Here is a 72089-nt window from a genome sequence, read left to right as displayed (position 1 = left end):
TTTATGATTGGAAACTAGAGAGGGCCCGGCCTGTTGGCATTGTTTCATTGTATAATACCATACACTGTAATGTTTGTTTAAGTCACACACGGCTTTGTTATGCGCCGAGTGTTCTTGAACAACAGGTTCCTCATGCTATAAATCCATATGTCATTTTCCTCTATACAATGCTACACAGTGTTAATACAGGGTTGGTTAATTGTAGAAAAAGCTGGACTGGAGCATGACTTACATACTTACAGTACATCCATCTGTTCATATGGATGTTGGATTTCAAATACTAAAATACAAAAACCTGTTTTTTGACGTCAGGGATATTCACAGTGCGTTTTACTTTGTAACACTAAACATAACTTTTGTGTGTTTACAAGAAAACTCCACAGCACTTCTCTTCCTCTTACGAAGCCATAAAAACTGTAGAGCCTATGTATGTGAGATGCTTCCCTTTCTCACTATTTCTTACCAAAGGCCTTTTCATCCAGATTATGGAACAACGTAGGTTTCAAATAACCCTGTGAGGCAGTGATTTAGGGATTTTTCTTTGCTGCTATTTTCCATTCTGAGAGCAGTCAGCCTACACAGCTGATCATACTGATTGATTTTGCAGTTGAAGCTTTTTGATTAAGTTTAATCCCCCGTGCAGTTGGCAGGAATTAAATTTGAAAAGGGGACTCGCCTGATGTCCTTTGATTGGGATTAATTAGTTTGTGCTGTGAATGCAGAGCCACATTTTCTGCAATTATAACACAGTTACCTGATGTGAGGAGTGGCTCTTACAACTTACACTTCTGATGCATTAATAATGATAAGTAGAAGTGAAATGGGTTGCACTTCTGATCTAAGAGGGCAGCACCAGTTGTGTGTAATACTGTAGAAAAAAAAATGTACATACAGCACATTCCTGTTAAGAACATGACCCTGCATGTGCTGTGTCTGTTAATGTGACTGCTTTACATTCAAATCTGAGCTTTGTAGACTTACAGAATGATTCTGACCTTAGTGCCAGAGGAACTTAAACAAAAATGACTTCTAAAATGATTCACAGTCTTTTTTAAACATGACACCAACATGACAGGTTTGTAAAGTTTTTAAAAACTTTTTCTGCGTATGTAGTATTTAAGCCCACGACAACACTCCTACTCGAGTTACTCCTTCAATACCAGAGAAAAAGCAGTGATGTATAGCTTGTTCATGGCCTGTGACTGTTTTAAGATCACTTCCTATATGAGGAGTGACCCTCTTTATACACTTTGTACGTACAACCTGAAGGTGGTGCTATAGGAGTTTAACTTCATCCTCTGAGCTGAGCCTCAGCGGCACGTGAATTCACACTAAACGGGACTGTGGCCTTTACCTTCTTTGCCGTTCTTCTGGAGGCCGCTGGAAACATCCTGGCAATGCACAGGGACAGACTCTCCTCCCAGCTCCTTGTAGATATTGAACTCCTCCTCCAGAGTGCTGATGACTACGGACAGGTCTTTCTCTCTCACCTACACAATATAGATGTGAAACACAAATATTGATGGGAAGACGTTTTAGAGCTTTGAAAAATACATAACACCTTGATCAAGCAGCCATATAAGGTGAGCATATGTCGTTTCAGGGTCCAACACTGTCTCACTTGAGGGAAATAGTTGAGTTCAACCAGTGTGTCGACCATTAGTATACTTGCTGACACAAACGTCTGTCTACGTGTTATCTATTTTTGCCTGCTTAACACTTTCACATGTAATACATCAACCAACTTTTTAGTGCCCTCAGCTCTGTCGGGAATTAATCCCTCAACTGTAAAACTGGTGAGTGGACAAAACGCAGACAGTGTGGCTTCTTTTGTCTGGCAGAGCTCAGTTGGTGAAAGGCGTCTTTGCAAGATAAGAGTTCAGGTGTTTTTATACTTTTAGAGAGTTTGGAAAATTGCCCCAGACGAATTACACAACAGTGAGTGCCTCTTTCATTTTAACAAGAATCTTGTGAGGGCTGATTAGACTGGAGAGGAAAAGAGTGGAGCAAAAGCTTAAAAACGCAAAAAGACCAAAGTACACGGGACTCACCAGGATGAAGTCTGTCTGATACGTGGAGAGCATGAACACAGAAACGTGCTGCTGGGCCAGAGGGGCTATGACCGACTTGGCGATCTTGGTCACGCCAACAGCCTGTGAACTGCTGGAGGCGTTGCCGTTGGAGACCACATTGAGCGGCAGCCAGATGGAGCTTTCTACCTGGAGGTGCTCTGAAGGCTGGAGCTCTGAGAGGGAAGGGAGAAAGAAGGGAAAAGTTGGTCATTGAGTCCATGGGCATACACAGAGTACATAGAGTATGCATGGATTATGCTATTGTATGATGGTGGTTTTAAAGGAAATGAGGAAATTTAACTGGCAGGGAAGGTTTGATGAAATATGCTACTGGGCTGCATTATGGGAAATGCAGGATGCAAGGATTTTGATCTACTATAACAAAAAAAAAAGAAGGCACTTGTGAGAAATAGATTTTTAAAAAAAAGTTCCCCTGAGAAGGAGCTCATTCTGCAGGTGCAAAACTCTCTAAATTGTGTGGCTGATACAGTGTGTTAAGTACTTTTAAAACACAGGAGGGTGGCAACATACGCGACAAGATTAACGAAAAAGGTCTTTGAAATCACCACTGCAGACACTGCTAGTGTCAGCTTTACATTATATGTGAGTATTCAAAGCCAAAAAAGACACCGGAGCTCTTAAAAAAAAAAGCCAAATCGTCACTGCCATCATTTCAGTTTTATCTAAAACAAAATTAAAAAACACTGTAAAATGATTCATTTATATGTCAAGTGTCACAGCACGACAGCCCAGCTGCACCAGTGAGGAGGAACAGCAGTCACAAACACAAAACCACCAGGGATCTGACAGATATATTATATAATCTATACGGACGTGTCACACAGCATTTCTAGAAGCAACTACAATAGTGATTTAGTAGCTTGAGAATAAAAGCCGCTTCTCAATGAACTGTTTAACATCTGCACCTGATCATGACCTTATATTATCAGTGATGTATCTTGATGTTTGCAAAGGTGTAAACTATGAGGCAGTTTCCTGTTGTTTGCTGCTCGGTATAACATACACACACTTCCTCTCCCCCAACCTCCTGCTTCTTCCTTCACCATCGAGACCTAAAATGGCCCTGCTATTTATACCGCCCAGCTATACAAGCACTATTTAAGCTCAGGAGAGGCAAAGAGCACCTACACCACCGCGAGATGTACGGCCGTAAAGCGTGACCTGATACCAATGCACTCATCCGCTCAGATGCATGGCTTCTAGCTGGTGGTGAGGAAGGGTCAAAGTTTAAAAGGGGTGATCCCTCCCAGATGTGGCTGTAACATCCTGAGTCTCTGAGCCAAAGTGGAACAGCAGGATATTTCACTCTTCGTCCTAAAGTAAGACCAAAATTGAAGCTGGCAGCTACCTGGGAAACAGGTGTCTGTCCAGGAAGTAAACAAGACGACTGAAGGAACAGATACTAATGTGCTGACTTAGAGAGATGTGCATCCTAACATTTTAATCATTTAAATAACGAGTTTAAAAAAAATATTAAAGCATTAATACCGAGCTAAGTAGGGGGCAAAACTTTTCCTTGCATGTTTGAGACCCATCTTCATCTGAAGTTTCAGAAACGTTTCAGTAAGGGTTTCATTACCATTCGTTTAACTGAAAACATCACCAAATGGTGTCTACCTCCTGCACGGGATACTCTATTTTCTTTTTCTTTACTCCCCTTCAAAGGGCCACTGTTCTGGTTGGCATAATTTGTCACAGACGGCCCCTTGTGGCTTCGCTACACCAGCTTTCACCTCTTAAAATAGGCACTCAGTTAGAAGGAGAGCGAAGAGGACAGAGGGAGAAACGGAGCACCCAGAGGCGATGTATGCCTTTAACAACTACATCTGTGTAAAAGGACAAGACAAAAATGCCTGGATGATGAGTGGATGGGACTATACCATGTACATGGAAAGTTTTACTGTTGGCATAACAATTGTCTAGTGTATAGAAATAAGTTTTAAAAATAACACCCATCACAAATGACCAAACGCCCAAAGTGATGTTTTAAAAAGTAAAAAAAGACTTAAACTGTATGTCCAACCCACAGAAAACATGAAAACATTCAATTCAAAATTAATTGAAGGAAAACAATTGCTCACTTTTGAGAAGCTCTTCTGTAAAACTATTTTATAAATGATTCATTTTTCACAAAAAAAAAAACCTTATTGATCTTCAGCACAGTCAAAAAGTTGCACAACAACCACTGGTGTTTTTGCTTGTGTCTGTAAACATGCACTCAAGTCCCTGCAAACTGTTTAATTAGGGTTTTTAACCACAAGTGCAGCTTGAACTTTACTTCCCAGAGAAGACAGTTTTGCTGTAAAGCTGCACTTGACCTTTGTAAGCAGCAGCAGCTGCTACACTGAACACAGACAGCACTCTTATTATCCACCAATCTGCTGTGTGTGTGTGTGTGTGTGATGCTTTATACCAAATATATGAGAGTAGCAACAGGTCTAACAACAGTGCGTCCAACCTCCTTTGGACATAAAGATAAAGACAGAATAGATAGAAATTTTTACAGTTTCCCACCAGTGAAAATACTAAACACCTGAAGTTGGAAGTAAAGCAAATCTCCATTCTGTGTCTGAGAAAACACGAACAGCTCTTCTTTGCTCCAGCTCTGCTTCATCTAAGCTCACAAGACTTATTTTTTCCCTACATTTTATGGTTGTCTACACCCATCCTACCGCACGAGGTCTGTGAAGGGAACAAGGAAGGAAGGAAGTAACATTGGAGTGGTAAAACAACAGAATGCTGTGGCCCCATTTAAACTACATACTAGTTCTGACCATGTTTTGAGTATGTAGCATGATCATACAGAGAGAGTTGAGTTGTTTTTGTTCTTCGGAGGAGATAAATGCAAGAGCACAATCTGTGCAGTGGTGAGACAGCTCCATGAAGATTCCAGAAAACAAAAAATAAATTACTGAGTCTTTGGGAAAACATTTTGCCTTGTGCTTGATAAAAGAGAATTCCAGCTATTTATTAGTATTATTTTTAAAAAGGGTCGAAACTGATGCAGCAGAGCAAGATTTCCTCAGTCTCCAAACCCACACAGGGATAATCCTGATGATATCACAAGCGTCTCCAGCAGTGTATAACTGGTGGAGTGTCCTTTAAAGTGTCCATATTTGAAACTGTGACTGTAGTGGCTTCCTAAAAATGTTGTTTGGTTTCCATCAGTGTGTGTCTTGCATCATTTTCTGTTAGTATAAAATATTATAGTAAATATGCTCATTTTTTTTGTATTGTTGCTGCCAAACACTATACTGTATAGATTAGTATATGATGTCTACTTGATAGTATTAGTATTTAGTGTACACATGTGACTGGAGTGGTAGGACAGTGGGAGGAAAACGATGTGCGTGCACAAGGGTGTTTTACCTTTGAATCCTTCCTCGTCAAGGACGACTGTGTAGTTCTCCGGTGTCTCTGTCAGACTGAAAAACTTACATCTGAAACAGGAGGGGAAGAACAGATGGAGAGAGGCATTCAGTTGGAAATTGAGAAGACATGAAGGCAGGAGATAAGAAGGGGAGAGGAAAGAGAAAGAGAGTGGAAAAGTAGAGTTATTCATTTGCATCCAACAATAGGAAGTTCAGGTCTTTGTGCGCATTTCAGTAAATGGGGTTTTCTGAAATGTGCACAGAGTTCAGGACTGCCTGTCACTCAGTTAGCGCAGGCCCGAGCTCAGCATTACACCAGCATCACTTCTTTGTCTATAGCAACTGATGCTTAACACACCAAACTGGGACACTGCTTCAGTTACCAAGTGCTGCATTCAAGGAAAAACTGAGCAACGCTACTCTAAATGTGATGATATGTGCATCCAGGATTCATGGGATTATATATACATATGTACAACTGTCTCTGCACGAGAATCGCTGAGGTCTGCATTTTGGAAGCTTTGAGTCATCCACCTAGCCACAATCTTTGAAAGTTACTTTTGCGATCATCTTCCACCTTGCTCTAAAAAAAAAAGAGTCACTTGGGTTAAATATTTGAAAAGTGCAATGCAGTTTTGCCAACTGCTTCAGCTTAAACATTTACAAAGAAAAGACAGAAAACAAGTGGTATAAAGTTGCTGTCATTTGGGATCTTAGAACTGTTCTCTATAAAACAGATCCTTTAAATGCATTCATTACAATTTGCTATACTTTTTCCCTCCAGCTTGGTATTTGTGTCTTCATCAGGCTTGGGGCCAAAAGCATTTGCTTTCCAAGGCTGTTGCTTGGTCTTACCACAGTGTTCAGTTCTTTTGAATGTTGGCTTTGTGAAATGTTGAAAAAGGGGTAGCAGGGGTGCAAGGGGGGGGACATCAACAGGCCAATGGGATTTGGTAGCGGTTGAGCAAAGAGCTGGGCAGAGAACACACATTTTCTTGAATTGCATCAGTTTTTGAACATCAAATCAAGTTTTGGGATGGGAGAACTTCCTCTTCTTCTACATTCATAGAAATATCTTTGGTGTAGCAGCAAAAACAAAGAGCCTGGGATAGGACTGAAATGTTTGGTGAGCTGTAGGCAGAGAGAACTGGACTGGATACTGTGAAGCTTAGGAGATGGACCGGTCATGCAGCCTCTTGTTCAACTTGGACATTAATGGAGACGAGACAAACTTGTGTACAGTCTTCACTGCCCAGTCCAGATCCAAGCTTTTTTTTTTACTCTTACTTTCAATATACTTTCAACTCAAGCAAGCTCAAGCTCCTGATGGCTTCAAGCTTTAGGCTGTTGTGGTTTTTGTTGCTTTTTTTTTTTGAGAAGACTTACTACCAGTGTCAAGATACCTTACAAGAATAAAACAGAAATATGAGTTCAGAGTGGGAGGAGTCATTTCAGGCATCCAGTGTTCTTAAAGTACAAGTCCTGCTTATTTTGGTCACAGTCAACATTAGGTGACATGAGCACTTCCAAGACTTGGATGGGCATGAAACCCTCCTGGTTTAATCATGAATATAAAAGACAAGCTACTGCATCAAAAAATATCAGGTTCTTTGATAAAAGGTACAAGTCTGTGTACACAAAAACTTCAGAGGAGACAACTGCAACTTCAAAGGATAAGAAACGTTCAGTCATTGAGCTTGCAATTCTCTTGTGTGTGCTGTTATTGCCAAGCTGAAACTAAAGCTTGCACTTTATAGAAACCTGAAAGAACACTTAGCAGTTTCAAAAGTCTCACCTTTGGATTCTGCTGAATTTAAAATTAACTCTGCAACTACAGCGCCAATTGGAATCAAGCTCTGACAAGCTTCTTCATCACAGCAAAGGCAGCTGGGGTTGATCATGGACACTGCAGCATTTAGCACCATCCCCAATAAACAGGCCATCAATAGGAAACAAGTTAAACCAATGGCCATTACTTAAAATGCTCTTTTCTATTTCACACCGACTTTGGAATTTAGGCAGATAAGGTAAATGTTGCATAAATATCAAGCCTAGTGCAGCTTCAGGAACAAATGTCTGACTCTTCTTGGGATCTCTGAGACGATGTCCACTAATGCAAGGAGATAGCAAATACAGAATACTACCTGTGTGATGAGTAGGAGCAACCAAAGAAAGTCTTTGCCCTTAAAAACACCTTGTTATTGAGTTGGTTAGGCTTCAAATTTTTGCAAGAGAGAAGCTAAATCTCTAAAAAAAGGAAGTGCTATATATTCTTGTTTTCTTAAAACCTCTCACTGGAAATACACCTTCCTCTTCCTGTGCTTATCAGTCAGCTGAGGCTATTACAGTAGGGACTGCTGAACTCCTGACTCAGCAAAAAGTAATCCCTACCATGAGATGGGACAATCACGCCACAGAGAGACAAAGAGAGAGAACACTGTAATACTAACTACCAGCTGTGCTAGCAAGCTCAGCCAGCCCATTGTGTTATAATACCCCCCTCATTTCCTGCTGACCTTTCACCTTCCCCAGCACGCAGTTTCCTGCAGGTAGCGTGTGCCAAAGCAACTTTACTTTAAGTGTAAAAGCATGGAGCTTTATCACATGGGGTGTTTTTTGGAGGAGACAGCTCTTCTATTACACCTGCAAGGCAGCCAAACCTCAGGAGGGAAATCCATCTGTGAGACAACTGCGCTTGTTTGGTTTCCTGTTTGTGAAGTACAGATAAGACAGATAAGCTTCATCACAGAACACTGACAAGCATACTAGAAAATTAATTTACCTAGCACTGTTTTTACAAAGGCTATTCATCACTCTCACTCTCAGGAAGATTGCATTTACCTAGAATCACCACAATCCATGGGCTTCTTCTGAAATCCAGAGGAAGAGAAAACTTGTTGCAGAAATACAATATTAGTTTTATTCCTATGTCCATCCAAAAACTGAATCTGCTCAACAAAAGTATAATTTTGTTATGTACCACCTAGTTTAGTTTAGTTGAGTTAAGTAAAATAAATGCATTTGTAGATCTGACAAAAATATAGGTCCAGACTGTGGATTAATCTGAAGACAGGTCTTTGGGATGTAGGACCTCGATATTTCCTAGATTCAGTGATTAACTGACTAACTGAACATGTTTGTACAGCACTCTTTAACAGTGATATGTAGCCTGTGTGTGATCACCGGTAGTAATGAGTTTGGAAAAACAAGCTCTTTCTATTGAAGCATGAAGGAACATGACAAGGAGGAGACAGAAAATAACCAAAAGAGACGAGGAAGCAACAGGTAGCCAGGGAGCGGCCAAGTGGGGAGGATGAAAACCAAGCACACAAGAGTCTGGACTTTGATCCAGCTACACAAAACAACGGGTGGTAGAGGTGGTGAGGGAGTGAGGGTTGGCGGTGGTGGGGTGTCTGCAACTGATGCTCCAGCTGAGGAAACATGATAAGAGCGGAGCAAACCGATGTTGTTGAAACGTGTGGAGTGAGCCTGGAGCTACCTCAGACCTGTCGTCAGTGGACGACCAAGCTGTCTGTTACCTCCACAGCTTCTTAAAAGCGATCTCTAGCGTTCTCACGGGCTCCACTTTTTTTTTTTAGAACAATGGGGAAGGTTTTTTTTTCTTGAAATCCCTGCTTGTTATTAGAGGGTGGAGGAGAGATGGGGACGGAGGCAGCTTTGTTTATATGAGGGGAACGAGAGCCCCAACCTTGACAGATCACTGAAGCAGACAAGTGGAAAACTCCCCACTGGGTTTCTGGCTCAGCTGAGGCATTGTTCCAACCCATGCTCTCGTTAGAGAGCCACCGAAGAGAAGAAAGGAGGACTGTGTGGAGCCTGAAGGGCTGCATACATAGTACAGCAATACTGATATATTGGGCTGATGCTGGCGTTTGATTATTATTACCACACCCATAGACTCCAAACAACTACCAACACACAAACACAAATACCTAGCCTTATGTGTGATCTAAATTTACTACTAAACTTAAAAATAACATCTTCACTTTTGAGGACTGAATAACTAAAAACACAGCTGATGTTTTCAGATTAAAAAAGCATGCTGTGCCTCATCAAATAAAGGTCCTTATTTCTATACAAGGCAAAGACGTTCCTTTGACTACTTCCATCTGTTGTACCACAGATTTCTTAATGCTTCAGTTGTGCTGGATGACGTTGGAGGGAAATATACCCCGTTACAATTTAGGATAATCCTTCCCCCAGAAGTTATTTCCTCCTTAAAACTCTGCTCAGGACTGCTTTTAAATTGCTGTATGTGGGGAATTGTTCTCTAATGAATGGCAGGGGCCTGAAAGAGGGACATGGCAAAAACCAACCGGGGCAATAGAGCTTGCTTTTGCTCCACGATTGTTTTGAGTTGAGCCATGAACTCGATTTTCTCCACCACTCCCCATTCTGCATCGCCCATAGTTTGACCAAAGGAAAAAAAAAACTCCTGCTTCAGAAAAAGAACAGGAAAAACAAGGCAAAACACATCAACACCACAATATGATGACATAACTCCAAAGCATGCACAACAACATGGGGCAAAAAAGAAAAACCTGCTAATCCAAGGAAGTGCAGCCTGCATGCTTTTTCTGGTTCATTCTGGGCTCAGCCTACTTTGTTTTTGTTTTTTTTTACAGACACTGAATGCTTCACAAAGCCCGCTCAAGTGAAAATGTAGGCTCACGCTTCTGAAATAAAATACTCCATGTGAATCTGGACATAGTTCCTGGTCATTTAGAATAACTCATTATGAACCTGTTGGTATGTTACTAGGAAATACTGATGCAGTTACAGTACATCTGTGTGTGATTCACAGTAACTAGTTGTTTACTTAGTATAGAAGTTTATAAGGTGGTGCCAGTCATCATGACACAGCCTGGTGTCTGGTACGGACATGTCAAAGCCAACTGTATTGCCTAATACTCTGAGACAAACAAGTGCTGATTGAGGCAGCTAGGCATGAGCAGATGTAAAGTGCTTGACAGACAAATGAGATGTAAATCTGATTTCTCTATCAGATGACAAGACATGGACAGGAAGTGTTTTCCAGGACCATGGTACAATCATACAGACGTGCTAGTCCTGTTACCTGGAAATCTGATTAATAAAGGGCTGTTCTGTACACACAAAGGATGCTTAGGATAAGTAAATCCTTGAGGACAGTGAGATATCTGGACTTCAGATGTCACAGAGCACAAATGCAATGAGAGGAGGGAAATCTTTCCTGACATTTGCTTGCACCTTCTTTGTAATTTGACATGAGCGCTGTAGCTGAGCCACTGCCTTGCCTATATCATGGGCAGCTTGAAGACAGATGTCGAGCTCTTCTTCTGGCCATGCATATGTGGGGCAGCCAGCGCAATAAACAATGACATAACAATGGGAGGATATCCAGGGATTAACTGAAAACCGGCACTAATGCCAACATGAGCTCCACACAACTTGCAAACTGGATGTTGGTTTTTGGGTAAAGGAGGTCAAGGGTCAGGTCTGTGCTGGAGAAATAGGATCCCACCAAAATGCAGTGGACAGGCGCTGTATGCTTTTTGAGACGTCTGGTCAATGCTGGGCCCATGTTCAGTAGAGGCAGCGGCATTAAAAGGCATTCATGCATGCACTTTAAGGGATTAAATAGTAAAAGCATATTAGAATTTGCAAATGCAGCCATAACTTAACTGCTGTGGGCTTTTGTGCAAATATCACCTAGTTTATTAGGAAACAATGGATGCAACCATATGTCCACTGTAAGAATACATTCTTTAAAAAATATTATATTTTGCGTGATATGCAGTTTTCCAAACGTTAACTATCTGTCACAAAACTGCTGTAATTCCCTAAACCTACATGCAATGAAGTATATCGTTCATGGAGGCAGAGCAGGGCATGCATAGGCAAATAGCCCAGTAGGCTAGTTTGGCTGGGCCACCCAACGAATGAAGAGGCGCCCTAGGTTTTCACAAATATCCGTACTGGATTACCAGGCTGATTCACATCGAGACAGAGGCAAACTCAGCCAGTGCTCTTACCTTGTCCTGTTCCGGAGAAAGATCAGCTTTATCAGAGGGTGTGTGAAATGCACCAGCCCGTTCTTGGATATGCTGGTGACCCGTAGCCTGTGGTCCAATATGTGCAAGTCCATATTCACGGCTGCGAGCGGTGCAGTCTCCTCTGCGTGTGCATGCGGCGGAGCAATCGCCTTCCTAGCAGAGGGATACCATTCAAATGTTAAATATAGGCCTGGACGATGAGCATTACCGACGGATGAAAACAACCACGTCCCGCTGTGCCCGCCTCACAAGACGAAAAACACCCGAAGCAATCCGACTCCGACCCTGCCGAACTACTGTATATTCAAATAAAAGGGACAGCCCCGGACACGACACGCCCCCTCCTCTTAAAGCTACAGGTCTACGACGGTAAACGTCTCGCGCATGCAGAGGGTGGTCAAGTTTGCAGGTAGAAGCAGAAATTCGAGTTCCGTTTTTGTCTTTCAAAATAAAAGTGGGGAAATATTATGATGAAAGAAATGGTTTGACGAGTTTGGTGCGGAAGAGCTTGACTGGGCTGCACAGAGCCCCAGACCTCAAAACCCATCCAGCACCTTTGGGATGAACTGAAAAGCCAGCTGCGAGCCAGGCCTTGTCGCCCAACATCAGTAGCCGACCTCGCCAATGCTCTTGAATGACTTGAATTCAGCCTGGTTCCAAAATCTGGTGGAAAGCCTTCTCAGGGTGGCGCAGGCCGTTATAGCAGCAGATCATTCGCCATGGTTTCAGAATGAAGAACTCAACATACATGTGTAATGTTCAGGGGCCCACATCATTTTGACCATATAATCTAACTGTGCGGGACAAACAAAATAAATAAGGTGTAATAATAGTTGATTTGTATTTTCTGATTAAAACTAATTTCTTTGATGCACTCACAGACCCTAAACACTTTTCAGTCAAATCAATGTCATATCTTCTTTCTTTCTTTCTTTTTCTTCTGAAAATGTAGTATTTCCTTATCAAACAGGCTTTTATTATAATCATTTAATCAGAAGGATTACTGGCTCAAGCCATTTATAACAAGCAGACACCGGAACAGCTTCTTCCCCACAGCAGTCACTATACTGAACAGTGCAGTTACAGTTAACAGATAACTTACATATTGCATACCTCATTTCATTTCTTTTTGTCTTATTTTATTCTCATATTTATTTTACTTTATTTATCTTCCAACCCCTTCAATCCACTCACTACTGGACTGGTACGCATTTCATGTTTCAATGTATATTACATATTTGTATATTTGTATATTTGTAAATATCTTATATAGACTTTTGTTTTTTATTTTTGGTTTCTACCACTAGAGAGACAACAACTGCCGGCAAAAAATTCCTTGTATGTGTTTGCGTACTTGGCGAATAAAGCTGATTCTGATTCTGATTCTGATTTGGAGATATAAAAGATATTAAGTTATGTTACAATCACATTTTACCCATATAAACAGTTCATTTATCTTATATTAATATTTGGTGGTGCTGTGTTTTGTTTTTTGTTTTTTTTTATTACACACACTGCTCTGTATTCGTTAACTTTGACTGATCCCTTCACACCAGAATGCTCAGATTTGCTCCTGGCAGCCTCTTCACACATCTTCCTGTACATTTTAATGGTCAGATGTTTTAGATGATTGAGATAGTCTGTTTTATTTGATCAAACACATTATTTGACACACTCAGAGTGATCTCATTCAATGTGATTCATACACAGTCATAAAAATGCTGGCTTACAGGCTGGGTGGAGACTCTTCCTTCACTGTGAAAAACAAATGCACAGTCTATTAAGTTAATTCATTATAAAAACAAGAAGCAGCACCTCCCTCAACACGATCGTAATGTAAATTTCACTTGATTGTGCAACACTATATTTACTGGTTTAGTTTGTCATGTCTTGACCTAAACTCCTGGCAGTAGGTGAATGAGTTTTGGTCATTCACTTGTTTGCAGTTTCAGTCACATTCTCATTGTAGTGGTGAGCTCTTGGTGGGAATCATTATTCTAGACTCCATGCTTCTGATCAAAGGCACTGAGGACAGACAGAGAGAAACATGTTAAAGAGTTAATATTAAACTTCTCTTTGTGAAAACAACATGGACATAGTGGCAAGTCCGACTGTAAAATACGCAAGTTACCATTTTATCCCATCATGAAATGATTTGTAAAGCCACGGCCTCTGGCTTATTTAATTCTTTGCCATTGATCAGTAGATTTATTCTAGAGTTAAATTAATAAATGCACCCATTTAAATCTTGTTTACTGTTTTCATGAAGCATTGCATGTTTTACAATCCCTGATAAAAACGTTTATGCTGCTGAAACATTTCACCAGCTATAAATGTGTCACTATGAGTACAGAGCAAAAATTATGGCACTATTAATAAACCAAGGACAACTTCAGAGGCACTGCAACCTTTTTACCTCTTTTTTTAAATTTATATTTTATTCAGTCAAGAAAGCTCCTTCCTTATAAATTAACTCATAGCGTACATATGCCTATGCTTTCCACCTGTGGGTTCTGTTCTCTACAGTACCTATCCCCTATGCACTGATCTGTCCCTGCCCTCTCATCTGTTGCTCAATACACTTCACAAGGAATGACAGGAGAGTAAACTTTTTTTTTAAGTTGGTTGCCATTGCCTGAGGTTGGGTAATATGAAAAAATGTCAAAACCTGTCTTCTGACAAGTGGAAATGGGGATTTTAGAAACACCACAGAGAACACATTATAATGATTATGGGAAAATATGAAATTAAAATAGTTGTAACTTATATTCTAAATATTTTGGTAGAAATATTAAACTCCAAATAGTTTGGAATAAATAATTTTATGATTAAATGAATGCTGTAACTTAACTTCAGACACATATTCAACCTGAACAGCAACAGATTTATGATTCAAGATTCATTTTATCATAAACCACCACAGAAAATACTGTACTGTATATCGCACAGTTACACACAGAAGTAATTTAATGAGGCACACAGCAGCTCTGACTAAGTGATACATTTTTCCTAGGGAGTATTTATGTGCATAGAGTGCATCTCTCCTACCCGTATAATACACATTTACATCCCATCCCTCCTTCAGCCAGGCAGAGTTTCTCGTCTCCTCCCGGGACTGGAGGCTTTCATAAGCTGAAAACAAATAAAAGACATCAATCCACATACAGTTCATCACATTACGTGTGGTTAAATTTATAGCAGTGCAATAAAACATTCTGCATCACTGTGGATGCAAAAACAGTCAAAGTCAGTCTAAGTTTAGTTAATTGCAGTGAGCGGAGGGGTGACTCAGTCATTCTGCCTCTCCTGGACCATCTATGAGAATCCACATCCTTCAGAGGTAGGCTAGTTGGACACTCAATGTCATATATTCCAAATACTACCACAAAATTTTATTGTATTTTCTCATTGTATTGAATGCTAAAGACAGTTAGGACATTACTAGCATTCCACTTTAAGTTGGCTGCATATTGTTTAACAATGAATGGCCTACTATAGATCCGCTTTATTTCAAAATCAATCTCAAAACAACATGCACAGTACATACGGTTATACTCACCCCACAAGTGATGAACGACATACAGGTCGCCAATCTGTGAGAAGAACCCACCCACTGCCTCGTTGTTCTCCTGTCTGTATTTGATTGCCCTCGCCCTGTTGTAAGACATGTGATTTTCAGGAATGGATTGATAACCTCGACACCTCTGATTCTTAATGCTTACACTGGAAAAAGTTTAGGCAACGGATATAATTTGTATTTTAACTTGAAATTAATCTTGTTGAGTCTTACCAGCGGTTGCCCCATTCGATCATGGTTCCTGGCTGAAACACATGTGAGGAGTTGAAACATTAACAGGGTTTAAACTAAAATAGGACATAGTTCATCATCCTTTCCCACAGACACACACAGACCATAATCAATGAAAGTGCTAAAAGATGATGCAGCACAGTCAAACCAGATCAACAGAAAACTTCTAGCTTGTCTATTTTATTTCAGACCTACTAATACTTTGTCCCACGTGAACGCACAAGCAGGAAAAACTGGAGCAAACAGATTTTATTATAGCTGTGTACATAGTGTTTTCATTAGTAAGTCTCCATTTGTGAACAGCTACTAACTCGTCAACACAAAGAGTAAGAGTAGGTAAGTAAATGTAAATAACACAGGACACACACACACACACACACACACAGTAACGTGCTGCACTTTTTTATATGTGTAATATTAGTGGACACCTTGAGGTGATAGGTGCGCATTTCATAGATGTTTGGTCCTTGTCTGGGCAGTGGTTCATTCCAAAAACTAAACTCCAGAAGAAGCTGGTTTCGCCTTGAAATCAACATTTTCGCCCTCTCTTTCCGAAACGCTAAATACTCCTGAAGAGAGATAAAAATGTATTCAGTTAAAAAAAAAAATTAAAAAGGAATATACAATTATACACTATAGAGTGCTTTTCTACAATCCTGTAGAGATAAAACCTGATTCACTCTAAGTTGCACTTTAAATGTCAGCGTTTTAGCATCTCTGCGCTGAATTTCCTGTTGTTTAACAAAAGAAGCAAGGTTTACAGCAAACCTTGTTATTGTTCAACTTCTTCAGGCATTCAGTCAAGGCTGGGTAGCCTCCTCTGTATCGCCATAGATGCACTGCAGAAAAGGAACAGCAGATGTCACTGTAGCACCGTGTGAGGACTGATGCCACCCACACAACCAAGACGTACCTCTATCACTGTGATCCCTTTTTGCTGTCACTGAATGCACTTAAATGTATATTATACACTGTAAACTATCACATGTACAAAGAGGGCTGTCGGCATATGGTAGTGTCTGTGTGCTTGTCTGTGTGTCTGCATATTTCTCTGTGATGCTCTGCCAAACAGTTTACAGCCACTCTATTGTATCTGAGGCCTTGAGACAGATAAATACAGACAGAAAATGACTATGATCAATAAGAGGTGAAACTTTCCACCATCCTTTTCTCATATTTTCTGTTTACTGTTGCACTGCTGCTCACCAGCTTGATCCTGTTCTCCGTACAGCGCATTCCAGCTTCCGACCACCTCACATGGGTAGTCCTGGTCGTGATGGAGCCTATTTTGCACTTCGGCCCTAAAGTTGGCATAAAATAAATAAATACAAACCCTTCAGAGACACACACACACACACACACAGATTGTCTGAATGTGTGTACAGTTATGATATACTGTCACTTTACCACGATAACCAACTAGAGGGCACTCAGAGAGCATAAAGCCTACAATTATCCAAATTGCTATTATCCCCAAACGCATTATTCCTGTTACTTCAATTTTACGCTAAATTAATCTTACGAGTTTGTAAGAATATCATTATGATGGAATAAAAACCATCTTGTAAATGGGGGAAACCCTAAACCTGTATCATCAACAAAATCTAAATCTAGCAGGTCCTTGGCACAAAAATATCTAACCTACTCTGTTCACTTGATTATAGAAATATGGTCTATAACTCAACTATTCAAGCAAAAGACTGAAAACATAACTTGATTGGAGGAGGTAATGCAGGGAATCTTTCTTTAAAGCAGTGAATATACTCACTCTAGACTGTTGTATGCTTCCAGGCATTCTGGTTTGACGTTGTGAACTAAAAAAAAAAAAGTGAGAGAGCAAAACTTATCAGAAATGGGTGTTTTTTAAAATACAAGCAACAATCAAATTCTTCAACAAAGTAATTTCACACTCCAATTCAGCAAAGACTTCTATATACAAAACTGATTCACTTTCAATAGGTTATAGGCTACGGCTGATAGAGTGTTCAAATTGAAATCCCTACATGGTGTGATGTACGCAACAAAAAAGATCAAAGCTCGGGGAGAATGACAGATTTCTCTACAAGAGACAGACACAGTTATCGCCACAGACTCAAAAGAAAGCCAGGCAAATTGTTTTGATGTCGCTTATAAAACTTTTCAGTCTTGATACATCATACGACTATGCTGTAACTTGTAGATGCCTATATGAGATGCATGCATAGCAAATAACTTGTTAGCTTGTTAGCTTGTCTACCGTGTTACTTTAATTTTTCTCTGAGGTCACTGAGGCCAGTGTGGATGAATGAGCGACGGCTGAGGCTTGAAACAGAATCCATTCCATGACAATACGATGCAACCGTACCATCTTCATTTGTGTAACCCCATGCTGGAAGAAAATAAACCCTCACTTGTAAGTAAGTAAAAGGTCTTATTGCCTACATTGGATTTTATACAGGTTGCTGGTCTCTTTCTTTGACAGCAGGTTGGAGTGGGCATCTTTCCTGGCATCGACTTTGTGCACAAATAAGGAACGAAACCAGCCTTTGTCACTGCTCTCTGAAAACCTCCTACACAGAAACAAGATGAAAGAAAGTTTCACAAAGACTCAAAGCAGCAACATAAAACACAGAAGTTGTTGATAGAAAAAAAGAAAAACTTAAAAAAGGAACATAGAGATGTGCATGACATATGGGCTAAAAGACAGTCATGCTAATATCCTTTGATTTTAAAAACCTGCATACTGTATGAGTGAGTGGGCTGAATGCCGTAGCTTGTGTCTTTGGCAAACAACTTCTCTTCACACACTGTAGAGTGAATAAAGGGGAAATCATCCACTTTATGAACTATTGTTAATATCTGAGGCTCCAATCAGTATTTGAACATGAATAACTGTCTCTCAAAGTCACAGAGCTGAGAGAGAAGACTTGAATCTGTCATGTGTTTCAGGCTGTACTTTCTGGAGCTCTTCCGAGGTAAGCGAATTGAAAATGACTATAATAAAGGCATTAAAGCAAACAGGGACTATTCTGACCGGTAATACCTCTACATTAGAGTAAAACTGAATTATTTATAGCTTAAAATCACAAAATGTGCCAAAAACAGAATTACCATTTAAATAAATTGTCTTTTCAAAATGTGAGCGTGAAACTTCCTTGCATAAAGACATAAAAAACTTTAAATTGAAAGCAAAACTGGACTAATAAAATCTGTCAGTGAAATCAGAAGGTAAACTGTCAGCTGCTTCACTGGCTACACAAAATATGTATACTCATGTGCAGTGTTAAACAGAGCTCAGCTGCACATCAAACCCAAGGACATTTTATTGACTTTCACTGCTTTTCTAAACTCATGATTTTGAAACCATGTCAACATCAATATTAACCTCAATTTCAGGATTTTTTCCCTGGATCTGAAGCCAAGTCAAGAACAGCCCAAGGAGAACAGTTGGTATATTCCCACTTATGGATTAGGGAGCTAGATTGTGCATAGGACTTTCAAGGCAGTCTGTTGGTTCGCAAACACTTTCTAAGCTTTTATTTTATTATTCTAAAAACGACAAACTTTCAAGGTCAGTGGGACGTCTCTTTTAACAACCTCATGGGCCAATGGCTTTAATTGGGAACTATAATTAGAAATGAATTTCCCATGGCGCCCTCTCAAAAATAACACAGCCATAGTGTTAAAGCTAAAAACTTATTTTGGAATACGGTCAGCCACAGAGGAAATGCACGGAGTGTGGAGGCACAGATAAGTCGCTGACAACGGCCAGTGGCTGCATTCAGTGTACCTTCACAGGACAAAGTTCAGAGGCCCTGCAAATGGTTAAAGCTGGTTTGGAAAGATGCCTCGTTGTTGTGTTAATAATGACCCTGTTCTCTGAGATGAAAGGTACAACGCAATGCAATGCACGTACTCACTGATCCACATTTAGCCAACATAATTTTCCACAATGTGTTATACTTGAATCAAAAAAATAAATAAAATTTAATATATGAAGTCACACAGTTAACAAAATGCTGGCGTAAAAACAAAGACCAGGTTTATAAAGTTTGGTTTAACGTTACATTAGCTGGCTATAGTAAACAAAACGTCTACTCAGTTATGTTTTAGTCAGGGGTTTAGATTTCCACAGCTGGATGTCTGATAACTCCTGAAATGAATTAAGTTAAATTTACTGTTAGCAACTCGCTCAACGAAGCTTCCGGATAATTATACGTAACTTTACATCGGGTATCTTAATAGATGTCTAGCCAAACAACAAACAACAACAACAACTTAATTACCTGGTGGCCTGGTGCAGATTCACAGAATACCTGTACAACATCTGTCCTTTAGACCACACAGAAGCGGCCGTCGCCATGTTTCACTGGCAGGTGAAAACTTCTTCTGACACGCAGACACACTGGTCTGGTTAATGTTTACCTCCGTATCAGCGATGTTTTGACGTCTTTTCCCTTTAAACGTGAGCCAACGTAAGTTCGCCCGCCGGAGATTTAAAAACACGCGTGGCTGAGTGACGCAGCACGCAGTGATCGATGCGCACGCAATCGATCAGACCCGATGAGTTGAGCGTGTTTGTGTGGGATGATGCTATTTTATTTTATTTCTTTTTATCATTATTTTCCTTATAGCTATATCCAATCGACAACTCAAGGCTTTGACTGTCCGTGTACTATTTTATGTGGTTTTTGTGTTTTTTGTGTTTATGAGAGATTCTGTAGCAACAACAAAGATAATAATAATAATTATTATTATTATAGAAGAAAAAGTTGAAGAAAAAGAATATTTAAGAAGTCATTACACATTGCTAAAACACCTGTATTCAACTAAACTAAAGGTTTAGTCATTCATAGCCGTAAGTAAAACATTACAAAAAATGTAATATCTAATCATAAGTAAAAAATACGCATCATGAGGAATGACCCATTTGCTATTGTAAAACTAAATCACTGAATTTATTAACTGGGGGGAAAAAAAAACTCAGTTGAACTATAGTTTTGCCACTGGTATGGTTGCTTACCTGTTCTTATTTTTGTTTGTAATGAAACATCTTAAACTCTTTCTCTGCAAAGGAGCTAAAGTCATCAGATAAAGGACAAGGTACAGATAACATTAAGTACCTCCACATTATATCTGAAAACAGTATTAAAATAATTGTTTGATTGCTTTCTTTCAATCCTTTTTAAACATTTAAACACAATAAGTTTGGCCTAACCAAGTTATAAAAATATTTTATAAAAATACATAAATGATATTACTAAATATTTCTGGTGTTTTTTATGAATCATGCGAAATCAAAATGATTGAGTTGGAGATCATCTTTGGGTGTGTGTGGGAGGGATTCATCTCCAAATGACAGCTTACAGTATCTAACACTGTTTGAGTTGTCCTGCTGCAGTAAACAGGTCTCTTATCTAATAGTGGCCCGTTCTTTCAAAGCTGGTTTCTCTATTAGACTAGTCATGCAGTACTTAAATCCTTTTTGTGCAACCCACTTTCAGTTCTTTTCATACACAATGCGGTGCTCTCTGATCCTCTCCATCATTCTACCCACTGACATTATATAACATCAAATCAGATCATACCTAAAAAGAATCAAACTCGATACCTGTATTGTATGCCCATGTTCAATGGATTTAACATTATATTTCAAGCGCTAGCAGCATACAAGCTGTGTATGTACCGTTTCTTTTAGAAAATGAACAAACCACCTCTGAATTATCTTTATTTTCATTTGATTGGGTATTTAACAAGTATTTACTTATTCTAAATACATTTTATTCAGAAAGATATGCTCCCATGGGTCTTTTTAAAGAAAGAAAGCTTTTTAAAAATGACATCCTCGCAGGCATCCATCCTTTGGTTCATCTGTTGATGAAAATGTCCACAGGGCTTTGACAAGACTCCTTCCATCTTTTCTGGCATAAAAGTACAGCAATTACGGTAACACTTTTCAAGCTTTTGCTTTCCTGAATGTGCCAATTCTGCCCCCATGATTTATTGTAAGCGCAGGGAATATTTCTTTCACTGTGTTATACAAGTCTTCAAAGTCCTGGTTCACTGTGATGCCCTAGAAAGTGTGATACACTATGTTAGCTAGTGAACAAGTTTGTCTCCTTTAAAAAGGAGAAGATTTGCAGAAATTCTCGTAGAGGTGACAGTATGTGTGACTTACAGCAAAGTCTAGTGCTTCCAAGGCTGAATCTGGGTTTTCCTGTAAAGACTTGAGGATGCCATAGCACCCTGCATTCTGGATGGGGTTCCTACCCATCTGGCCAAAGACAAAAAATAGAAATGTGAGAATATGACATAAGAATATGGTCTGTAGTGTGATTTTGGTCATGCAGGTGATGAAATATGGGTCTTCAAAATGGAATATCAATACCACTCTCATATTAGTTAACTGAGATACAACATTAATTAGTTAGTAAACAACTGGACAGCTATTTATCCCTGTTTCCGGTCCATATGCCAGTCTGAGCTATCTGTCTGCTAGCAGTTGCTTCATATTTATTGTACAGATGAGAATGGTCTCAGTCTTCTCATCTAACACTGTGGCAAGGGAAGTAAATCAGCCATCAATTTTCCAAAATGCAGAACTATTTCTTTATTCCTAGGCTTCTAAATGTTGACCAAATAACATTTATCGTACACTGTCCAGATAAAATAAACCAAAACAATTGTTTTAAGAAGACTGTATGCAGAATAAAAGAGGGGGAAAAAGCGGATGGCAATGTCAGTCGTTGCTAAAACTGAGTTGTGTTACTTTTAACTGATTACATTTTTAGATCTTGAACTGCCCGGATTGACATGCTCATGGTAACTTTTTGGACTTGCATTTGCAATCAAACACCTAATCTCCATCCATGTAATCAATATCAAGTGCTCAGGTTGTAACTTAATTTAGTGTCTTCTCTGTAACTTTTTTTGCTGTCTGTCGAGATGAGCCCCCAAGAAACTTGGGTGTTGACATTAAAACAAGGTACAGTGATCCATTTCTTTATCCCATTTTACCCACTAATGCCCCCCTTTGCTTTTGAAGCTAGAACCAATCTCTTTTCAACAGCTTACATTCAGGGATTTGATTGTCTTGTTTACTTTGAGGCCCACGGCGAGGTGGATGGCTCCTTCAGGGGGTATTCGGTTGTTACTGTGGCGAGAAACAAATGCAGAGAGCAAAAAAAAAAAAGTGTGTTGGAGTGTGAGGAAAGCAATCATAAAGTGTCATTTTTTAAATGGCATTATTCATCTACGGAGCAGAGATCTCTGGAAATTTCTGAGGTAAGTTTTATTTTGCTTGAGAAGTTAAAGAAGGGGCAGCTGAGTGACTTCAACTTTGTTTATGGTAGCAGTCTCCCATTAAGAACAAGGTGACCACTGTTAAAAGATTATTATTGACCACACCAGGAGTCTTTGTATTAGTTTTGCCTCACAATTAGTAACAAACAAAGTGAAAGATGTCATTTGCTTTCATTTGTGATTTAGAATAGAATTATCCAAACTGAAGTTGCAGCCTCAGCCCCTTCTAACTCAGTTATTGTGACCTAACCTGATTATCAGATACCAAGATAACAAAGGGTCGTACCTCACATTCAGCTCCTCCAAAACGTTGTTCTCTTTCAGAGCCTGTCCTAGAGCCATGGCTCCTTCTTTACCAAAGCCATTATATGACAGATCCACTGTTCTAAGGGAAATGTTTCCCTAAAAAACAGAAAAAATATGTGTTTATATAAAGATGGTTGATCATTACAAATGCACAAACAAGTAAAACTCGAACAAGTTTTTTAACAAGATCAACGGAAGACCAAAGACACACCTTAATCTAAAGTGAGAAAGCAGTCTAAGTCCTGAAGTAATGAGCCTCTCAGGACTTGAAATCAATCAAACCTGTCACTGCAGCATGGTGATCAGGGTCTCCTTGACCATCTTTGTCATTAAGACATGGAAAGAAAAAAAAAGGCTGTTTCACTCTCCTGCCTTTCCTGCAGTGGGAAGCTTGGTGATTACAAGACCAGGGGGCTGTTTCACAAAGTAGGGTAAGTGAGTTAGCCAGGTTATGATAAATCTCCCTCTATTAGCAACTGTCAAGCTGCATCACTGAATCATATCATCAAACTTAATATACACATTCTGTTTATACTTTCAGAACAGCATCGCCAGAATATATCATGATCTTGTTTGTACAGTCACATTGCAAGCTGTCTAATCCTGCTATTCAAGATCCCCATGGCTTATCCAACATTCACTGTCAGGTCACGTTTCAATAGAAAACACTTTGTTATGTGCACTCTACGGCCAGAAGTGTGTAGAGATGCCTGTCCAGCTACTTTTGTGCACTTTTGTCTGGGGCTGTTTTTATGGGAACTATTTGGAGAATTGCTTTCCTGGGTCAACATGATCGTGCCCCTATGCACAAAGCCAGGTCCATAAAGAAATGATTTCCTCAGCTGGTGTCCTCAACTCTATCCAGCACCTTTGGAATGAACTGGACAGCAACTTGAACCCCTAACCTCCAACACCCCTGGGATGAAGTGGAACACGGACTGCAAGCCAGAGCTTATCACCCAACATTAGAGCTGGACCTCAGTAATGTTACTGGCGAAAGAGTTTTAAAAAGTGCTATTACAAGTGTTTTTAACCTGACATGAGCAATGTTTCTGATTCTTACTAAATGCTGAATACTGAAGAACTAAAAAACAAACTGTGTCCTGGTCTAATCCTTCACTTCATTGCATTACCTGCAGATCTTCATTTGTTGTGCATGAGTTAAAAAAAAAAACTAATTGTGTTCAAACACTGATTTCAAGGTACATTACCCCGAGGCCATTGGCCAACATCACAGCTCCTCTTCCTCGAATGCAGTTCCATGCCAGACTTAGTGATCTCAGCCCTGTGTTCTCTGATAGAGAGTCTCCGAGGGTTTGCCCTTATGAGTGGAGGGTGAGAGAGGGTGAAGCAAGAAAACTCAATGTTAGTATGACAAAATAAAAGCTCAATTTATAGAGTTGAATTTTGATCATTTGTAAAAACTAAGAATATCTGACAGACTCAAAATGGCAGTTGTTTCAAATATTGTGTTGGTGCACAATATTTTATATGTTTAAAATATTATAGTGGTAAGAAAGCATAATCAGAAGTACGTTTTTAAAATCAATCACAGAGACACCCACTTCTGTGGGATTTATCATATCTGTAGTAGATTCCACTGAGATGGTGTGATTGTGTGTTTCATGCAATAAAAGCACTTGTAAGTGAGGACTGCAGAGGCAAAGATCCCAAAGAGAAAGATCCCCATCATCTTCTCACCCACTTTATCACAGGGATAAGAAAGTGCACGCCACTCAGCGGTTCATAATCATAGAAAAAGACACTCTTACTGTGCTTGGTTGGAAAAGCAATAACAGAGAGTGTTTGAGAGGTATACTTTCTCTCAGGGACCTACTATATGGAAGAGTGCACTCAAAACCCATGAGGATGTCCTTTGATATTTCAGCAGGGGGAGACAACAGAATTGAATTTGTGGGGATGAATCATAGACACACGTATGGCAATGAGACACGGTGTGTCCCCTCTCCCACAGACAGATTTATTTTCAATTACCTACATCAAATGCTTAGTGCATCCTGGTCTGCCATTCTTCCACAAGGGGCCTGTCACAAAGCTCATCCACAGTGTAATTGAAAGAGGTTTTAATGAAGGCGAAATGTTCTTGTCCTTTGAATGCCACAGTCTGCTGCTGCCTTCTGTCCTATGACTTCTTAGAGATAAGGCTGCATTATGACAGCAAACTCTTACTGGTTTTATGGGAATGGTTTTCAAAAAATCTCATAATCGTCGATGCCGGTAATTGCATATAGTCATAACGTTAAATGAAACTGCACTCTTCAGAGCGATTGGTCAGTTTAAAGGTATTTAGAGTAGATTCAATTACCATTAGATAAGGCAGAAAAAACAGGACTTGGCTTCACTTAGACAGCTGCTTTCAACAGCTACTTGTAATTTTAAAATGGACATTCACTCATTCATGTGAGGACAAAAGAAGATACAAGTAAAATAGTTTTGTATTAATGTATTAAGTGTTAATGTTAGTCATGTCAATTAAAACATTCTGCTAATCTGAAATGTACTATTTTTTTCACTGAGCAGTTATCTACATGGAAAGTTTATGAATTATGTCCAAATGGCAATACTATTATACTTCTTTATCACTGTTTGCATATCTGTCTGCATATTTTTGTGTACTTTTGTTCTGGTGCTGTTTTTCAAGGTTTGAGCCACAGGTGAAATCTTAATGCAGCATATTTTGGACAATAACATACTCCAAACTGTCAAAGTCTGAAGTTTAAAGTTGGACCCCTGACCTCTAAAAGCACTGCTTTGTTCAGCTGTCCATATACTTTTGTATATATATCTATCATATAGTGAAATATCAGATTTAACTTTGTTTTCTTTGCATAAAAAAAAAGCAGACAGAGAGAAAGAGAGAACTCTGCCCAGAGAAACTGGACCTTGACACCTCATTACTCACACCTCCTCAGATGTCCTTTCTATTTATTGATGCCATGTATAATTTGAAAAGTTCTGTTGTCTGGTGCTGCTAACGGAAAAAAATGTGAAAATATGTATTCACAGTGTAAATCTTTAATATCAGCCTAATAAAAATGGGAGCCATGGATACTGCTCATTCTGTGAAAGGCCAGTGCCTCACAGAAAATTTGAGACCTCTGCCATGTGTAACTAATTGCTGTGCTACCTGCACGCTCTCTCAGAGCATTGTGGCTGATGTCGAGGTGCTGTAGCTTGGTGTTGGTGATGAGAGCTGGGCCGAGGTGTTCGGCAGACCGGTCTGTGAAACGGTTTCCTGACAGGTTGAGGCTCACCAGGGTGCTGTTCTCCTTAAGCATATCAGCAATGGCTCTGGCCCCATAATCCCCGAGACTGTTGTCGGCTAGATCCACATCTGAGATTGACACACAAGTACACAGGTCAAAGGTCATGAAAGGTGAAAAGAGGCTGGTCAAAAAACAGTGCTTGTCAGGAGAAGCTGATGCATTTTCCATTACAAAAAGGGTCCAGAGAGAATAAGCTGAGATATCAAAAGATGTGTTTTATAGCTTTATACAATGAATCAGCTGTGACAGTGACCTGACTCACAGTTGCATCTGGTAGTCAGACTACTACTGAAGAGACTGTTTTGGAAACATCCAAAATTATTCCCATCCATTTCTTCAATTTAAAGTTCACCTTTATCAAAAGGTTCTGGTTATTGTTAGACATCCCTCTCACTCATCATCTCCCCTCTCTGAGGAAATGCCCTAGGTGGGAAATATAGAAAACTTCATTTTAATTTGAAAGCAGTTCAAAAGAAGTATGTTTTACTCTTTAATGGGAAGCCATTGGAATTTTAAGGTCATATCTGCCATTCTTAGCCACACTGGTAGCATGGCTCTGTCAGGCAGGCAGACAGTCAGTCCAGACTGATATACCTCAACATCTCTTGGACGGATTGCCCTAAAATTTTGTACAGACATTCATGGTCCCCAGAGGAGGAATCCATCTGACTTTGGTGACCCCCCTGACCTTTCACATAATGCCCCCAGTACGTTGGTGATTACATTTTTTTTCTAAAATAATTTGATAAATGCATTGTTCCCAAATGACAAATCCTATTGACTTTGGTGATTCCCAGACCTTTGCCTATAGCGCCACCATGAGGTTGACGTTTGTGGTTTTGATAGAAATGTTTCTATTGGACTATCAGACAGACTGCCATCAAATTTCAAACCTTTCAGAGATTTCACTTAAATTCAAATGAAAACAGTCCCTTTTATAAATACTGTATATTTTAAAAATACTGTATATATAAAATTGTAGTACATCTGAAAGTTGAATGACAAAGGATGTTAACAATAATGCCAGCCTGAAGAACCTGCATGACTCACAGGAGCCAGTCTCCATGGATCCCCCCATATGTTCCCGAACTGCACATATGAATGACATTTAACAAATATTAAACAGGGACCCCAGATGGTAAATCCTATGCTGTGGCATGTAATTGAGGTGAGAGTGGCTTACGAGTGCAGGCAGCACTTTTGTTGGAGAAAGGTGAGGCAGAGTAAGGGAAAAGGAAAAGAAAATGTGTGCATGCTTGAGTGCCCAGTAAAACCACCTGTAATGTAACAATTTTCCTTTAACATCTCGGCTATGGCAGCTCCGCCCATTCCTTCCATCCAATTATCTCGCAGGTTCAGCCTCAGTATTGAAGTGTTGGTTACCAGGGGAACCGCCAGTGCTTTGGTGCCCTGCAAACACACAACCAACCCCTCCTCAAAGTGAAATTCTTCTGTTTGTTCACTGCAGTATATTTTCTTATCTGTATTCCAGTTAAAAGAGTAGATGTACTGATGCAGGTGGGCAGAGAGAGAGAGAGAGAGAGACACAGAGAGACAGAGAGAGAGAAATATTAAACCTGTGTGAGACAAATGAAGCAGAAGGGAGCTGTGTGGAGGCGTGGGTCAGAAATGAAGCTCGCAGAACATGAAAATTATAGTTTCCAGCACGACTAATGAGAAAGTTGAGTGCATGAAGCCTTATGCTAACGTGATCTGAAAAAAAAAAGAGAGCAGAAACAACCCCATCAGAGGATAGTGTGTTTAAATGCACGAAGAGTATCTTTCTGTAACATTTGAGAAGCCTATCAATCTGCAAGACATTACATAAATAACCTTTTGCAGCTGCACTGAGTTACTTTACTTCTACTGTGATTGACAGATGAAGACTTATTTAAAATCCAATTTAATCTGTCTGAATGATGTTACTGAAGCTGAAACTTTGGGAAATGGCTTGTTAAGGAATGGATTTACTTTTACAACTTTAATTTACAGCGTTATGGACCAGTGGAAGCTTGCAAAAATGTCAAACTGTGTTGCTAAGAGCTTCAGGCAATGCATTTTCACATTTCCAGAGGATGTACTCTTCCCTCAGTCAGAGACGTAAGAGAATAAGGGTACACCCTTATGCCAAAAAGGGTGATTTATGACCCCTGATTTATTTAACAAGGGTTTCTCTTGTTAAAACGCAGTCAGACTACAGTAAGAGTATCTGAATCAACCACTGTACAAACGTGTGGTTTGGTCACTGACGTTTGAAGCACTTGAACGACGTCTGAAGCAGATGAGTGCTTCCGACGTCATAGGAATCACCTGATTGGTTTGTCATGTGAATCACGTGGTGGGATCGAGTGTGTTCAGAGATAGGATAGCTCTGTGTAGTGGCGGTCATTTGAATTTTTCTTTGCAGAGTAGGTCGGTTTGTTGCGTTTGTTAGGTGTTTTGAGAGTTAGTTGTGTTGATGGTGTATTTTTGGAGAATCAGAATATATAGAGCAATAGATATATAAATTAGATATAGATAAAAAGTTATATAGATAGGTATATAGATATATAATCCTAAAAACATTAGATATAGATAAGACATATAGATTCATTACATAAAAATACACACACACACACACACCCCAGCCTCATCTGTGCCGTCTGAATGGGTTTTTTCCAACGAAAGGTGACAAACAGCTATGAACATAAAAATCATAAAAAAAAATAAAAATCGGCCACGGTGCAATGTTGTATGGTGGGACACACACAGCAGCACCACGACCGAAGGCCACGGTGCAATGTTGTATGGTGGGACACACACAGCAGCACCGCGACCGAAGGCCAGTCCTTTCCAAAAACTCCATCGATGACTGGAGCTGGCCTTCGGTACTAGTGTTTTTCTGTTTGACTGCACCAGATGATAATGTGGTTTCACATGGATTAATAATAATAATAATAATAATAATAATGTTTGTTATTTTTGCATGGCTGATTGTAACCCTACATAATCTTCACTTATATTTTGTGTTGTGAAACATTGAAATGATGCTGTTACATTCATGAGATTTGCTCTACAAATACAGAGTGATGTCATTTTCACATAGTACTGGTGCAAATACAGATTATATCATGGTATGTTTTGGGCTTCGTTGGTAAAGAGGTTTATGTATACGTGGGTAAAGAGGGTGTGCTTGTGTAACTGTTTATTTGTAACTGAGTTTTTATTAAGAAACAGCAGTTTTTCTACAGTTTTTGGACTCAGTCGGTTTCTTCTTTTACAAACTATTTCCCCAGCCTTGGAAAAAACCCATTCAGACGGCACAGATGAGGCTGGGGTGTGTGTGTATTTATATGTAATGAATCTATATGTCTTATCTATATCTAATGTTTTTAGGATTATATATCTATATACCTATCTATATAACTTTTTATCTATATCTAATTTATATATCTATTGCTCTATATATTCTGATTCTCCAAAAATACACTATCAACACAACTAACTCTCAAAACACCTAACAAACGCAACAAACCGACCTACTCTGCAAAGAAAAATTCAAATGACCGCCACTATACAGAGCTATTCTACCTCTGAACACACTCGATCCCACCACGTGATTCACATAACAAACCGAACCAATCAGGCGATTCGTATGACGTCTGAAGCACTCACCTGCTTCGAACGTCACTCAAGTGCTTCAAACGTCAGTGACCAAACCACACGTTGGTACAGTGGTTCAATACAACTGCCTCATGAGCTACCGCGTGTCGGAGCCTCAAGTGTTTGAGGACCATCACTAGGGACGACTCCCACACTCTTCCAACCTAACTACCGCCTTGAGTCAGGGTGCCGTTTCTACATGCATATGTTGGTGGTGCATGCTGGGAGATGAGGACGGCGAGAATTGGCCAATTTCCCACACAGTAATATGATAGATAATAGAAAACAGCTTAGCGGCGCAGATGATTTTCTTTTCACGTGGTTGCGCCGCCCCCCATGTGATGCCGCCCCGGGCGGCTGTCAGTTTCGCCCGTGCCAAAAACCGCCACTGATGTTGACGCTTAACACGGCGGAGTCTCAGACAGCAGCACCGTGACCGAAGGCCACTGACAGACGTATGCGATCCCCCAAAACACCGCTCAGCGCGCTCTACTAAATCTGTAAGTATTTATAGTGAGTGACCTGCATACAACTCTTTGTTGTTAACAGCTGTTTTTTATGATTCAGATACTCTCTTACTGTAGTCTGACTGCGTTAAGTTGGGACCTTCCAGCACCTCTGGAGTCACTTTTAACAAGAGAAACCCTGGTTAAATCATTTTATAAATAACACGTTTAAATGAATAGCTGTTCTGAGGAGACCTACCGGTAAACAAGTTTTCACGCGGAGGAGAGTGTATTTCGGCGGTAACCTCTAAGAAAAAACAAAATGTTTTATTTGCTTTTTTTTGGTGTATTTTTTAAAAGAACGGGAAAAGGACTTTTGTCGCTCCTCAATGTTATTTTATTTTATTTTGCAACTTTGAACGTTTGTATTTTCAGAACTTTTATAAACGCTTTTATATATATATTTATATCGTCCTGCAGAAAATTGCTGGAGAGGCGTGATGATGCGGGGAGGGGGTTTCCCAGGGATAGAAGCGTCGGAAGCAAATTGGAGGGGTGGAAGCAGGTTGTAGCAAACGGAGGAAGGAGACATTATTTCTCACCTTTGTGACACGCTCGAATCAACAAATGCCTCGTCAGGAGACGCCTTAGAGTCTACAACATTGCATTTTGACTCTTGTCATACAGGGATGTGGGGGAGGGGTCGATGGGCGGGACCAGGAAGTGACATCACAAAGGGGCGGGTCTTATGCCACGTGGTGGGGGGTTGAGGGGGTCATAAATCACCCTTTTGACATAAGGGTGTACCCTTATTCTCTGAAGTACAACTACTGAGTAATTTTACATTGATTAACCATTGAAAAGGTGTCCAATTGTTATAGACTTGAGGGGTAAAATTAGGCTGTATAATGTTTAAGCGTAAACAATTACTAGATCTACATCTTCAGTTTTGTTCATGTTTTTCTAGAGTATATAACATTATATGTACTTAAATGTAATGTGGTAAGGTTTCTTGGTCTAAACCTGCCAATAGCATCTTTGATTTTGATTTGGTCTTTGTAGATCTGTATAAATCTGAGTATATTTTTGGGTTATATGAAAATTAAAACATGTAGACATGACTTTGGCATTTTATATAATGCTCAACAGGACCAGATAATAAAGCTACATTTACATGAGTTAAAAGGTGAAAAGGATTTGCCGTCATTTAGGATCAAATACAAAAACGTTTCCCCGGAGGTAAATTAGAATTTAGATCTTCCTAATGAGCTCTCTCTGAGAATAAATCAATGCATGCAGCCTCCATGCTCTTTGAAGAGGTGAAGGTTCTCCACTTCATTGTATAATGGTAAGATCTATATAATGGCCTAGACTTATGCAATCTCGTATGTAAAGTGTACTGCAGAGATATGTACATGCGTGATCTGTTTCCTAGGAAATGACTGAAAACTCCTTGAAGCTCAGCTGCATTGCACTTGACACAGTGCACCCCAGACTTTCTCATGATCAGTGCAGTCCCCTGGAGGAGAATGTGACTTTGAATTAATGAGTCATTCACTCAACAAAGGTCTGGGCTGATCTGACATAGCACTAGAGTCTAATCTTATGCTCAGACTCACATGTACCTTTTAATAGCGTGTGGTATGTGAGCACATTTCCACATGGAGGTTTAAACGTTTTACACGAAGGCAGGTTAAATGTGAGTATGTTCCCCCAAATGAAACTGCCCTGATGAGGGAAACAGGTTAAGGATATGGAAAAGCTCTCTTGCAGGCTATGAAGCTGATACACACAGACAGTCTAAGGCAATGTATGAAAAACATTTGGCTGGGGAGGGGGGGCTGAACCTGATGTTTCACTTTTTAATGAAGCATGAAGCACCCCTACTGTTTTCAGTATTTTCTTTGGCCCCTCTCCTTGACAAAAAAAACACCCTCTCCCATTTACCTGTAACCAACATTGCAATTTCTGATTTTTTTGTCCACTTGGGGGCAGCGGAAACAAACTGTAAACACAACAATGATACGTGATCAGCTTTTAGCGAGATCGGAGCAGCGATATCATTCAGTTGGAGTCGTGTTGCTTCATATTCAGTCTCTTTTAGCTCTGTAATTTTTGCCAACGAATGCTGTCACTTAGTTTTTGAATAAACTGTTTTTAATTCATTCAGTTACAGTAATGACAAACTTGGCAGGTCAGTGGCTGCTGGTGAGCACCAAAGTATTTGTGCCCTGCACCTGAATAATGACAATATAAAGTTGGGGTGAAAATAAAAAGGTAAAAGAATCAAAAACAAGCAAAAAAACAAAACAAAACAAAACCTTCCTCCAATTCGAACCCAATCCCCTTCTGGTAATTTTCGTACAACCCTTAAATTGTAATTAAAGTACCTGAGGCCCGAGCCCACGATGCGTCATGGTCAGCTCACTGTCTTTTATGTGCCGCACGAAGTAAGAGGCAGGTACCACCTCTAACATTTCACACGCCTCCATGTAGCACGTCTGCCCTGTCGGGTCATATGCCTCCTCTTTACCTGCAACATAAATAAAGACACTGGCTGTAGTGTCTGTCTGAGTTGTTCGTTATCAGTACCCCTTTGAAAAGGGAGAGATGTGGCAGTTTCCCCTCGAGGAGGACCTTTTGAGTGCGATATTGAAAACTCTCTCGTGGCTGATTTCAGCCTATCAGGGGAGCTCATTCATACCAGATGGTTTTCAGTTCTGGTGAAAAGGAAGCCTGACACAAAGGGCTGAGATGAAATCATTAAGATGCAGAACAGGGCTCCACATGTGTGGGTGGGCATGTGTAGGAGTGTCTGTTTAGTTTTTTTCTGAAATCATTTGGAGATTGAGATGATAGAAAGCCAGAAGGGAAAAGATTAACAGATGGGGTGACAGGAGGCCTTTGCCTGATCAATGCGTGTTCTGATCAAGATCAAATTAAAACTCGCTATCAAAATACTTTGTGAGCCTTGTATAAAATAATATTTCAGACAGAAAATAACAGGATGAAGTTGTTAATTTAAAACACATGACTCACAACACTGAGCCATTTCCCCACTTTTTTGAAAGAGCAAAATCTAAATCAACTTTCTCTACCTCCGAGCTCCAAATCTGTGTCGTAGTCCTCATCTGAGATCACACACTCTTCTCCTCCCACCTCTTCATTCTCTTCTTCTTCCTCCTCCTCCTCTTCCTCTTCCTCTTCACCCTCTCTTTCACCTCTGTCTAGCACATTCCCATCAGGGCTTGAGCATTGGTCCTTTGGCCCACGCACGTCGACCTCTGTCCAGCTCGCTCTTCGCTGGATGGAGAATGAGAAAATAAGACATCGTGACTCGTCACAGCAGACTGCTGTTGGCAGCCTGAGTGAGGAGAGCTGATAGATGTGCTTGATCTGCCAGGAGAATAAAACTGATACCTACATTTTAGACAACTTCTGTGGATGAACCATCTTAACTTGAATCTTTAAACTTGCATGATTTTATAAGTACCGCCCCACCCCCCACCTTTCTTCCTAGCTTTCTTCAATCTTTTGAACCAGAGGCTGTTTAGCTGTCTCTTATTGAATTTATTTTTATGGTCTTTTGGCATATCCCCAACATACCCCAGTCATGTCATATATTGTTGTTTTCAGGACTAAATAGGCTACTCAGAAATACCATTATTTGGCATGAGTCTTCTCTGTTAAATAAATTGATGTGAGGACACAGGTCAAATGAGAGAGGTCCTGAAAAAAGGAAATAGCAGATCTTTGGCCTGTATTTTTGAGCCTGTAATGATGAGTGTATCTGCTCATACGTGCCCAGAGATGGCGTTGAGGTTAAGACCTCCTTTCTAAAACCAAACATACCCCTGCTGGGCTTTAACATGCATTGCATTCTTGCCAAAAGTCCCTCTCCTGTGTCCTATTTAATGCCAGGATCCATAAAGTTTTGCTTCTGAACAGTCCTGTATGCCTTCACCTGCCTATCTGGTTGATCACACTTCCCTTGCTTAAGAATTCACAGACTAGGCTGGTTGGTCAACTTCCTACCTCCCCCAGCTGCAGCTTCTCACTTTCTGTTTCTGCGTCATCGTCCTCCAGCACAGAAGGCAGCAGCGTCTCCTTGGCCAACTTCTTCCCATGAACCATGACTTCGATACAGAGTGCTGATGATAATAGCACTGAGAACTATGTATATTTTGTCTGCCTTTATGTCTTTCTTTTTTTGGTTGTGGGTGAAATCACTGCACTGCATTTGACCAGCAGGAAGTGCAGTATATGCTCATGCAACCTATCTTGCTCAGTAGGAGGGTCAAATCCTTTGGGCTAATTTGACAGGCCAGTGCCTCACTACCTGACAGCCAGTCACCAATCAGAGTCCCTGTGTAAAGTTTGAATGGCTTGTTTAGTTGACAGGTTTCCATGGCACTGAGAGGCATCTCAGTCTGTGAGCCATGATGAACAGCACAGAGACAGGAAGAGGAGGGGAAGCACATGGCTTGTTTGGTGCAACTCTGTTTTTCAGGGAAAAAGCTCTTTATAAACATATAAACGTGACCTTCAAGCTAAAATGCTTCAACCTTAAACAAGTCCCTGGAGCAGAAATAAACCTTTCAAACCTGACCTATTTGTTTTGTAAACAAGAAAAACAAGCCAAGCAACTGTGTTGACATATTCTGTAAATGTTTCTCTTTATTTGTAAGTAAATGCAAAGTCCTTGCAGTTGATGCATTAAAATGGAATATCCTCAATCAATTACACAACAAAGGTCATTATAGCAGAGGCTGATTGGATCAGAGTTGTTCATAGCAGCAGCAATATGCAGACACAGAAAAAGGAAAAACCCCTCAAGAAAGTCTTTAGCATCCAAAGCCCTGTGAGAAAGGCCGGACCTCACAATACAGTCTCACTGACTGACACAGTGCTGGTAAATAGACAGAGCTTTTTAAATATGAACAGGAGACAGAAGATCACCATGCATTTATTTAATGCTGCTGTTTTATCCCCATACCTAAAGGATATGAGACACAATAGAGAATATTCTTTTTAAATCAAGCAGAGTCATAGTGCTCATTTACATAATCAAAATACATTCTTAGAAAAGATCGAAGTAGTACTCTTTATATTTTATAGCTTGTCTTTGAATATATATATATATAGAAGCTATATATAGAAGCTATGTCTTGTATCAATTGTTTTCCTGTTGCACATTTTACATCACAGACATTTTCTTGACGGCTCTTATTCCAATTAAACTAAACCTGTTTAAACAAATTATACAGAGGAGACATTCATCCAGAACAACAGTGGGGATAATGGGAATCACCCATTTTCTCCAGGCAGTAAAAATAGTTAACTCAGAAAAAGAAAACAAAACAAAACGGAAAAAAAAAACCATATTCTCAGCAGCTGTTAGGGATGTTTGAAAATCACATTGAAATCTGTTAATCATGCTGACAGCTATCTGTAATTTGAATCAAAGACAAAGAAAGGGAACAAACAAGACTCAGAAGCTGACAAGAAAAGCCACGGGTTACTGCAGAGTGAGTGATCAATAAACAGTGTAGCCCCTGCACAAATATATTCAGATTACAACCCTGACTCATTGGAAAGCAGCAAATGACCACAGCGACAGTGCCATTGCCTCTTGTCTCTGAATGGGAAAAAAAAACCCCATGGAACTTATAACAATCGGACTGAACTACTGAGATCAAAACTAAAAGCCATGTGGGCAGTTTCCTGTTACCAAAACACCATCTGTAAGACTAAATTTGCAGGCTTGTGTGAATTCCAGAGCAACAAAGTCGTGCTTATTTTAAAATCTGACCAGTTTGATAAGGTAACAGACAACAAGCAGAAGAATCATGTAAAAACAACACCTGAGCAAATGCATGTTTACACCCACTCAAACAGAGATGCATAAACTTACAATGATTTTTATATGGAACAGGCGTGCACGCACACACACACACACACACATCTACGCACACACATGCATGCTGATGCTACTGAGCAGGTGTCAGGTCACAGTGAAAGAGTGGCATATGAGCTGCAGGGTTGCACAAAATCATGCAAAGAGACAAAAGAGAAAGTGAGTGTAGTGTATGTAGGCAGAAGCATATTTGATGTAAGGCAAGAGGCAGAGGGATTATGATGCTGAAATCGCTCAACAGGTGACCACTGGGCGAAACTGAGATAAGCCAGATGTGATCTGGGAAGCACAAGGTCCTAAAACAAATCTTTTTGGGGTGGCCCACTGGAATTTGTCCCGGTGTGCCCTTTGGACAGAGTGACAATAGCACAGGGGAAGAGGAGGAGGTAGGAGCGATCAAAGAGTGCGTTTCCTTGTTTCTTACAGTAGGTGAGGAAAGTCCAACTTTCTGGTAATGTGCTGCCCCCTATTTATTTGGAGTATGACTTGAACAGTTGGCCAATTCTTACCTATTGCCCCTTTAACAATGTTTTGTTCCAGACAAATTTCAATGCAGAGTTGTCAAAAAAGCTGAACCTGGTTCAGTTTTTGCTGGAATGCAGCACATCATCTGGTGATCATCATGACAAAATGTAAGATAGTTGTTGTTGTGGTAACTTCCAAGAGTTGTAAAATTGTGTCTCTTAATATTATAAAAACTGAGCGTGTTTGTTTGGTGTTTGATAACCCTTCAGATTCACAGATCTGTTACTCCATATGGACATCCTGGATTGCATTCCATGCCTCACTGGTACCTGAAACACGCCACCACCAACGCAACTCGTTGCAGGGCTGTTTTTTGTTTGAACGCCTGCTGACCGACTGTTGGCTGTAGTTTCATATTTACCGTACAGACATGAGAGTGGTGTTGATATTCTCATCTTACTCTCAGCGAGAAAGAGAATGAATATTGTATGTCAGTAATATATTGAATAATAATTTATAATCCAATAAAACCTGAGAGCTCTGAAGAAGTTTTTATTTGCTAAAATGGGAGTTTATTTAAAAGTGTAGTAACACAAGTTCAAATTTCTTCTTTAATGTCTGCTGTCCACATTCCTCTGAAGCAGTTGTGGGTGGGTAAGTACCAGCAGGGACACATGAGATTATGATGTTATCGGAGAATGGACAGGCCACTAAGAAGAGAGCTGGCACAGAGGCTGATGCATTCTGATGGACTGCCAGTGAAGAGCCAGATAATATGTTTGTTGAGGCTCTGACAGAATCGCTGTTTTCATAATTCAGGATGACATATCAATACGCCAGTCCATCTGCATGCCTGTACATCTTTCATGTTTCTAACTTTGCCTGAAACCACAACCTTTGATGTAAAAGAAAAAAACAATACAAAAAAAAAAAAACAGCCCGACAGCCCAGATAGATTTGATCAGCCCTGATTCTTTCCTGAAATCTAAAGTCGATTAAATTCATACACCAGAAATGTCTGTTGTCAATGCCACACATTTCCTTGCAAATATAAAACCTCAATAAAAGCCTTTTTTACTGTAACAATAACACAGAGTATATTATATTTGTTGAGTATATTCTTGTCTTGGTCATGCATTCACAATGAGGCAGGTCATTACACTAGGTGCACACATTATGAATCAAAATGATCAATTTATAATTTTTGGAAGTATCATCAACAAGCAAAACAGATTCTCAGAGAACAGAACATTTCCAACTTGCTACAGACAAAATCGCAGAGCCCAACAGAAACATTAAAGTGGTATAAAAAAAAAAAAAAAGAAAAAGTAACCCATTTCTTTTTACAGTACAAAAAGTGGCACAGTATTCTTTAACCAGCGTTGCTGTGTCCTCCAGACTGGTTGTCGGAAAGCCCCCGATTCATAGACCTACGAGCAGAAAACCCTGAGACAGAAAAGACAGAAGGACAGGCAGACAGAAAGACAGACAGACAGAGAACAACAGAGACACAGAAACAGAGATGTTACAGTCATTACTCATCCAGCAAGCAGGGGCTTTGATGGCCAAATGTGAAATTCAAGTGACAATCCACACAGGAACCATCGTCTGTGATGCATTATGTTGGTACTTAATGAGCCATAGTGGCTATGTAGGGCCCTTGTTTTGCTCTCATGGCAAGGGTATATGAAGTGTTTAATCTTGAATATGCACAAATAACGACGGAAACAAAAACAGAAATGGAACAGAGCCACTCGCTTTCACTCTAATCCTGTTAGTTTAAAGGCCCTTCTCCACAGGTTTCCATGGTTACCCACTCTGTTTTCATCTGAAACTAGGAGTAATAACACATCAGCGTCACCAGCAACTACAGGTTGCAGATTGGAGTTTGACTAAAGCTGCTCTGGTAATCTCGCTGGTGGAGATAAATCTCAGTTGGCTGTACCAAAAAAAAAAAAAAAAAAAAAAAAAAAAGATGAATAAATGGTGTTTCAGATAGCGAGTAACCAGCGTGTATGGATGCTAGACTAGCTCATGGACTGGGACAGCCCAACTTCACTGTTTTTGACAAGCAGTCAGTCTCTCTGCACAACACTTTGAAATTTACCGTGGATATTTATAGTCCCAAGAGGATGACTCTCTGTTGAACCCCTGACCATTCCTTCCACACCATCACCAAAATTATCCACTAGTCGGCAAGAAATGTCAAAATCTACTGAGCTAGTTACTGTAAAATTTGCAGTGGTGGTCATTTGTGTCTCAAAAAAGCCAAAATGTTAACACAGCACGCAGGATATCTCATACTTTACCGAGAATATTGCCATGAAACTTGCTAAGCGCATTGCGTAATAGTGGGAATAGGATCAACCCTAAGGCCCTTCCTCTAGCACTGACATTTAAAAGTTCACAAGAACTGCTAAGGTTTAACTCAACCAGTGAGAAGTTTTTTTTTCCTTCAAGTACAGGCCTATCTTGGAAAAAGGATTGTGTGTTTTTATATCCTCCTATCTGACATTAGAAAAAAAAAACTCAGATAGAGCTCCCTGTTGGAAATGCTGCAAACTAAAGACACAAACCACTTACTCATCTGAGTCCTTTTTGCTCTCCTCAATGTAGGCGATGGACTCCGAACGAAGCCGGTTGGTGACCTCATAGGTGCGCAGGGTGACACCAAAGATGTCCTCGTGGTAACGGTTCTCATCCTGGTAACAGCAAAATGATGAAAGTAAAGGGAAGAATATGTGAGATAGATATTGCTTTCGATATTGTTTGACAGTGAATGACAGGCCTGATTTGAAAGAAAGAAAAAACATATGTAGACATTTTAGTGGCAGTCCTGTTAAGTAGGGCTTTTTTCCATAGTATAAAACTTAAAACTAAAAAAAGACTTGATGGTTTCAGAGACTCTTTAAGTTCACAGCAGAGGTTGTATTTGAGAGTCCTCTATTCACACTGCATACAGAATATCTTCCTTTGCGTAGGTTTGAAGACCAGGGATAGAGCAGGGCTAATCAATGGAATGACAGGATGAAAGGATGCAGATTTTTATTTCATCCAAGCACTACAGCAGGTAGCACAGGTGAGCACACGATCAGTCATATTCCAGGTAGATAACTTTCCCAATTTTAACTCTTTGCTTACTTGATTTCAAAGTTGAATATACACAATACACAGTATTTGTAGTAGCATTCATTTTGTGTATGTTCTATTTTCATCATCATGCAATGTTGCACTATAGAATGGTGAGATCTTTCTTTATACCTCTGTATTTACTGATTGTCTCCAGATGCCTGAAGTCACTGTATTTTACAGATTCATTGAACAGTACTAAAAAAACATCTAATTTGTATACTACACACAGGTAACTGTCGGCTTGGTTTTTTTTAACCTTGTTTTTTTTTTTTCAGGAAATGCTGACTCAACATGCCTTCTGTTTTTCAGCAGCTCCATGCTTAGCACTCGGTCACATATATTCAGGTGAAAAAGCTGTGAGGTAGATCCTTGTCTGTTCGACTGGGGTTGACCACATTGCTCAATGGAAGAAATCATCTTTCATTCACTATTTTTGCTTTCTAGGAGTCAAACTGGTGACCCTCTCTCTCCTGACACTATCATCACTCCAAGCTGTTTAGTGCGATTTAATGGTGAACGTCATGATGAAGTGAAACTGCACTGTTTCCCTCTCTCTTACCCGAAGCTTGCTGATGAAGAAGCCAGCATCCTCCAGGCTCATGTTGCCCTGCTGCTTGATGATTTGCTGGACAGTCTTGAGAACATCTCCGGCCATCGTAACATCCCCACACACGTAGATGTGTCCCCCCTCCTCCCTCAGGCACTGGTACACCGTCTCTGACAGCTGCTCACGCAGTACATCCTGTACATATTTCTGACAGAGAAGCAGAGGAGGAATGATGAGTGTGCATGAAGAAGTCAAGTATGAGAAAAGTAGGAAAAGTAACAATGTGAGAGTGAGGAGAGCCCTGACAGATAGGGAACGAAGTAAAATGAAGTAGAATTTGCAGACTGCAAGCTGAAAGACTGTTGTGCCCAGGGACTAAATAATTCTTGAGTATGGAAAATTATGCTCTGTATATTCTGTTCTTCTTTTAACTTCAGTTACTGAACATCACTGCTAACAGGAACATAACTAAACAAAACAAGAATCATTCGAAATAGCAAAAGAAGCAGAGACGTAAAGGTTAGAGGACTGCAAAAAAATAAACATTTTACCTGAAAATCAACAGTCAGACGTTGTAAAACGGAAATGCATGATGTGAATTGGAACATGTGTACTCCATAATATAAGCACAGCTGTTTCTATTAAGCCCTTTCTCTACTCCAATCTTATTTCAAACCCACACAGCAGTCCAAAGAAAGTTTGTGACAAGCTGATTCATCCACAGATTAGTTCTTGTACCTTTGGTTTGCCGGGTTCTCTGGAATAGGCCGCGTAGAGCTCCTTGAACACTCCTTTGTTCTTGGCCTGGATGGTCTCCTCCTTGTAGATGTGGTCCATCTCAGACTGCCGACAACCAAACACCAGGATCATGGGGCACGATTCAATCCCTGAAAGATGACAGGCAGTTACTATGCTGCTCTGAATGGACATGTAGAAATGACAGTCTGGACTTTTGTGTATTATTTAAATCTCTGATAGGGATTTGATCTATTTGTTTTCAGAGGCACATATGACATCATTTTAACTGGAAGAATAAATGAATCAGTTTGTCCTGGAAATTCACATAATCAGCCATAAAACTGAAGATTCTGTCTACAGGTTCATGTAGTGCAGTGAAAATCCACTGCAAAGCTTCTCTGTAGTAATAAATATCTCTAAGTAGGGAGAAAACACCAACCTTTGTGTTCAAGGTCATATAGTCTCTGTTGCCAGAAGCTTCTGAATGGGGCGATACCTGTTCCTGGACCAACCAGGATACAAGGTGCTTGGTTGTCTTTGGGGAGTTGGAATGATGGTGCCCTGAAACCATGACAAACATAATAATAAGGAAAAAAATGGACAAAAGAAAATTAATACATGATCAAAGTAAAAAAATATCCAAACAGTGACCACAAAGCTTGTGAAATTCACTTCAAGTATTAATTTGACATTTTGGGAAACACAATTGTTTGTATTCTTGCAAAGAGTTAGATCAGAAGATTGATACCACTTTCATGTCCTTATGTAAAATATGAATCTACTGTTAGCTTAGCTTTGCACAAAGACTGGCAAAAGAGGGAAACTGCTAGCCTGGCTCTGTCCAGAGGTACTAAAATCTGCCGACCAGCACCTCCTAAGCACACTAATAGGTGGGTTTCACATGACGTCACGACGCAGCGGCGTGAGGGCGCCAAATTCAAATGGAACATTCAAATATTGTGATATTTACCCTCGGACAAAACACGGCACCATCTCCCCCTTCTCTATCCTGTTGAGCCACGATGAACACACTCCATGGTGCATAGGCCCCTCTCCATCTGAAAGGGATGATTAATAAACAAACACTTTACCTTTTTCTCTCCCCTCTGCCTCCCACTCTCTTTAAGTGCACAAACTAACAGAAGAAGTGTACGTGTCCCTAACATGTTTTCCAAGGCTGGAGCTTCTAATCATAGTAACGTGTTTGCACGAGTATACATTACGTGCTTGAGAGAAAATAATAGTGAGCAGCATGTGGTAATGACTGCTGACTTCTTGACTGGCTGAGAGAATGGATGCTAATTGCTAAGGTGGAGGTATAAGAGCCTTCTAACACACTTTGACGAAAACATGAAAATTAAACCTGAATAGGTAATGCACTTTATATACTGTCATACAGGCTGGTGTACCTGCACTGTTTTCTATCATTTTATATTTGTGTCCATATCTCTAAATAGAATCTGTTTGGAGACACTGAATCTTCCTGAGGTGTTTCTAAATCTACGCTCCTTGTAATTACAGTCGTGGTCCAGCTGCCCTATAAAGCAGGCTGGCTTTCCAAGATAACTTCCAATCAATTTTCTTTGAGCCATCGCAGGGTTTTCAGAGTGGCTGAGTCATTTGACTTTTCGAGTCTTTGCAGCAACCTTGAAAGAGCCACAGCACAGTGCTTTTTATCCATGATGGAAACACAACGAAAGCAAAATATATATACAGGATATGTACTTTTTGAGTAATAACTTACTGCTCAGTACTGTTTAGTATAAACCACAGAGTGTTACTAAGTTTATTTAGCAATTTTACTAAAATTTCAACATCATGGCCATATGAAATGCCAAATATAAAGAGACCAATTTGAGATTCTCAAAAGCCTAATGGGAGCATTAAAGTTCATCCTCCCAGTCAGTAGAAAAGACACCTCCAGCTACACCTACACAGCCTTAGAATCCTCAGAGAGATGTTAGCCAATGTTAAGCTTGGTCAGAGCAGTTCTAGAACTGAAAAACAGCCCCAGATGAATAACAGGTCCTTACTTCTGGCACGGTAAGAGACCACAGCGACGGTGAGGTGGATCTCTCCTGGGTGCAGCTCTGGAGAGGAGCTGATAGAGTAATAGCGAGGCTGCAGCAGGGGCAGCTGGGTGAGCAGCAGAGTGGAGGGCATCTGGATGGAGGGGAATTCCTCCAGCACCTCCACCAGTGTCGGATTGTTGTACCACTTCCACTCCTCATACTCCTGCAAGCCCTGGGATATCAAAGAGAAAGACAAGGAAAAGTACAAATGGATACTCATTAGATTTAATTATTGTCTTACTAAGTTATTGTTTTTTGTTGTCTTAATTAAGAAACCAAAGTAACTGCCACAACAACAGGGGAAAAAGAGGATGGTTTCTTCTTTTAGATCTGTAAACATTTCTGACTGCAGAGCAGGAGGCAGCCACAAGCAGAGCCGTTCACCATTCACTGTCCAACTGTTTTTGTGTGTCATCACTGACATTTGGATGGGATGAATTTAGAGGACTGCCACCAGCCTAAAAACTTTGATATGTTCTGCTTTGTTCTAAAGTTGCTAATGAGCAACACAGTGCCCATTAAGAATCTTGGTGTGGTCTCCATTTTGAGCCTGAAGCACTGTTTGAAGCACCTTACAAGTAGAAAATTTTTAAGTACTTTTTGGCCTGGGTTTTCCAACACTGATAGAAAGATATGGGACTGTGGGCCTCTTCAGAGACTGATATAATTAGTTTCTTTGAGATATAGCTAATTAATTTGTAATAACATTTAAAATTGATTCTTTTACATGTTTTTGAAAACAGTACCACAGTAACGAAATAGACATGATAGCTTGACTGTTCTCTAATGCTTTCTATGAGAATCTGTGGACACAAAAAAGAGGATTAGAAAAGTCAGAGAAACCCTGCTTTAGTCCAAAAACGTGCTTGAGATTAAGCACATACAAAAATAAAAATTATCTGCAGCACTGATTCTACTGTACTGTTTCTTTTTCTGAATTCAGATGCCTTCCATCTTTTCCTCTTGCTTTGGTGACAATGATTCGATGTATGAGCATATGACTCACTGCTTGGCCTCAGCCAGCCTTTTCTCCACACATTGACAAAAATGGAGAGTGAATTGTGGGAGGCACTGCAAGGGGGAATGGCTCTGGGTTAGAACGATCAACAGCTTTAATTTGGCGCCAGCTCACTCCTACTGTATGTATTTCCACCAGTGCAAAGTGCATCAAATCGGCTTTCAGGCACAGAAAACTATCTCACATATTTTGATAGCAAACATGATGAATGTGTTGGTTACTGTTGGGCCTTAAACACATGGTGACTTTTTATAGAACTGTGCTTTAAAAAGAGTCATAATAAAAAGTGAAAAAAAAGACTGCATACATTTATTTAGCTTTCAAATGGCAAAAAGATAGAGCACATTTTTGGACATAGCCTACGCACATAGATCGTAAATCCCTTATGTGTCTGGTCACGAACCAAGCTAAGCTCTCAGCAGCAGCAGCAGCTCAATAATTCTAAAGGTCAGTGTTAACGATGATGCCGAAGACTAAGTGAATTTACCCTACTGAGGATCTCTAGTTTCTTCTTCTGTTTGTCATTGGTTGCCAGAGCAGCAAACTGCTGCAGCAGCACAGGGCTCGGTGGGGTGGTGATGTCCAGGAAGTACTGGAAAGCTTGGTAGATGGTGCAGGGAGGGACACGAGTCTCATTTGTCCAGTTACTGATCACACCTGCAGAAGAAGATTAAAGTTGCATTAATTCATATTATTACATATTATTATTCATAGTATTAACACTACTGACTGACAAATCAAAACTAATAGAGAAACTTGTGTCTAGTCTAGTATGGTAACTGTTAGAAACACAAACCATTTTGCAGAGGAAGGCGGGAAGTTTAACAAGCTTTGACCAAGTATGGCATTAGCTATCAAGGTACATTTTGATTAAACACCCATAATGTGTTTAAGAAACACCTTGGGTCACAGGCACAGAGAAAATCACACTTAAGTCACATAGTGTCACCACAACATGCAGCTTTCCTTAAAAATTCTGATAGATACCTCACTAAAGTGTAACTTCATGGTGTCTGTTAAGGCAAGAGAGACTGTTTCTTATTCATGATTTTATTTTGACACCCTGCCCAGATTTTAAGCTGCAGCCCTCCTGATTGCACGCCTACTGTATACGCAAAAAAGTGTGACGTTGTTAATAGCGTCACTCACCTAGGGCAGTGTTCCTCTCCTCCAGGAATTCCACTTTGACAATTTGATTGACAGGTGGAGCATCCTCCAGTTTGTCTATGAGAGCTGTAACCAGGTCCTCGTGGTTGCCAGGGAAGATGCCCAGATGGTCTCCGGGGTGGTAGCTCAGGCTGTCGTGGTTGTTTGTGTGGAGCCGCACAAATATGGTGGAGCGACTGTAAAAGAGATCAGAGATTTAGGGAACAAAGCGGCACCATTTTCAGTCTGTTCCATTTAGTTCACCACAGTAAAAAGAATGAAGGAACTAGACAGCAGAGGAGTGCATTAGCTCAATTCAGCGCTGTTTCACAAATTATACCAAGTTAAACCAAAATAGAAAAATATGTGACTAACTATTTTTCCTGTGAAAATGTTTCATGTGTAAGTATATACTTACTTGGATTTGGGACTCTGTAAGTTTTGAGATTCTAGCATCTTTGCTCCATAAACCTTCTTCTTGTGAACATTGTATAATGCTGTTGGCAGATGATAAAAACAAAATAATCATCACATCTGGGTAGAAATTATTTTCTCATCATCACTGAGAGGTTACTAGCTAAGCAGGCGAAACGCTGCATAGCACACTGCCTAATTCTAAAACCATAACCTTTCATTTAAATATTTTATTTGTGCATGGATTAAACAAACAAGATACAGAGTTTTAATTAGAGATCTTTCGACGTCACAGTAGGATGGTGAATTTTTGAACTTTGAAGTCAACCAGGAACAAGAGAAAAAATCCAACTTTTAGTTTTAGAAAAGTAATGTACGCTCAGTTGCCAGTTTATTAGGTACACCTAACTAAAACAAATTCAGTATCATACATCAGCCCTGTAATAAATCTTGCCTTCATGAATGTTGTTTCGTTTTGGTTGAAACTGTGCTAGACAGGTGTTGATTCAACTGTATGATCATTTTGGCAGATGTAGTTTGTGGCGCTGTTGAATTGTATTGCATTAGACTGACAGGTGCTTCTATAATTTTGTCCACCCCATGTATATCAATAAGGGTAGGCTGAATAACAAACCTCTCTCTCAAGCCTAGTTCATAATACATATCTCATTTCAAGAGCTATAATTACTAAATTAATTTATGCAAATTAGGTAACAGAGCCACAGTTCTATTTCAGACCTGGTCCAACATTTCGGACCTAGGGTATAAAGGTTTTGAAATCCCATTATAATTTTCCATTCCAAAACAGAGTCACAAATCTCGGCTCCAGGTGATGTAATGGCTGAGTCACCGTTCTTGATCAATAACTCTCATACCTCTCTCTCTGCAGATATATTATGGTCATTTTATTCCATAGTGCTTATTAGAACTTATTGCCATTTCAATATCAAGACACCATCAACAGTTCATCACTCAGTTCCCACAGGATTATTATTTACCTTCTGTGAGGGCCGGGGCCTCGGCTGTATATGTCAAGCGGAACTTGCTCTTCTTCCAGCTGCGGTCGTTGCTGATCAGGGAGTCGTTGGCTTTATCAATGTTCACATCATCGCCAACACAGAACACATCACAGGCAGCCTTGACATGTAACACCACATCCACAAGAAAAATTATTCAAAGCATCCAGCAGCATACAGCAGCAGTTCAGCTTCACACAGGAATAACGAAGGATTTGAAAAATGATCTCCTGCACTCTAAGTAGGACTGTTTCCACTGCTCAAGGTCATGTGTGGCCAAACAACTTCAAAATAATACCTTGACAGTTGGGTTTGTTTTGAAGGGGTGAGAGGGCTTTCTGATTTAATCTGTGTTGCTGTGGTTGCACAGAAAACAGGGGACCTTATTAACATCAAAACTAAGCTGTGAGACTGCACCAACATGCCAATCATGAACTAAAGGGAAAAATGATGATTGACAAAGTTAACTAAACCAAGTCCAAAGGCTCTTAGCCCTGGAGACTGACCTTAAAAACCTTCTTGGCCCAGGTTCTGAATGACTCCTCCTGGCCACACAGCTCATCTCCTTCTCCCATGCGTAGGATGCGCTCCCCCCCCAGCTCTTCAAACAGCGTGTCCACAGCGTGGGCAAAGGCGCAGAAGTGTGGGTAGGCCCTGGAGCCAAGGCCAAACACTGAGAACCTAAACAGAGAGACACACACACGAAAAAAGAGATGGAGATAGAGAGGCAGGTGATGTTAAAAACACAAACATACAAACTGCTGCCACAGAGCCCACGTCAGAAACTTGCCCTTTTTTCCCCTCTTGAAAAGGTCCAAACAGTTTAAAACAGCTGACGATTCATGAATACTTGTCCTGCCTGGTTTTAGATAGAGGTAAACATGAAATAGATCACATTTTTCTGAGCACAGACAAGTCATCCCTCTGCTGCTTTAAGAAGTCAGCCCACATCAGATTCATGTTTGAGCAAAATTTCTGTTGTCTCCTCTTCTTTAACAGATCAGCAAACTGTCCACTGCAATAAGATTTGTCTCCCCCCCCAAAAAAGTTTTACAAGCAAAGAAATCCACTCTCTTATGAGAGTATGTACTGAGAATAAATGACTATATCGTGAACATTGATTACAAATTGTCACATAATTTTTTAAGCTGCTGACATAAGACTCACTTTGGTGTGTCACACATATAAAGAAAAAACACATACAGTAAGTCAAACACAGTCTCCTGGGCGAGTGTGTGTGACGTACAGTAAACAGGTGAGACATGTTTTTGTATCTGGCGAGAGCAGGGAACGAGCCTGGAGAGAGCAAAAGAAGTAAAGGGCCAAAGGGAGTTTTTATGTGTTCAGCGCTGAAACAGTAATAGAAAATGGAGACGGACAAATTGGGGTCCAAAAAGAAAACAGCACTGGATCCACCGTCTGGTAGTGCTTCGGGTATGGCAAGGCTTCGGGTATGAACAAGTAACGGCTATCTGCAAAATATGCAGCAAAACCATCGCAATGAAAGGCAGCAGTACCACAAATTTGTTTTACTATTTGCAATGCCACCTACCACTAAACAAAGAATTCCTGAAAATACGCCTGTCCACATCTCCCTTTGATGCACACAATCACACCAGTATGATGATTCTAGTAGTCCCTGCACCATGTGTCTGCATTAAAACATTCTTGTTCATATTCATCAGTGGTTTGTATTGGTTTGGTTTTGTTTACCTGACGTTAGCAAGCGGTCCGGTGCTCTCAAAGTTGATTCTGGTTTCTGGCTCATCACTGGAGGACTTGCGAGTGTCAGAATAGGAAGACACGCTGTTGAAACGGACCTTGTAGCTCCTGGACAGGAGGCAAAAGCAGAGAGATGAGACACACAGGTCGTGTGACTAAAGGAATGAAAAAGATGGAAACTGACATGCACGAATACAAACACAGGCGAGCTGAGGGTCTAAACTCACTTTCTATCTTCTGTGTTGGATGTGGGGTGGCGCATCTCCATCAAGGCAGCTCCAAATTTCTACAGCAACAAAAGAACAACTGTTGGTAATCTATACATCTGCCCTGTGCTCAATCAACTAGAGTTGTTAAATATTACACATATACCTCTCCATTTTCAGGTGGATCACCGTTGCCGAATGTGCTGGTCACTACCAACACCAGCGTCTCATGTTCCAGGTCCACCACATCATATTCATCCATTGACATGACCTGCAGAAAAACAGAGCATTATGCTGAGTGAATCTTAGCCTCCACTTACATGGTGTAGTCTTTATCTCGCTCTCGTCTCCGAGACACATACTCCACACGACAGATGACTTGAGAATGTAAATTAGGGCTGAACACACAGCCGTTGGCAGAGGAGGAGGTTGTAATGACCACTCTGTCCTCGCCTCTAACGAGATGATAATATGCTGCTGCCACACAACGAGCATCCATGATGCGTACCACTCAACATGATGGTGTTTGTCTGCCACTTGCATTTCACATACACACACACACACACAAAGAACACAACCAAAGGCGTGAAGGAAAAGCAGGCTTTAGCCCCACGACAACAAAGATTTGCCCCAGGCGTTCGCATCTGCCCTGCAATCCATATACACACACCCACTCTCGGTGACACACACATCCACACACTTGCATGCATGAATATCTTCTTGTATGTTTGATCACACTGGAAAAAACAGGAAGGAAAATTAAAATATGACCTGGAGGAAAAGCGCATAGTGCATGATTGAGAGCAGCACGTTTTGCTGTCTTTTTTCTCTCTTTTTCTTCCAAACAGATCTGCGCAGCCACGGGTGCTGCAGGATCTTGTCTTAAACTACTGCACTGCTCAACGCTTCAGTGGTTAAATCTTGCCTCTGACCCATGGCACTTTACTGCATGAGAGAAGAAGAAAATGTGACAAAAGACACACTTTCTTCTTCTAACCTCTCATCGCCTGTGCTCAGCTGGCATCTGCTTGGCTTCGTCAGACAGAGAGTGAGGATCTGGGGGGGGGGGGGGGTATAGGTAGGATATAGGAATGATGTCTTTGAATCCCTCCTTTTTCAATTAGATCGTGGTACAGAGACACATCAACTCCTGTTCAACTTTGGGATAAGATGATGCAAGGTGGAAGCAAGCATACCTTTGCGTCAAATGCGTGCTTGAAGATTTCACACAGAGTTTTGGCATAATCTTGCGACTTGCCCGTCTCCGTGGCAAACAGTATGGTGGCCTTCACCCTCTTGGCCATGGCCTGGCCCATGAGCTTGGCCGAAAACTTCACAGCCCTGCAGAGGTGAAGAAACAAACATTGAGAGAGTAAGATGCACCAAAAACAAAGGGCAAGAAAATGAGTCATTCAAGGACTAGTGATTCAAGGGTACAGTTTGCAACCTTTAATCCTCTGCCAAGACCAGAAGGATCCCTCATGCTGATACGTCTGGTAAAACAATTGTTATTGAGCCACTGAAACTAACAATGGAGGGTAGTGTTGTTCATTTTAGCATGAAGCCGACATTGTGTCAAGGTAGCGGATGGGTGACAATTGTGATTACCTAGCTTGTCATATCCTCGAGGCAATTATATTAATATCAGAACACACATGCGCAAGTGCATGCATACACAGACAAAACACTGACAAAGCCGTGATTACTCCCTGAGGGGTTGATTGGATGAATTTTACCACTGAGTACACCAGCTTCCTTCCCATGTGTCTAACGTCTGTCAGGAAAGTGATTAATCGTTTGGCTTTAAATTATCATGCACACATCTTTGACATTCAAGGCCAAAATTGATCCTTTGATCTCACTGCATTGTTTTTGCCTAATCTTTCTCACTCACTTGGCAAGCTTCTTGAATCCAATGGCTCTTTTCTTTGTGGGCGTCCCATTGACTCCTTTCCACACATGGGTATTCCAAGGATCAGGCTTGGAAAAAGGGAATAGGGTTCAGAGGTTGTTTTTGCTTAAGATTAAAATCCACTCAAAGACAATGAGATATCATGAGTGATATTCAGTGTTTCCCAGGAGTTACTTGGTACAGTGGAGCTTATACAGCTAATTAACTATTTGCTGTACTTGTGAAATGGATGTCACATGATCACTCCTCTTACCTGGTACTCAAAGGAGGGGGTGAGGCGGTAGTTGAGCATTTCTTGGTGGAAAACTGGTGTGATACTTCCTGACATGGGAGGCACAATCCACACCCAGTCCCCAGGACAGCCACCTCGCACCCGATACTCATTCTCCATGTGCTTCATGAAAGACTCAGTAGCTGAGTGATGGTCTACTATGGTCACTTTGCATGACTAAAATTAGGGAGTGCAAACAGAAAAACATGTCACTTATCTATTTTCATTTATAGTGGTACAGTGTTTCATTACTATTCACAGCAAAACGTAACCACCACAACTTCTGCTTTCTATGCTGTGTGCAGCTGACTGTGGCTAGTATGAATCCAGAGGAACTCAACCACACACCCACAAACAAATAAATGCATGCACGCAATGCTAAAAGGTTACTAGTTAATCCTGGATCCTAGAGAAATGATTTGAGATGTATATATGGATGTTTTGATACTTTCCCATCTTGAAATTCAATCATTTGAATCAATTGGAACTGCAGTGAAACTAAGACGACTACAGCTACTGTTATAAACTTTTCAGAGCCCCACAACAGGGTACAAATGTTTAATATTTTAAATATAAAACAAATGACATATTATAACATCTGTTTTGGCATAGTATTATTTTAAATACCTGGAAGCTGTAGAGAACAGCAATGTTGATCTCCACCAGTGCCTGGTCTTTCCAAAGGGAGGAAGTCTTCCTGGTGTCCAATGCCATCTTGTTAGCAACCTCCTATGTAATATATAAAGAAAATTTTATATGACATAAAATCGCTAGCTACATGAGCCACTTGGAAGACAGTTACCTATTCTGAGATTTGATTATAATGTCACTTATATGTAGAAAATGGATGGATGGATGGATGAATCTATTCTATAATAATAATTTGGAGATTCGCCTGCTGTTACAGAACAGCTCACCAAATAACATACAAAATATGAGTAGATATATAAATACACAAATATGCTGGCATAATATCAAAAATTGCGCTATATAATTTATGTCAAGAGTTTGCAACAGAGCACACAGAGGTTTTTTTTATTTACAAAAGCTGTTAATCAGCTTTCTCCACAGTGTGCACACTTGGAAACAGAATGGTATTATGATTGGTTCATTTGATCACACAACACACGTTCTTTTCTGCGCAAGGCTTCAGTCAGCCCGTGCCTCTGATATTTCTTTCCCCCCTTTCTAATGGAGCATGACTCCGAATTTTGGCACGACACACTACCTCCAGAATGTTGTAGCGTGAGCTGTCACAGAAATCCCTCACGCCAATCTCCGTGCCCATGTACCACCCACTGAAGGGGCAGCCAGTGAACTCCAGGCCACCGATCTCCAGCAGCATGTTGGAAACCGCCGGGAGGCCGTACCACTTCAGGTCCAGGTCTTTGAACCACTCATACCTGAGCAGAGCAAACGGGAGAAAGGATGGCTAATGACCAAAGCTATTTCACATGACTAATTATGTTCCCTACTGGAATATGCACAGTCACTAACATTTTTAGGATCACAGGTACTGACCCCTGAGACACATATCATGAAAAGGGGTGCTGCCAAAACAAACATTAAAACAAAAGAAAACCACAGAGCAGGCAGGACCTCAAGCTATCTCCCACCACTCACTCCTCGCACCCTTGGGTGTGACTGATGACACTGCTTTCAGTGTATTATTTGCAGAGCTGGGTTTAATCTCATGTAATAATGAGATGCTATTGGTGGTCGCGGCCTGTGCCAAGCTGCTGCCAGAATGGAGGGCCAGCTGATGCCAATTTTGGGGGAGTCTGGCAGGGAGCTCAGTGTGTCAAGGGAGTCTGTAATCCTTTCTGTAGCGTGTAGCGATGTAGCGATAGCTCCGTGTGCATCTGCGTCTGTACATGTAGCCTTAATACCCAATTCTTTACTGTGATTATGGGTATTAGACACAGCAGCTTAATGCTTGAGATCTCAGGGGCATTATAGCTTTTGTACAGTAGCTACTATTGCAAGAAAAGTTTTCTTAAAAGTAAAGTAAACACACAAGAAAATCAAAACAGGAGGAAGCTTGAAACCACACTAACAAGTCCCATGGTTACCACAAAAGTTGGCATAGCAACAGATAAAGCATGGTTAGCTGTGCTTTCTGGGAACAATCAGCACAGTTGGAACGTGACGATAACCAAGTCAGACTTTTGGCTTAAAAGTACCCCATTGTTTAAGAAGTGTTATTAAGAGATGTGTGAGTGGGTGGATGTCTTTTTGTGCAGCCCCCTCTATTCTTTGTTTTGCTAGATTCTGTATATTTTATGCATGAAGGCATAACTCACTTTGGGTGTGTGATCGGCACCTCTAGGATGAGGTCTTCAGGGATCTCAAAAAGCTCAGGGTCATTTCCATTGGCCTGCAGCAGCAGGGGCAGGACATCAAAACGACCCTTAGGAGCTTTCCATCCCAACTGCATGCAGATCTAGAGAACAAAAGCAGCGTGTGATTTGAGTGGAAATAGAATATTTTTTTCCAAAGTGAAATGTTGCAGATTTACCTTATGGACTTAAAAATACTGCTCATGTTTCGTACCTCAGTAAATTCAACATTAGCAGGGTCTCCCAGGATGTGTCCATCAGGTTGCTTGTAGCCTGCATAACGAATCAGCTGACTGTTCCACACTCGAAAGTCGTGTTTGCCATCTGTCCTCTGAGGAAATATGGTGATGGCCGACCTGCGAGAAAAAACCCCCAAAAGGCAAGTTAATAATGTGTAATGTATATATTTATGTTCACATTCATTCATTCATGTGAGAATTTTACTAGTTTTCGAAACAATCTTCTATCTTGAAACACACTGAGAATAATATGATTATACACCTAAGCCGTGCCACAGTAATATATTAAATCAACAGTATGTTGATCCCTGCACATAATGTAAGAGGCTATGCAACAAAGAATTACATGGTATATTTGAATCTTTAAGTGCATTAATCAACATGATTGCTAACAGATGTTTGGCATTGCGCATGTAATCTGCCCAAAGGCATTTTTAATTATGTTACATCAAAGGACTCATAGCGGGGCCAAGGCTTAGCTACCTTTGGTCGATTCTGCATCTCTATGGTGTTTTAATGCCATGACCGGGTAAAAGTGTTAATGCTGCTAAGCTGTTTGTAAGTCGCTGAGGGGGGAGAGCAGCTGGTGTGAATCTGGGCCAGTTGTGGTTGCAGTCTACATCTGAACTTCCTCAGCTTAGCTTTGGAAAATGGTCTTAAGAGTGAAACCAATAGTCTTAGTCTTTATGATCAGACTTAATGTATAGCAAATGACAAATTTTAGTTTGTCCTCTTAACTGGTGGCAACACTAAAGCAGTTCAGTTGCAATACATTATTATACCAAGTCAGATATTTTTAAATCATGATGTAATAAGGTTGACATGTGATATGTGATCACTTTAACACGAGAGACTGTATGCTACCATGTTATTTAACAATATTAGTAGCATTATTGTTATTAAATCATAACATCCAAATTGTCCACATGCTTTAAAAAGCAATAATCACATTCCTGTAGAACAACTGTATGATATTGGTACTACTTTCTAAAATGGCACCCTTTATAAATGAGACATAAACCAAACCAGTTATAATACATGTAGAAGCATTGGTTGCCAGATTGTCAAACCTCCCTTTGATGGGTTGAATTCTTTTGACACAATTCATATACTAACAACTAATGCTTATAACTACAGCCTTGATGACAAATTGAAAATGAGAAAACCATGACAACTAAATGATTACAAACATTTGTAAATGCAATATAATAATAATAATAACAAAAACCCAACACTTGTTCTTAATAATCCACTTGGTCTATAAATCATTGGTAAATGACTGATTAAACCTTCAATTACAACATTTAAACCCTTTATAAACATGATATTAATATATTTACATATTTTCAAGCAACTTAAAACATGATCTTCTATCTAAATTTTTTTTACATGATCCCTCTGTTGCAGTAAATATTCACTGAACCGCCGTCAAACATCATTTCCCCATGAAATCCACCACTTGCCTTGCATCATATTAGGAGCCATCTTTGTAATACTGACAGGTGATTTTAAATAGGCAAAATCATCCCATCATTCCAAAACTATTGCAGCATGTTGCAATAGCACTATATGTTTATTTGTGGGTCTGTGTTTATGTTAAGGAGAGGCAGACTGAGAGAGCCGCTGCCAGGATGTTGTGCTGGCTCTTATCAACATGTGTATCCGAGCTGTCCTTCCGAAGGCCAGACTAAGAGTAGTAATGAGTCAGAAGCTATCCATCATCCAACAAGTAAATATGAGGTGTCGCATGTGATTAGGACTTGGCAGAAAGTAAGCTGGAGATGTGCAGGTCTGACAAATGACTGCTTGTTAGCAAGGTCTGCCGTCGCACCAACAGGGCAATGATTGGTGCAGAGACACTGACAGATAGACAGGCAGCGGATAGTGTCAGATACAGCGTAAAGAGACAGAGCGCACACTGACAGATGGGACAGTGGGTCAAGTCAGGGTAGTCAGGGATGGAGAAGGGTGATGAGATACATGTAGCGACAGATGGGAAGAGGACCAAGTGTAGTAGGAGGAACACAAGCAGAGCTCAACAAAAGGAAAGAACAGACAACCAAAGGAAACAAGACTTGGGAGTGGAGTTGAGCAGTGAATTTTTTTTTTTTTACCTCAGGTTTCCTTTGTTGGTGGCATACTTGATGTGGTTGCAGATGTAGTTGTACATTCCATGAGCTGTTGTACAGTCTCTAGCATCAAAAACCTGGGGAGCAAATAAAAAAACAACAAATCAGAACCAGGTTTATGTATAGTAAGCATCTTAAATAAATAAATACTATTGTAATATTGCGTAAGCAGATATGTGACTGTAACACCAAAATAGGTGACTAAAACAACAGTCATCTTTTTACTGTTTCTCTGAGTACCTTTGGTATCACACAATATACATAGCCTACTTTACATTACCTGTAGTTTGGACCACTGGATCCTCCCAACACATCGAGCAGCATTCCTCCAGGCATGCTTGGCCCCATAAATCAGTTCAGTGTCCTTTAGCTGGTATGTTCCTGAAGCTTCAATCTCCTTGGTCACCTCCTCCAGCCTGTCCACATGGGCCTTAGAGCCATACCTGCATGCAGGTCAGGTACACAAGGGCAGGTGCATAAGAGAACATTAGCAGTTAGCATTATACAGAAACTATGTTGACACATTGAGGGCAGGTACTCGCTTTCAAAGGTGTGTCAAGTACAAAATTAAATGAAGTAAAGAAAATAAAGAAATAATAATAATGCTAAAAAGTCATTGACATAAACCTGTACACAATAGCAATATAGCTATGTGTTATTAACACAGGTGTAACTGCTGTCAATAATTGTTGCATCTTGTTTGGGTGTACAGGTTACTACCATTCTTAAATCAATGTTAGCAGTTACCTGTGTTTGAAAAGTCAAAACATCTAAGGAAAAAAAAAAACTTTAGACAAAATGGTCTGGTGGTTTGAATCATTTGTTTATCATTTATTCACTTTGTTATAAATGTGTGATTTAAGTCTTTACTTATGTGTATTGGAATGTGGGTAAGTGTGAGTGAAAATATCATGCTAATGCAATCCAGATGTTCTGTGCACAGGCTTCTATTCCCTGGCGACTGTAACCAGACCTATGTTTATCTTGATAGTTTCTATTAGTGAGTGTCCAGCTCGTGGCCAATTTATGGGTTCTTTCCAGTTTCTGTAATATTTTGTTGTTTTGGGCAAGTGGCCAAACATGGCCTTCGGCAACATCTTAAAAAGCACTATAAATTACGCTTATGTCTTTTATTCAAGGAGATCTCCCCTTGGTTTCAAGGTTGTAAGGTACCTGTAGGATTTTTTTTTTTTTCTAAACAGAGCAACTTTCCATAACACTCTTCACACTACGGGTAAGCTATTACAGGCTGTGCTTACCTTTTGATGGAGGTGTAGTACTGGTCTATGAAGTCCGTGGCCAGTGGAAGAAGCTCCTCTTTGGATCTGACCTCATCTGGTTTGCGAACGGGCTGGTTGGGCATCATCACAGAGCCGATGCACACATTTTCAGTGCAGATTGGCATCTGAAAAGACAAACACGGTGACAGATGAGGGAAAGCTTTTTCTGGGATGAATTCTGCTTGTTGATATTTCTTTAGTGCCAAGATACAACTGAAGAGCCAGGTGATGATGGCATATGGTACACTTCTCTGGTAACATACTGTGTCTGCAAATATCCACAAAATTTACTTCCTAGTAATGAGTAACACTGACAGAAGCTACCACTGCATGATTAAATACTTTTGATTGTGCACATGACAAAGAAGTGTTAATTGGTTTTATTTTACTAACAAATTTTAAATAATTATAATTCAGTGGCCTTCAGGATTTGTGCTCACTCACATGCGGCAGCTACTGCATCAATGTCTGTGTTGTGACTGAATGCAAAATGAGAAGAAGCATAGTATCCTTTTAATTTACAAAAGACAGAGCTATCACATTACCTTCTTTCTCATTTATATTAGATTAACCGGTTCTGCTTGATATGAAGCAGACACAGGAAATGCTTGAATCATACTTTACGCAAATTGAAAAATTTAAGAGAAAGAGAAACCTTTTCCTGATCCAATTTTCTTAAACTTTATTCTTCCTCCTCTTTTAACTTCAGCTGTTGTGTGAACCATAATCACTACACCTCTTCTGCCTTTGGGAAGAAGATGCTAACACGCTTAGGGTGTAAAACCTGTTTAACAATATATTTACCCAGTACTTTGTTGCTGATGAACCTTATTAAACACCAAATTAAGAGCTGCACTTAAGTCATGATAGAGAGATTTCCCAGTGGGTAAACATCATTTTCACTGCTTTTCCCAGGATAAAACACCAAAAAGTGCCAATATGAATTAAATTAGAACTAACCTGTTTTTCAGTACTCAAGGCCAACAGACCATTGGTAGATAACATCCATCAGCACTGAAAGGTTTTTGAAATTTAGCAACTCATGTTCCAGATATATCATGATGTTTGTCACTTGATTCAATAAAGTAAGTTGTTTTAAATAAGTTCCGGTCTCTGAATGCAAACAAAGGATCAGAACTGTTTTACAACTTCTTTCAGTGTATCGCTCACACATGGCTGGCCCAAATATTAATGAATGAGTAAGTCAGTGAGTCATGGATTGGTATCCTTCCATTAAGCAGAGACAGGAAGAGAGAAAAGAGCGAGGAGGAAAGACGGAAAACAAGAAAACAGACAGATGCAAAGAGAAAATTGCTCATAGCTGGGAGCAACCTTGTGTGGTCAGTTTAATATGATTAGAGTTGAAGTCAGCTGTCACTTTGGTTTGCTGTAAATGCCTTCACCAGCTTAGAGACATCGAATGAGTGAGCAAGAGAGGACGACAGAAACGATAGCGGAGGCGTGGAGTCAAAGAGGAAATTTGACAATGACCCCAATGCTGCTAAAATTGGCTTGTTACACTGAACCACCCACTTGCACTGTCCAAACACACGGCGTGAACCGGCAGTCTGTCCAAAATAAACTTCCCTCCATGTCCTTTCCAACAAATCCAACCCTCACTCGACAAAAACAGAAAAAGTGAAAACAGCTGGTGAACGAGACAACAAATACAACATCATAGCCTGTTAAAGGAAAAATGGGAAAGGAAATTGAGTGAGAATCTATGAAAGTGTCCAAGCAAACAAAGATAAAAATAAAGAGATAATTACAAAGAAAAAAGAAGCTAAGAAAAGATAATTGGCAACAAGAGAGAACAACAAAGATGAGACAGAAAAACAAGAAGAGTACGAGGTGACGGAGTAAAAGAGGGGAAATGGATGAGTAGAGCAGGGAGTGTTAAAAATAAAACAAAGGAATCACTCGTGCTCCAGCACGTCCGCTCATCATACTGCTCTGGGCATTCATGCCATCCAGCTGTCCTTTTCGAAAAAGACGGATCATCCTCGAATACAGCAGCGTCTGTGATATATAATAAATCTGAAGATGCTATTACAGGCCATTCATTGGGATGCACACAACAGCCTGTCCGATAACTCACTGAAGTAATTAGGCTGCTGTTTGCTGTTTACGAATGGCTGCAGTGTTTTGGGGGGTGAATGCTTAAACAGCGGTGCTCACCTTGCGTGGTAGACTGGCTTACTAACCCGAGGAAGAAACTTTGGTTGCCTAATAAAATATAAGAAATGGATGGACAGAGCCGTTGACAGATAAATGGAGATGAAAATTAATCATGGAAATACTTTTTCTTGCCCACTCTCAAACACCCTCAAGATTTTGGGAATGACCTTACTTAGCTTTTAGCCACCACAAGAAAATCCACAACATTAGTCATTTGACTGAAAAACATATGTGCCCAAAAAATGGCATATGTTTATGTAGTAGACTGCGGTTCATTTCCTGTTTCCAACCAACAGTCGTCCTTGGTTTCTTAACCGTGACCATGATTGTCCCTGAACCTTAATCTAGTGTTACTGGAACCATGATAACAAAACTCCCCTAACCTTGACAAAGTAGTGATTTTTAACCCAAACCAATGTTTTTACAAATCTTAACTATTGACTGTCTTGTAAATAACTGTGTTCTGGAGAGCATGAAACAACAGCGTATTTGGTTGTTAAATCTGGAGGACTTGATGTGAGGGTGACATTTGTAATTCATGGTTCCCTAACAGCGTAATGACCTTGGCGGTCCTCTGACTTCTCATCTAGCACCACCATGAGCTTGACATTTATATTTTTGAGTGAAATGTCTTGATAAGTATTGGATAGTATGCCATCGAATTCAGACATTCATGTTCCTGACAAGATAAACTGTATGAATTTTGGAGCTCCTCTTGCTGATGTTAGTCTTGGTTGATTATACCATGCAAAATGTGGGAAAGAATACCATTCTGTAATGGCTATGGTTGTCAGCATTAACATTCTGGATAAAAATATCCACCAAATGTCACGTTTGAATTTCTCAGCATTGTTTTCTGAAAGTGCTGAATCATTAAATGACCATATAAGTCACTGCGCAACCACATGAGCTGTCCCCATACGGTATGTCAGCGATCTGTTGATTTCTTTTTTCTTTCTTTCTTTTTTTTTTGCTTTTTTCTGAAGGTTTCATTGTTTCATAAGCTTTACCCAGATTTCCCTAACCCCCAGCTTTCTGGCTAAATACTAATGAGCTGAATCACCAACAGTTCAGGAAAGAGCTCCTTAATGTATGAATAGTTAGTGAGAAGCAGAGAAAAGGCACGCCACGCTTTGCTATTATTCTACTTGACTTGCAAATTATGTGTTGGTAAGTCTGCAGGCTAAATGTTTGTTCAGTCAACCAGCATACTGTGTTTGATGTTAATCAGTGCGATACTGTTAAAGGCACAGATATCTGTCACCTTTGTCAGTTGACCTGCAGTATGAACGCTCTGCATGTCTGTGACTTTATGCAAAGACTGATACACAGGGCTTCAGCTTGTTATACATTTGTCTTGTTAGTATCTGACATTATGTTAGCCTGCGACTTGTTACTGTGTGTTACATCTATTATGGAAATCTGATATTATGTTTACTCTAATTGAATACACCAGTCCTGTAATAAATGCTTTCTTTGTGAGGCTAATAATCTTTCATTCTTGTTGACATGTATCATGAAAACACTGGTTCAATTTTGTGGCGACTTTTGAGGTTGTAGTTTTTGAGCATGTTGGACTGATGACTCAAAATTCATCAACTCAAAATTCACCATAGAACTTAAATAAAATCTTTAGACACAAGTAATCAGCTGAGTTTTTTTTCAACCATGCCAAGGCTTTGTATTGTTTTAGCTTCTCAGCTGTGAGGATTTGCTGCTCTTCTTTATTTTATGTGATAGTAAACGGAATATCTTTGGGTCATGGACTGTTGGTTGAACAAAAACAAGCAATGTAAAGATGTGACGTTGGGCTTTAGGGAGTTGTGACTATGTGAAATAGAGATTTTTCACTTCATTTTATGGACTGAGCAGGAAAATAATCAGGAGATTAATTGACAATGAAAATAATCGTTAGTTGCAGCAGAAAATAATCGTTAGTTGCAGTTACAGACAACAAGTAAAAACAATAAAGTAGTCTCCAAAGAATTTTAAATAAAGTTGTTTTTAATGTAGGGCTGTTGTATTGAATTGCATTATGATTGCATCATACAAGTTTTCTGGTCACTTGGTGCCAATAGTTTTAATCCCTCTCAAATTAGTAAAGGGTGTCAGAGCTCAAGGAAACAATACTACCTCAGAGCCTTCATTCAAATTTCAAAACTGACATTGAAATCCTGGCTATTATAGGATGACTTGAATCATGACATCAAAATCTTTCTCATCTTTGCCAGGACGGTTGCCTCGGTGACAAATATAAATGCTGCAGCAGACTGCTTTATTCAACCTTTACTTGGATTTATTTCCATATGCCTTACCTTGCTGGAGCTGTGATGAAGTGTGTCGCTGTAGACGGTGCCAGTCTCCCAGTTTTTGATCTTTATGAAGCGGGGACATTTGGAGGGACTGCCGTTCTGCAGCGTCTTAGTAGGTGAGGTCCTGCCCTGTTCTGGGGGCTGTAAAGAGCACACAGACATGTATGCATGATTCATTACTTCATGCCTTTGTACTATATCTGGCTAATACATTCTGACCTGTGAGACACCTTTGGTGCAAGCTGGATAAGTTGTTTATGAGTGGGAGTCATACTGAGGTAAGCTGAAAAGTGACAGCCCTCCCACTGCAGGGAAGTGGATTTGAGAGCAAAAGTTGGACATTGATTGGCAGGTTTAAAATGGGAATAACATGAGTAATAACTGAAAGCATTTTAAGAGGACTCTTACAACCAGCGTAAGGCATAGAGCTTCCTCTGTGGACCTCCAGGTCTTTCTTCTCGTGTCATTGTGCTTTAGACTCTCTCACACATACTTATGCACAAAAAAACACTCTTCTCTCCCTCTTCCATTTCTGTTTTATTTTCCACTCCAGGATAAAGGCAATCAACGTTTAACAGCAGGTTGATGGCAAGCAAACTCTTGGCTCACTGGGTTTTCCAGAACTGTAGCTATTGACTGGTGAGTGCCTGCAATTTAACCTCAAAGCCAACTGTACACGTTCCCGGAGAAAGGCAGCGAGTGATTGGCAAAGATCAATAGTAATCAATCCAACACCTTGGAGGCCCATTCATCATCTCGCGCTGTATTGTTAATCGTACAGTGGAGCAGCTCCTGAACAACAGTGACACAATCATCGTGCTTGCCGGGGAGATGAATGCCAACAGTGTCACACTGGTTGGGTCTCATTGTCATTTCATGTCTTCTCAAACGGCAGAGAGAAATGAGGAGGTTTGAATTGAATTTGATTTTCCACACACTGAGAGTAAAGAGCTTAGTTCCTGTGCGTTCATGCTCCAACAGCAGTAACCCCCCGCTGTGCGGCTCAGATATGACACATTGTTATCACTGAGGTTGTGGACAGGAAATAAAGATCATTGTACCGTAAAATGACTCTCAGTAGAACAGGCAAAGGAAGTCAGATGCAGAGAATTAAGGCTTGTTGACATAAATAGCGGAGCAGTTGTGTATTATTTGGATATTAAGCTTACTCACTGACTGGAAGCTATGGCTTGGGCATTTACATTTAAGAATGTCAGCATTGTTAATGCCTCATGCAGGTTTTAGAACAGCCCGTTACAAACAACACGTCTGCTTACTTCTTCTTTATTTATACATGTGTAATTATGAACATTTTATGCCAAAATTACTGTGGAAGGTTCTTTTTTTGCTAAATTACATTTTAAGTAAACATCTGGGCAAGAGAGTCATGGAGAGATAGAGGGAGGGAATTATGTGTCCTGTGTGATTGTCCACAGATAGTTCAATTGACCTTTTGCTAAACATGAACAGGATGTTGCCTTGCAGTTTTGGTTACACTTCAAGCTGTTCCAAGACCAAAAACACAAGAGCAAACGTGTAGGGAGTGGATTAAACCATGTGCTTGACTAACCTAAGATTCAATCGTTGGAATGCCTGGCTAACTAACTTTCTACCTGCAGAAGTAAATGAGGAGGAAAGCTACTGAGCACAGCACAGCACACAAATGTCAATAGTTTGTGAAACTGCAGGTCATATTAAAGAAAAAAATAAATCCACATCTAGCACATGTCCACTGTATGGTATCTCCCTTTGTGTGGAAACTGGTCTAACATTATCAAGTTTGTCTGACACTTTATTCAGTTTGGAAAAGTTTACTCTATAGCAACCCCACCCATTGTATAACTCATGAAACATGAAAACTCAGGAGAAAACAGCAAAGATGTTTTCAACCAACTCATGCAACTCATTATGCCTTAATTAGCTAGCTACATATGATAAAGTCTTCCAGCAGCGGTTAATATTTCAGTCTGCCAAATCAAGTCGTCTGCTACAAATGAAGAGCCTCTTTCATCTACCTCTGTCTGAAACCAAAGAGTAAGTGAGAATTTCAAGTGGTAAATCTGCCACCATTAGTATGTCAGCAATGTGCAGCGAGAATGGAAAACTCGACGGGCATAGAAGCAGTAGCATGGCAGGAATACAGGAAGGTCTAGGACTGCATTTGCAGGTTCAGAATGTGAGTCCAGTCTGTTTTAATGAGACAGTCGTCTCTTATGCTGTACATATTACTGAAGGAAGCTGCAGGACCACACACACACTCAGAAATATGAGTGCGTCAATCACTAGGCCTCAGTGTCAAGACTAAGGTGTGGATGTGGATGAACAGGAGGGAGCAGCCATGGATCTAGAAATTAATATAATTGAAGCTAATCTGATGAAGATAATTTCATAATAGGGCGTAATTACCAAAGTGTTTCTGGTAAATGCAGTCATGCAGTAAAAGTTCCTCATTCACCCATCAATTAAAACTTCTGATGGGAAATGGGAGATGATGTGCGCAAAACAATGGGTAGATGGGAAGAAAGAAAAAGATGAAAATAAGATTGACAGTCTGAGAAATGGAAAAACATGTTATCCATTTAATATTTATATGGTTTAGTCATGTTTTTGTTAGACAAGTAAATTTATGGTTTGACAATTGACACCTTTTTCAGTGGTGATTAAGCCGTAGTGTGTAAAAAAGGTGACACAGAGGCATATTTTCTGCTTTCAATTGATCATCAAAGGTGGTGTCTCCAGGAATCACTGGCTGCTGGAATTTGACAGAACATTCTGCCACCTATCCTTTGCATCAGGCTTATTAAACATTAAATTATGCAGGAGCAGAAGCTCAAGCTGGAGGCACACGGACAACCCTTCACCAAAGTGAGAAAACTCATTTGCAGGCCATCGACGTGCTACTTTAAATCCCTGCATTTAATGGTATAAAAATTTGACTGAATTTTCTGAAACCATTTTACTCAAGCTTTTTTAAAATTAACTTACTGTCTGACTTGAGTCTACTGAATTGAATACTTAACAATGAGCCATCAAAGTTAGCATCACTGTCTGGCAAAATGCCTGCAGGGGAACTTCCCTGCTTTATGACTCAGTATATAAACAGTATTTATGCATGTACTGGACTCACACATACATGATTTCACTTCTCAAATACACCTTCTCACCAGCACATAGGGAAACATGCTTCTTCAGGCTGAGCACACACTGCCAGGAAAGACATATGGCTCCTTACCACATCATACATACATATCCTTTCTAACTGCCCCTCCCTTTCCAACTCACAATCACACACATATTCCCACAAGCACACACATTAACACTCGCTTCTCTGCAGGTCTGAGGGGCTGGATCATTTCAAGAGGAGCCACATTTGATGGCTAGAGATGGATCAGCAGCTGCACGCATTCATTAGGCCTCCTGGAATCATTTTGCCCCATCCGGTCCCATTGATGGGGCCTCGGGTGACGTCACAAGTGGGTGGCTAACGCGGACCATGTGCAGATTACGACACTATCGCTGTCACAGACACTAAAACCTGTGACCAGACCCTTCTGTGTATAGGCCATAAGCTGGATTTAATGCCGCACCAGCTTGATCTAATGCCTAGGTGATGGAATCTTAAGCAAAGGCTTTATTACTATGTGGAAAGAAGCAACACGGATGTGCGTGCTCAGTTTCTGAAAGCCTGGAAGGCGCCAATAGTGTGGATTATTGTATCAGGCTAAAGACCCAGACAGTCGAAGGCAGCCATGGATGCACATGCATTACACAGCTACGGGGATTCAGTGAGCAAGTCTGCTAATGCACACACTCAAAAACATAAACACACACACACAAAATGGCAAAGGATCTCCAAGTTACTGATCTAGCAGGGTAGTGATGCACAAACTTATTCTTAAACATAATATTTCTTCCTTTGAATGATTTCAAGGGTTGAGCATTTGTTTCATTTTACCTTGTCAGTGTCGGCGTTGTTGAACACCACCGGCATGTTTTCCAGCATCCTGTCGTTATCTGACACCAGCTGGGGAGACGTGCCATTTCCCACGCCAAGGTCCCTAGAAGTCAGACACAATTTTCTGTCAGGTGTGTGATCTTTGCATCTGGTGTGAAACTAGTCTTTCATTTCACTTTAAAATTTCCAGCCAAACCATACACACAGCAAACACAGAGAAAAAGACAACAGGTCTCATTTCTTCCTCCTTTGCAAATAAATAAAACAAAGACTTGTACACCCTCCAAAATGCTGTTAAATCAGAAATCCCTGCACAATTTCTAAAGGCTCTGCACGCCCACAAAGGTGTTTTCTCTGATCAGGACTCAGTGGGTGGGTAGACAGAAGTTAGCTGACATCTATCAGGCTCTCCTGTGTTAAATTTTAGCACCTGTTGCTGTGCTGCCAAGGGACAACTTGCTCCTACATGTAGGTCAGCTTCAGCAATTTCTCACCACAGCTCTGCTCCAACTTTTGATAAGTGGGAGTAAGTCACAAAAACTCAAAAGAAAACACCCCTTGTGAGCGACAAGGGGGCGACAGGGAATTAAAAGTAAATTGAAAAAAGGTACATTGCCTGTTATTTCAATCATTTTAGCCAGATGATTGTTTCCTAGTTCATGCAGAAAATTAAAATGATGTTTAGGTTTCTGGTTACAAGCTCATTTCTTTGATCTTAAATTAGCATTATGTGGTGATTTAAACAAATACGTGGTTGTACAGACAAACAGAGAATCAAGATTACCAGCTGCAATTCTGTGTTTCTTTGAATGTAAAAATGCACTTTACTGTACAAACAGCTGCCATTCACTCCCACCAAAAGATAAAAAGCACAGGATGTGAACAGTGAGAGCTCTCTCACTGTGAGCTGTAACTATATCATCCTGATAAACTAAAGGGGGGAGGGGAGATCCCTGTGCCGCTGCTGTGGCAAACCACACGAGACGTGAATAAATAAGGCAAACTCATCGGCGTGTGATTTCAAGTTTGCATTCCTCCAATGGAACACGCCCACACACATATCGCCTTCTACTGTCTTTCACACTCACCACCCCCCCTCACCCATCTTCCTCATGAGCACGTGTCCATGCTAATTGTAAATCCTTACAGGCATCCCTTCTCCCTTTCACACTCCCTGTCACACTGAATCTCTTTATTGCCACAATTAGTAAAAGCATATTCATCCCCATAAATCAGAGGTGAAGTTCAAACACGCAGAAACAACGAGAGAAGTTGCATGTTTCATTGTTCATTAGCTCTGACTGTGCTCTGAAAACAAGCCATCAGTTATAATGTTCCATCCTAATGCAGGCAAATAGTCATCAAGAAATAATTTGAGACATGTTATTGCACAAATGTACACAGAAAAAAAAAGATATTTTGGGCTATTCTCTTCACAATAACCTATTACCCACTGACCTACTAGCTTCAATTTAGAACTTTTCAGACAGCTTTCTTCCAGAGCTGAAACAGAATGTAAAATTGAGTTAGCTGTCTCGTTTCCAAATGTCAGAATGGTCTTAGATTGTCTATAGGTTTAAAACTCCACTTATGGGTACACAAGTGGCCCCATTAAGAAACGCCTGCTGTGATTTGTGTGTTTTTTTTCTCAAAGCATGTCTCCTTAGAAAGCAATGAATCACTGGAAGTGTATTTATGAAGCAGAGGAGGATGTGCATGGATTGGTCAAGAATGAAATATTGATTCAAAGAGACTGTAGCCTCAATTTGATTTAAATTGGTCGTGGGAGTACAACAGCAGATAACTGAGACGCCAATATCAACAGTACACTGTACAGACCATTCACAAAGAGCCTGAGATGGAATATTGGCTGAGACTGAGAAGCTTTAGGTAAAAATGATCCAGAATGAACACTTAAAACAAACTAAAAGCAATCTAAGCTCAACATTTGTAAGTCTCCTTCATTAAAAGTTAAGCAGGAGACATGTTAGATATATAGAATAGTTGCCAACTTTATATGTCTGAACTACCTGCCTACTGAAACCCTGCTGCACCTGACATTCACAACCAAGAGGGACTGTATGAAAGACGTTTTGCTCTCTTGCAAGCAGATAAAGAACGGTCCAATGACATTTTTGTGGCAAGCTTTGCGTCGCAGTATGCTGATTGGGGTCTTCTATGTCACATCGTTATAAGAACTGACAATAATACTAATGAAGCAAATGCATGGGTCTGTCTATTTATATTTGAACCAAAGCAAAACATTCTCAAATTAATGCCGACTACAGTGACAGTGCCCTATGGTCTAATTCTTTTCAGAAAATGTTGAAACTTTCAGTGGTTGCCAAAAAAAATAAGCTAAATAAAATGAAACAAAACAGGAGGCTCCATTTTAAGTATGGAAAACTGTCAAAAGGCAAGTGTATTTACATAAACCTACATAAAGAAGTTATTCCAGTCATTTAAGAATAGCAGCTGAACTGGTCACGACGAGTGTTGTGAGCAAAGTCATCTTAATTGAGGTTTTCTAGAAACCAGCAAGCAGACAGTAATTACTTGGCACTGTACACTGAGTCATATTGGATGAATGAGACCCTGAATGAGAGAGTCTGTAATAGCTAGTGCGACACAGAGGGCTAAGGTAGTTTAGGGGACTGCTGCGTGGCAAAGTCAGTAGGGAGACTTTCTTTCAGTCAGAGAACCAGGTGCAAGCTCTTGTATCAGCCAATAACCACCTCGCTGAAGAGCCCTTGACCCAAATCCTGATACTAATTCTACTTGGGCTCTAATTCCAACCTGCACTCTTGAAGGGAACAAGCACAAAAACACTTTAGCTAAGGGATCAATAAGGTAGTATCACATCACAAATTACCAGGCCACTTGAATCTCAGCATCTCTTCTCCCTGCATTCCTCTGGCCTTCTCCATTGATCTCCTTTTTGCTGTTTTTGATGAGGCGCAACACCGGTTCGATTTCCTTCAGCAGCTCGTTGTTCTCCTCCAGCCCATTGCACAAGAGAGCTCCACGGCCCCCGTCCCTCATCAGCAGGGGGTCCTGGGCCTGTACGCCTCCCCTCTGCAGGAGGGACTGGGTGAGGGATGGAGAGGACAGGTTCTCTATGGCCCTAAGCTGGGGCTCCTTGTTGACCTGCTGCTGCTGCCCGGGGCTGAATGGACTGAGAGGGGAGCAGTGCTCGTAGGACTTGGAGGGTGGGAAGGCAGGGCGTGTGACTCTCACTGTGCGCTGGCGGCCATCTCCAGACAGAGTGGTCTCCAGATGCGTGGTGAAGCCCTCAGGCCCACGGAGGATGAGCACGGCGTGGCTTTCAGGCGACACATTCTTCAGCGTCTCCAGAGCCCGTTCGTAGGACAAGTCCACCAGGGGCTTGTTGTTGACAGCCAAGACGATGTCGCCCACCTGCACCAGGCCACACTCCTCTGCTGCGCCACCGCGGATGAGGTCTGACACGATGACAGGTGGCTTGGACACCCTCTGCTTTACCAGAAAGCCCAGGCCGCCAACCTTCCTCTTGAAAAGACGCACTGAGATGATGTTGGGCTGCAGCTGGCACACTGTAGGCTCTGACTCCTGCATTTTGCCTGTGTGTGATTGTGCGTGTGTGTGTTTGCGCGTGAGAATAAGTGTGTTCCCAGGGATGCCTCTGAAAAGCAACAGAAGGAGAAGGAGGAGGGGAAACAGAAGTTCTGTTAGTTTTGGAGGAGATTACCTTGACTGCATGATTTGTTTACAGAGTGTTGATTTAACATCAGTCAAAGAGGGTATATGAGTCATTAAAGCAGAGTGTTTTCAGAAGGTAATATTACACAGATCATTAAGCCCTGTTTAGCTACAGATGTGAAACATTGTCACGGACATGAAATCTATTACAGACATGCTTGTACCTCTCCTCTGTGATCCTCAGCATCTGCATCACAGTGATTTAACACTGCGTATGAGGCGTTATCATAGATTAAATTACCCAACAGTAGATAAAGCAGCTAACATGTTAATGCGTCAGTGATAATCCAATAATATAACCTAATACCACTGACAGGGGGCATTCTGAACAATGAGTGCAGAACATGATGGAGTACTTTTTACATGGTGGAAATACTACTTTCACATGTAGGTAAATGATTATTCTGTCTCAGGTATTCTCCACATAAAGTGAAACACAAAGTTGTGTTTTCCACTATTTTCAGTCAAGCAAGACAAGAATTGTCTGGTTGAAAGACATCAACCTTCGCACGCCTGTAACAGAGCAGATACTGATTATTGCTTACTTTGTTTCCTTTGAGCACAATACTTAGGAAACGCCAACACTTCGGTGTCTCAACCTCTTCTTTTATTAATCAGCCACATGCGAAATGTGTTTGCACGTGTCTTTGCATAATCACAACAACAGAACTTCTGGGCGAAAAAAAAACCAAACAAACTAAACAAGGCACGCGACTAAAGCCGATCCTTCCGCTCCTCGAGTCCTAGTATTTGACCCTGTGCTTCATTCACCCCTGCACTTGAAATGAACTTTAGGAATCAAAAAGACGCACTCCGGCCTCGTTTCCCAGACGCTATAGTAACACAACACAACACATCAAGCGCGTTGGTTGTTCTTTGAAACCGCTGCATCTGGCTGCGTAGGTGGCTGGCGTCGCTTGGAAAGTACAGTATAGATACTTCGCAGTCAGTATACGGGGACTGGCACGCGCCGTATAACCGGGATAATTCAGCACCAAGGTCAGCGCTCCGCCTTTCCAGCAGCCTCTGGTTGCTGGCTGCTTTCACTTCACTTCGCTTTTTGTTGTTGTTTGTGCTCCTCTGCCACAGTTCAGTGAGTGTTTTTGAGCTCTGTCCCACAGTCAGAAATCTGAGGGAGTGGTGCCCTTGAACCTATGTTGTCGCTGCGAAGTAAAACCACCGCCTCCAAGAGTAAAAGTCCCATAGTTCAACCAACTCTTACTCTGCTGATACTTTTCATAACAGCGAAATCACGCATTCAGTCAGTCAGATCATCCAGGTCAGTCAGGTTCTCAGTTCACGGCTTTAGGAAAGAAGTGGCGCAAGTTCATAAATATTGACTGAACTGTCCTGGGGCACTGGAATAACTTAAACGAGCGGCACTTTAATCCTCGCTCTTTGTAGCTGCACCCCGCTAAGATAAGATATGATCAATAACGGATGTGAATATTGATGGCAATGTGTTCTGAATATGAAGATTGCTTTTTTTTTTGAGAATGCTGCAGGGTCTGGTTTGGGTGGGATGATTCTCTATTATAATGTTATGAATATTAACTACAACCCTATAAGCTAAAGCAGGTAAAGCTTAATCATCGCTTATACACCATTTCTCACCTGATGCGTGGCTAAATGTGCGCTTCAGATTCACAGATATAATGTAATGGTTACACATTTCTACATACATTTCTACGAATTATCAGTAAGGGCTTTCTCGGGTAAAGTCATCATCTACAGTCATGATTCAGAGTTAATTGCTTATCTAATCAGTTTAACTAATTGAACTTGTTTTTACGTGTTTTTTGTTTGTACTCAGAGTTCGTAACAACATCTTTTCAGGCGGTCCTTAGGAGGTTACATGTTGCCATTATAAGGTACAAGGTACCTTACATCATAAAATATTTTTGTGGCCATGTCTTGTAGACGGGCCCTGTGTCAAAATATGGCTTTATTATTATAGTTTAGAATCTGATAACATGGTCAAATAAACAGTGTTTAATTGACTGGTGGCCAGTTGGTATTATTTCAACTGGTTGGTCTGCATTCCTCAAGTATAGCCTGGGTGCCCTGCAGTAAATGAGAACTTGGAGGATACGGGGTGCATACACAGTGCAAAAAGTGCATAATATGGGGGTGACAGTAGGGGACAAAGCAAATTTTTGGACCGCATTAACAAAAAGGTTAATTCGGCCATCTGGCATCATCACTCAGCATGCAACAGCAACAGCAACAACACAAACACATTTGGAGGACAGGTTTCAAATCACCACCACGAAACGGCAACAAAGAATTGTACAGAACATCCAGATGGTGACACATTTCCTCAAAAACTTCTGACTGTAAGAACGAAAAATTCCCTTCTCACCGGTTGCTGTTGTCAAGAGAAGTATGCAAACACAACAAACAAGCAGCTACAGAACTGCGTGTTGCTACTAAGAAATAAAAACACAATCTTCAAAACCAAGATAGGCTAAATTTTAACCAATGCAAAGAAAAGAGAATGACATTATTTGAATTTTAAAAAAAAAAAAAAAACAAGGTCTAAAAATGTCTACACACAAAGAACCTCTACTTGACAAAACATGCAGGGAGAAGTAATTAAAGTGTGTAGTTTATTTTTGCACTGCTCTCCTCATGGACATCAGCGCAATCGGCAAAAATGCACAAGATGTTCCCACCGAGCCTGAAATAAATGGGTATTTCCCAGAGCAACAAGTTCTGGCGACACTTTGTCTTGGCAGAAATAACAAAAACAACAACAACAAAAATAACAACAACATCGATAAGGCCACAGGTTCGCAAATTAGTTCAGTAACGCTCCATCCATTCTCTCTCATAGCTGTTCTACATCCTCATCTGCCAGCGGAATGCGCAGCCTAATTTTCCACAGGAACAGGAGACAAAATAAAAGAAGCGCAGGGAATTAAAACGAACAACAACTCACCCCTGAGAACGAGGTCGCAGTCACAACGACCTGCTGCAGTGAACTTGGGATAAAACTCCTGCGCTCCCGCGTCTCTTCGTCAGCAGCTCTCTCATCCAAAAAAAAAACGTTT

At 40.5% G+C, this 72089-nt stretch overlaps 4 protein-coding genes across 4 annotated transcripts in view; all 4 read right to left on the bottom strand.

Annotated features, from left to right (window-relative positions):
• castor1 (cytosolic arginine sensor for mTORC1 subunit 1) overlaps window positions 1–11778 on the bottom strand; it is a 17808-nt gene extending 6030 nt beyond the window's left edge. Inside the window, exons 1-4 of the mRNA XM_041043302.1 lie at window positions 11500–11778; window positions 5463–5533; window positions 2052–2245; window positions 1355–1490 (exon numbers count right to left, since the gene is read on the bottom strand). Coding sequence (XP_040899236.1) covers window positions 1355–1490; window positions 2052–2245; window positions 5463–5533; window positions 11500–11612 — 514 coding nt within the window. The 5' untranslated portion in view covers window positions 11613–11778. The remainder of the gene's footprint in view (window positions 1–1354; window positions 1491–2051; window positions 2246–5462; window positions 5534–11499) is intronic.
• A 1702-nt stretch (window positions 11779–13480) lies between these two features.
• nipsnap1 (nipsnap homolog 1 (C. elegans)) lies at window positions 13481–19730 on the bottom strand. The gene is made up of 10 exons (XM_041042498.1): window positions 19594–19730; window positions 17750–17877; window positions 17097–17142; window positions 16535–16629; window positions 16097–16167; window positions 15757–15897; window positions 15311–15342; window positions 15080–15174; window positions 14569–14652; window positions 13481–13545 (listed from the first exon to the last, which is right to left on the bottom strand). Exons 1-10 carry the CDS (start codon window positions 19668–19670, stop codon window positions 13481–13483), a joined length of 834 nt encoding a protein of 277 aa, XP_040898432.1. The 5' UTR covers window positions 19671–19730.
• Window positions 19731–21039: 1309 nt separating this feature from the next.
• lrrc74b (leucine rich repeat containing 74B) lies at window positions 21040–34522 on the bottom strand. Its single transcript, XM_041042791.1, has 10 exons — window positions 34326–34522; window positions 33389–33593; window positions 32681–32823; window positions 27480–27612; window positions 26064–26270; window positions 24127–24236; window positions 22896–23011; window positions 22382–22460; window positions 21486–21581; window positions 21040–21380 (listed from the first exon to the last, which is right to left on the bottom strand). The coding sequence occupies exons 1-10, from the start codon at window positions 34422–34424 to the stop codon at window positions 21264–21266; spliced, it is 1305 nt and encodes a 434-aa protein (XP_040898725.1). The 5' UTR covers window positions 34425–34522; the 3' UTR covers window positions 21040–21263.
• Window positions 34523–38001: 3479 nt separating this feature from the next.
• nos1 (nitric oxide synthase 1 (neuronal)) lies at window positions 38002–68892 on the bottom strand. Its single transcript, XM_041042134.1, has 28 exons — window positions 68171–68892; window positions 65299–65401; window positions 61347–61484; window positions 56833–56978; window positions 55854–56016; window positions 55559–55650; window positions 53420–53561; window positions 53170–53309; window positions 52095–52269; window positions 51494–51595; window positions 50849–51043; window positions 50578–50663; window positions 49880–50024; window positions 48850–48954; window positions 48705–48763; window positions 48469–48585; window positions 47262–47436; window positions 46738–46876; window positions 45744–45822; window positions 45329–45522; window positions 44667–44836; window positions 43123–43333; window positions 42060–42147; window positions 41529–41650; window positions 41090–41238; window positions 40364–40558; window positions 39256–39374; window positions 38002–38118 (listed from the first exon to the last, which is right to left on the bottom strand). Exons 1-28 carry the CDS (start codon window positions 68890–68892, stop codon window positions 38103–38105), a joined length of 4287 nt encoding a protein of 1428 aa, XP_040898068.1. The 3' UTR covers window positions 38002–38102.
• Window positions 68893–72089: the final 3197 nt, after the last annotated feature.

Source organism: Toxotes jaculatrix, chromosome 7, assembly GCF_017976425.1.
Source record: "Toxotes jaculatrix isolate fToxJac2 chromosome 7, fToxJac2.pri, whole genome shotgun sequence".
In the NCBI taxonomy this organism is placed as follows: domain Eukaryota; kingdom Metazoa; phylum Chordata; class Actinopteri; family Toxotidae; genus Toxotes; species Toxotes jaculatrix.
Note: the sequence above shows the minus strand (reverse complement) of the source record. Positions and strands in the feature narration are given on the sequence as shown.

Coding starts and splice junctions, on each gene's coding strand:
- nipsnap1 (XM_041042498.1), bottom strand. CDS start 19,670: ATGGCGACGGCCGCTTCTGTGTGGTCTAAAGGACAGATGTTGTACAGG. Junction 16,630..17,096: donor GAAGCATACAACAGTCTAGA/GTGAGTATATTC, acceptor TGCCAACTTTAG/GGCCGAAGTGCAAAATAGGC. Junction 13,546..14,568: donor TGTAAATGTGTATTATACGG/GTAGGAGAGATG, acceptor GTCTGTCCTCAG/TGCCTTTGATCAGAAGCATG.
- lrrc74b (XM_041042791.1), bottom strand. CDS start 34,424: ATGGTTCATGGGAAGAAGTTGGCCAAGGAGACGCTGCTGCCTTCTGTG. Junction 21,582..22,381: donor AGACAATCAAATCCCTGAAT/GTAAGCTGTTGA, acceptor GTCTTTGGCCAG/ATGGGTAGGAACCCCATCCA. Junction 21,381..21,485: donor TGGAAGCACTAGACTTTGCT/GTAAGTCACACA, acceptor CACACTTTCTAG/GGCATCACAGTGAACCAGGA.
- nos1 (XM_041042134.1), bottom strand. CDS start 68,892: ATGCAGGAGTCAGAGCCTACAGTGTGCCAGCTGCAGCCCAACATCATC. Junction 61,485..65,298: donor ACAACGCCGACACTGACAAG/GTAAAATGAAAC, acceptor TGCTCTTTACAG/CCCCCAGAACAGGGCAGGAC. Junction 39,375..40,363: donor TCTTCATCAGCAAGCTTCGG/GTAAGAGAGAGG, acceptor TGCTGTTACCAG/GATGAGAACCGTTACCACGA.